Below are 72,089 nucleotides of genomic sequence, written 5' to 3'. Positions count from 1 at the left end.
GGGATTTTGTATGAAGCCCATTTAATCAGGATAACACTGTTATTAATATTCATCAAGTCAGCTGGAATACCAATGACAAGACTGTGGAATCTGGAAACCTTTGCTGCAGTAAATGTATTAAATGCAGCTTAAAAAATTAATGGAATTGTGTTTATATTAGGGGGTGGGTTGGGGGATACAAAACCCTGTATTGGTCGGCTGAGATTGGGTTTAGATATTTCCTTTTGAAGAATTCCATCTTTGACAGACTTCAAAGGCATTTTCAATGAATGCGACGCATGAATGGTCATTTAAAAGGATTTAAAGACATTACGCTGCAATAATTGCACATGAATAATAAGTAGCCCACAGAGGAAATTAGCTCAAAGTCTACAATGAAAGAATATGAAGATCACAGAAAGACAAAGGAAATCAGAAAAGTTTGACATGAGGGATAAAGCGAGTTTCATAATTCAAAGGCTATTGTCATTGATTTGAGTTGAGATCATTTTATTAGGCTACTGATAAAAAACTGCTCTTTCACAATTGTTTCCATTGTTGCATTCATTTGTTTCTCTTGAATAGTATATGAATTCTAGGATTCCTTTTAAATGCATCCAATTAGGTTCTGTTGACAATACCAGGATCTTGTAGCATGACTGATCAGCATGCATGCTATTTATGAAACCAAAAACAGGGCCCAACCTTCCTTGTGGGAAGTAATGACCTTGACAAAGAATGACCATAACATAACGACCAATCACCATGAAGGGATTTACTATGGTGACTATAGGGTGAATATTGGATTGATTGGTTCACATTTATTCATTGATAAGCAAGTCTGTATTTCCCTCCTCAAATTGCAACTTGTAGCTTTGAAAGAGCAACTCCCGACTCTCATGTTGTGGTGCCAAACTTCTATGAAAGGAGATAAATGAAGCATATTTTTTATGGGGGGGGGATGGATTAATGCATCATATGAATTTCATTAGGCCTAAGTGGTTGATGACTAACTGTGTGGAAACCCACGTCAATCAATCTGGAAAATGTTTATTTTGTCGGCATGCGCCCTTTCCTGTTCCAATCCCATCTCAGTTCCTTCCTGCCCCCTAAACCAAAATGATCAGAACATCAAAAGGTCAGGTTTATATGCTCTGTTTTTCTGCTTTTCCTTTATCAAAGCTACTTTCTCATGTTCACGTTACAGGATTACCAATCTCCTGAGCCATACCTACCACTGCTACCATACCTACCAGCCCTACCAGCTCAAAAGTCCCTCTCTTTCGATCAAATCCTCCCCCAAAACACTAGCTTTTGCCCAGAGTCTATCACTGGGATTAATGGAGCCCTGTGGTTTCTCCCACAAAAAGCCAGTTGTCCGTTCACGCCTCACTGTGTCAGAGCTGAATAGCCTGTGAGCAGTGTGTGAGCAGTGTGTGCTGGCTTACAACGCAGGGATAACGTTCCACTGGCATCTGCCCTAGAGGGCACCCACCCGCCAAGCACCCAACCTCCCAAGAGCTTTCTCCTTCTCCCTCACTCAATCTCTCTTTCTCCCTCCTCTCCTGGGCCTGTCTCTAGGTCTCCTTCACCCAAACTCTTGGTTGTATGTGGACCCACAAACTTCCACCTAACTCAAAGCTTTTTATAATTGTAACAGCTGAAATGAGCATCGTTTATATCTGTCCTACAAAAAAACATAGCCCTCTTCTAGAAACATTGTGTGTCATCCGTATACCCAAAATACAGTGAGGGAAAAAAGTATTTGATCCCCTGCTGATTTTGTACGTTTGCCCACTGACAAAGACATGATCAGTCTATAATTTTTATGGTAGGTTTATTTGAACAGTGAGAGACAGAATAACAACAACAAAATCCAGAAAAACGCATGTCAAAAATGTTATAAATTGATTTGCATTTTAATGAGGGAAATAAGTATTTGACCCCTCTGCAAAACATGACTTAGTACTTGGTGGCAAAACCCTTGTTGGCAATCACAGAGGTCAGACGTTTCTTGTAGTTGGCCACCAGGTTTCCACACATCTCAGGAGGGATTTTGTCCTACTCCTCGTTGCAGATCTTCTCCAAGTCATTAAGGTTTCGAGGCTGACGTTTGGCAACTCGAACCTTCAGCTCCCTCCACAGATTTTCTATGGGATTAAGGTCTGGAGACTGGCTATGCCACTCCAGGACCTTCATGTTATTCTTCTTGAGCCACTCCTTTGTTGCCTTGGCTGTGTGTTTTGGGTCATTGTCATGCTGGAATACCCATCCATGACCCATTTTCAATGCCCTGGCTGAGGAGGTTCTCACCCAAGATTTGACGGTACATGGCCCCGTCCATCGTCCCTTTGATGCAGTGAATTTGTCCTGTCCCCTTAGCAGAAAAACAACCCCAAAGCATAATATTTCCACCTCCATGTTTGACGGTGGGGATGGTGTTCTTGGGGTCATAGGCAGCATTGCTCCTCCTCCAAACACGCCGAGTTGAGTTGATGCCAAAGAGCTCCATTTTGGTCTCATCTGACTACAACACTTTCACCCAGTTCTCCTCTGAATCATTCAGATGTTCATTGGCAAACTTCAGACGGGCCTGTACAGTGGGGAGAACAACTATTTGATACACTGCCGATTTTGCAGGTTTTCCTACGGAATCTAAAACAAAAATCCAGAAAATCACATTGTATGATTTTTAAGTAATTCATTTGCATTTTATTGCATGACATAAGTATTTGATACATCAGAAAAGCAGAACTTAATATTTGGTACAGAAACCTTTGTTTGCAATTACAGAGATCATACGTTTCTTGTAGGTCTTGACCAGGTTTGCACACACTGCAGCAGGGATTTTGGCCCACTCCTCCATACAGACCTTCTCCAGATCCTTCAGGTTTCGGGGCTGTCGCTTGGCAATACGGACTTTCAGCTCCCTCCAAAGATGTTCTATTGGGTTCAGGTCTGGAGACTGGCTAGGCCACTCCAGGACCTTTAGATGCTTCTTACGGAGCCACTCCTTAGTTGCCCTGGCTGTGTGTTTCGGGTCGTTGTCATGCTGGAAGACCCAGCCACGACCCATCTTTAATCCTCTTACTGAGGGAAGGAGGTTGTTGGCCAAGATCTCGCGATACATGTCCCCATCCATCCTCCCCTCAATACGGTGCAGTCGTCCTGTCCCCTTTGCAGAAAAGCATCCCCAAAGAATGATGTTTCCACCTCCATGCTTCACGGTTGGGATGGTGTTCTTGGGGTTGTACTCATCCTTCTTCTTCCTCCAAACACGGCGAGTGGAGTTTAGACCAAAAAGCTCTATTTTTGTCTCATCAGACCACATGACCTTCTCCCATTCCTCCTCTGGATCATCCAGATGGTCATTGGCAAACTTCAGATGGGCCTGGACATGCGCTGGCTTGAGCAGGGGGACCTTGCGTGCGCTGCAGGATTTTAATTGACCGTCATCTTGAACTTCTTACATTTTCTAATAATTGCGCCAACAGTTGTTGCCTTCTCACCAAGCTGCTTGCCTATTGTCCTGTAGCCCATCCCAGCCTTGTGCAGGTCTACAATTTTATCCCTGATGTCCTTACACAGCTCTCTGGTCTTGGCCGTTGTGGAGAGGTTGGAGTCTGTTTGATTGAGTGTGTGGACAGGTGACTTTTATACAGGTAACGAGTTCAAACAGGTGCAGTTAATACAGGTAATGAGTGGAGAACAGGAGGGCTTCTTAAAGAAAAACTAACAGGTCTGTGAGAACTGGAATTCTTACTGGTTGGTAGGTGATCAAATACTTATGTCATGCAATAAAATGCAAATTTAATACTTAAAAATCATACAATGTGATTTTCTGGATTTTTGTTTTAGATTCCGTCTCTCACGGTTGAAGTGTACCTATGATAAAAATTACAGACCTCTACATGCTTTGTAAGTAGGAAAACCTGCAAAATCGGCAGTGTATCAAATACTTGTTCTCCCCACTGTATATGTGCTTTCTTGAGCAGGGGGACCTTGCGGGCGCTGCAGGATTTCAGTCCTTCACGGCGTAGTGCGTTACCAATTGTTTTCTTGGTGACTATGGTCCCAGCTGCCTTGAGGCCATTGACAAGATCCTCCCGTGTAGTTCTGGGCTGATTCCTCACCGTTCTCATGATCATTGCAACTCCACGAGGTGAGATCTTGCATGGAGCCCCAGGCCGAGGGAGATTGACAGTTCTTTTGTGTTTCTTCCATTTGCGAATAATCGCACCAACTGTTGTCACCTTCTCACCAAGCTGCTTGGCGATGGTCTTGTAGCCCATTCCAGCCTTGTGTAGGTCTACAATCTTGTCCCTGACATCCTTGGAGAGCTCTTTGGTCTTGGCCATGGTGGAGAGTTTGGAATCTGATTGATTGATTGCTTCTGTGGACAGGTGTCTTTTATACAGGTAACAAGCTGAGATTAGGAGCACTCCCTTTAAGAGTGTGCTCCTAATCTCAGCTCATTACCTGTATAAAAGACACCTAGGAGCCAGAAATCTTTCTGATTGAGAGGGGGTCAAATACTTATTTCCCTCATTAAAATGCAAATCAATTTATAACATTTTTGACATGCGTTTTTCTGGATTTTTTTGTTGTTATTCTGTCTCTCACTGTTCAAATAAACCTACCATTAAAATTATAGACGGATCATTTCTTTGTCAGTGGGCAAACGTACAAAATCAGCAGGGGATCAAATACTTTTTTCCCTCACTGTACAAGGATAGAGACTCTTCTGCTTTCAATACCTCTTTCTGGAGATTCTTAATTGATTGTATCTCAATTAGGCTAATTGTTAATAAAAACAGCCTTATCTATATGGCTCAAACAATAGAAACCACAGTGTGCCTCTGAAGTTACACCACCTTCAGAATGCTAACCCCAGCTCCCACACTGCATCTGGAAGTGTTCTGTTCAAGTCGCTTGCTGCAGTCAGTGTGTATTCTAATAGTATTTTGTCTTATCCCCTTCACCACTAGATGGTAGCCCTCTCCTACAGTACATACACATACACACTGCCTTAGAGCAACAGGCTCCCTTCCGCTCCCTCCGCCGGGCAGTGAGTGTCAATGTTTCCCTTAATTGCTTCCAGTCAGTGTATTTGTTGCTTGCTTATGAATTAACTTGCATTTATTGGAACCAATTTAGCAGCCATAATTTAATTACACATTAGTAGAGGCTGAACTTTAATTGGTTGGGCTTCCTAATGAGTAAGGCGGATCTGATATGGGGCTTGAGCAGTATTAAACGCCTGTTTACTTTCCTGATAGCTAAAAGCATTAAATTATATCTGCGTGACAGGATTATGATTTGTTAATTGCCAGCATTCATTAGGCCCTGATCAACTGTTAGGTAGAGTAATGGTACACAGGGGAGATGACATATAACTTAAATAAAGCACCTTTACTCTGCAAATTAAAGCTTCCAGTCTTGTTTTGCTATACTCAGGGAGGTTATTAAATAGCCTCTTTCTGTCTCTCTGAGGTTCCCCTGAGATCATATTGACAGGCTATAATTAATACTAACCTTTCCTCTAGGCTAACGTACTGTAAAGTGCCTTTTCTCGCTGCTCCCACTGAAATGCATTTTTCCTTTGAAATTGTTAAATTAATCATATATTTTTCTATATATTATTTTCAGCTAATCCTAAAGTCAATGAGGAGCTGAAACAGACTGCCCTTCCCAGTACGGCACCAAAGCTCAGAGACCACGCTGCTGCCACAACCTGCCGTCGTATTATTGCCATCCGCTCATACGTACTTACATACGTACTTCTCAACCCCATGTAACAGTTAAATATGAGTTCTAATGGGATGTTTATCACTGTAATAATGACTTATTCTATGTTGAGTTGTGTATTGTAAATCCTAAGCGAATGTTATCTACAATGGTTAAAAGTTGAATGCAAAAACTAAATTGGCTCCGAATACAATTACGTGGATTGTGTACACTGTAAACTATGTCAATGTGTTATGTAACCAGCGTTCACATATCCAGTTTTTTTTTTTATTGCACCCTTGTCTTCAAATCAAAGGGCATTTATCTTAACATATTTCTTTCAACCCTCATTCAGACTCAAAGCTGTTTTTAAAAGACTAGAAATAGACCTACCATGTCCTGTCAAATTACGCAATGAAAATGTTTCCAGTTAAAAGATGGTTGAAAAGTTAAGTTGCTTGGCTTAGCACTGGGGAGGTCATGCTGCTGTGACAGACGTTCTTTTCCCAGACCCACGACTTACCTGTCAAATCCCTGTCTGCGTCTCAAATTCACCCTATTCCCTATATAGTGTACAACTTTTGCCCAGAGCCCTATGGGCCCTGGTCAAAAGTAGTGCACTATGTAGGGAATAGGGTGCCATTTGGGACGTAGTCCCTGTTACCTACTGCAGTGGCCACCTCAGCATCTGAGCTCAGGCCATACTCAACTATAGACTCACTCTACCAAACCCATCCGTGCACTGTAATATCAATGGATATTATCAGTAGATTCTAAATCATGATGTATTCATTTTAGTTAATGTTGAATTTGTGAAATCTTCAGTTGCTTTCATGGAATTTTCAGTTGTCCAAATTGTCAATATGTTCCTTTTGTTTTTATGTTACTTATGTGACTCGGCAGCCATTTTGGGCACAACATCAAATCATTTTGTACCAGAGCTGCCTGACAGACTGGCCACAAGGTATCTGACGTCTTGTGTTTGATTATTCCTCTTCCAGTCTTCCTATCTGTCAAGACACACAATAATAAATACACATTTTGTGAATGGATCTCTTTCTTCAGTGCTCGAGTGCTGAGCTGGCTATATGTATGTGTGTTGTAATAGCATGTGATATGCCTTTTTTGTCCACTCGCACTTCAATATTTGGCAGCCTGTCTAAATGACTGCAGATATCCAAGAGGCCGTGTCTCTCTGCCTGTTTACATGCTTGCTTTAGTGTAAATGCTGTTCCATGCGATACATAAGCATTAATCTACATGTGTAAATCACCTCCAGCCACGGTGTCACTCTGCCATCTAATAACTGATACCTAGACCGTACGCAATCATATGGCATTGCCACTATTTAGATAAACTGGTTGGAATGACAATGACAGATAAGCAGAGTATTTACCCACCCTTCACCAAACACTCCTGATATATAAATGTATTCAGCTCCTCTGCTCAAATATACATTTGGGCTGTAGCTAAAACACTTCAAACCCTGCTAGCCAAACCGCTATAGATGACACAGCCTGTATGGCTATTAGCAGATGACATTTGACGGCGACCAGAGGGGTGTTTTGCTGTGATATCAGGAGCGAGCCGGGAAGGAACTCCAAAAGGATAGGTTTTTGCAAGCAAGAGCCCCGGCCCTCATCATCATGTCTTCTTCACTTTTCCACAATATATACCAGATGAAACACATCTACTCCTTGCCGCCCAGTCTTTGAGTTGATATTGCTCTGGCTTGAAAGGAGAATCTTCCTCAGTTTTTCCCATAGGAAATGGACCAGGGCCATCCACTGTCAGATTAAAAAACACCGGCCCTCACCATTTCTGAGTGAAATGCTACCTTAAACAGACGCTTATACTTGGTGGGGGCAGTTGTCTTTGTGGGACTGGTATTTTTTTTTAAAAAGAAGCAACCCAGATTTAGGTATCCCGAAAAGTCCCATATTTGCAGTGCGACAAAGGGGTTATATAACCTCGTTTGGTGTTATTATTCATGGTTGAATTTACTGTTTGCACTGGTGAGTCTTAAAGAGAATACTAATATCTGTCTGCAACAATCCAGAGAGAAGGACCCTGGCAACAAAGCTACGACGAGGAGGCAGACCTCCCTGATCTCGACTTCAAAACCTGACCTTTCACAAAATAATTGTCACTGCTAAGCTGTAGCTTCTTTTGGACATAGTGACGGACTGGCGGAGCAATGCTGCGGCGCGGGATCCTCCATCACAACGCATTTATTAACACAAATAACGGACTGCTGCTTTAAAAAAGAAAAACATTTGATGCAGCGTTTGATGCTCTTTCAACCAGTTTGTTTGAATTTGACGCCATTTGAATTGCATTGATGCTGAAGCGATTAATCTGTTTTATTCCTTAATGTATATTTAATAATAGTGAAGAGAGGTCATTTGTCATGCAACACTTGAACCAGGGGTCAAGTTGTAGCTTGTAAGGCAATCATACTTTAAAAAGGTTCCTTTGACATTATGCAAAGCTGACAGAATCACAAATTGACATTTTGAATATGACAAAAAAAAAAGCTTATTTTCTGTCAGGCTTGGGCATTAGAATTTGACTTGAAAGCATTGATCGTTACTTTACCATTCTGGTTACTGAACATTTACTTGTGATCACTAGCCTAAAGATCCTATCAGACTGGCCCTAGTATTTGTCTGATGCCTACACTGTATGTTACTCTCTTTCTCTCTTTGTTCTCTCTCTGCCCACTTCTCTCTTCTCTCTCCCCCCTCTCCCTCTCTCTCCCCATCCCTCTCTGTTTTCTTTCTCTGTTCTCTCTCTCTCTTCTCCCTCTTCCCTCTCTCTCTGTTCTCTCTCTCTTCTCCCTCTTCCCTCTCTCTCTGTTCTCTCTCTCTCTTCTCCCTCTTCCCTATCTCTCTGTTCTCCCTCTTCCCTCTCTCTCTCTTCTCCCTCTTCCCTCTCTCTCTGTTCTCTCTCTCTCTTCTCCCTCTTCCCTCTCTCTCTGTTCTCTCTCTCTCTTCTCCCTCTTCCCTCTCTCTCTGTTCTCTCTCTCTCTTCTCCCTCTTCCCTCTCTCTCTGTTCTCTCTCTCTCTGTTCTCCCTCTTCCCTCTCTCTCTGTTCTCTTCTCCCTCTTCCCTCTCTCTCTGTTCTCTCTCTCTCTTCTCCCTCTTCCCTCTCTCTCTGTTCTCTCTCTCGTCTCTCCTCCTCTCTCTCTGGCTCAGCTCTCAACAGAAACATTGACAGAGCACCATGTAGTTCTCTGCCAGCACCAGTCACTCAGCCTCTCTGCATTCCCTTGTGAAAGATAGCCAGCCCGTTTCCTCGAGAAGCCCCCTCACCCCTCCTCAAAAGAACAGAAAATAGCTATTCCACCAGCTCATAATTCACTGCGCTTTTAAGTGGAACAATATGGTCATGGATGGTGTTGAGGATGCGATTTGATATTTTATTTATATTCACACGCCGCTAACGTTAGTCCATTTTATTTTCTTACCACATGTTAATTTAACCATTTTATCGTAATTTGCACAGTGGACAATGTGTTGCCACATTCTCACAACTTGCGAAAGATATTGAACCACAAGTTCCCAAACGTTGTTTTTGCATTTGTACCGTATTAAGCTTCATGGTTCTAACTGTCATCTTGTTAACTTTAGTCCCCCAGTATTTAAGACCCATAGAGGAACGAAGTCAGACACCCACATCTCCATCACCTCAGACTCACCACAGGAGATCTGCTTCACTCCAAGCCCACCACAGGGCTCCAGACGCAGGCAGGATGATGGAGGAAGAGAGTGCCTCCAGCCGGAGTCCTTTCACCCAGGACGGCTACAGGTCAGAGGGTCACAGCCAGGGGTGGAAGAGCAGTCCTCATCCGTCTAGACCCCAGCCAAGCTCATCAATACAACTCTCTTAGAGCCCAATCCTAACTAACCTTTAACCTGGTTATTTAACTCCTCATTTTTACGTAAATAGTATCTTGACGTCAATAGTTGATTTGCACAAAAGAAAAGTTAGAACTTGACCCTTTAACCACAAACACAGACATGTGAAGGAGTGTCTGTATCCACTTTAACACTTGGCGATATTGGATGATATAATACATAGAGCATCACCCCATCTCCAATTATTCTAATGTAGCCTCTTTGTGGCCTTGTGTGTGGTCTGGTAACAAGCGGTTCCAGACTGATTGACCTATTTCTACAGCATAAAGATGTACCACTGTATCTTTGTCCTCTTGTCAAGATCTTCAGTTATGGTCACATGATTTGGCATCAGATCTGTTGGTCTTATGATAGATAGAAATGCTTTAATATATTATGAGGCATTGCTGCATTCTCAGCTCCACCTTTAATAAGAACTGAATCATACTCCTGGCTAGAAGAGGGAAGTCATTTACATGGCAATACACTGCCGTAATACCTTAATATTACCTTAAAGGTCAACTGCATGATTTGCCTAATATAACAGAGTAAATAAAGAAACTGTAATATGCCTGAAAGACTGGAAATTGCATCCCCTGTGTATTTGATCATTGAGTGTCTGTTTCGTAGGAGACAAGGCTAAAATTCATTTGTGTTGCTGTTCACTCTCAAGTTTTAATACTGTTGCTTTCTCTCTAATCACATTTTCTATCTCATAATGCAGTATGCAAGAGGACCACGGAAACACTAAAGTTAGCAGCAGTTCCTTTGACTCCAAAAAGCAAAGCCCCGTCGTGGACAGAGAGAAGAGCATGACCTTCCTGCTGAAGGAGCTGGATTCACTCAGAGATCTCAATAACAAGGTAGGCAGAAATGTAGGATTATTGCCCAGCTAGTTGCAGGTGCTAGCTAAATGCAAAACATTTTGCATTGTTTTTTCACAGTTTTTACTTTGAGAAACAAATATCCTTTCTCTGATGTTCTGTATATCCTCAGTATAAAGTGCAGAAATTGATTTCACACAAGGAAATATCTTGGAGTATGGAAACCATCAATGTCAAGACTATTAACCTCTTTAGAAAGCTAAATGAATTGGAAAAAATGCTGCTTCCATAGCTCAGTCAGTTCTGACATCACGTTAGCCTTGTATGTTCTCCTGGTTCCTGTACTAGGTAGGTACTGCCACTCTCCTCTTCCTCCTCTTTAAATAGATTATTGTGTTGTGTCTGTCTCAGCTTCCAACTACTGTGTCTACTCCTCTTGTCTGTCCACAAGCTTTTTCCCAACACCGCCACTGTTTCCATGTCCAAGGCCTATGACTAGCTGGTTATTGCTGTCCTGTCCTGTGTTTGGTCTGGAGCGTGCTGAGTGTCCCTCTGTGCACAGGCTGTCTCCTCTGCAGCTGAGCGGCTGTTAGAGAGGCTGTAGCCACGGAGAGGCCCTCTGGTTTGCAAGTAGCTGTGACTCCTGACAGAAAGTCAGGAACAGTTCCCAAGAGTCTGTTTTTGCTGGCAGAGCCGTGAGAGCCGACTCCGAGGATTCGACTGAGGCATGTTTGTGTGGGGGGAAAAAACACCAACTCTGAGCAAAATATTTAAATCTATCACTAGACCTTGTAAAATATCACTCCCACAAGATTAATAGGAGTTCAATAGCGGTGCTTCTTTTTTATTGGTGTCTGAAATAATGTCATGTAGAGCCTCCATTGTATATTTTTGTTACGAAATGCCTGAGAGATATACAGTGGGCTCCAAAATTACTGGCACCCCTGACTGGCAATGCACAAACAATACTTTAAAAAAATGTAAACAATATAATTATAGAGATAAACTCAAAATACCAGCACGTTTGAAATACTGTACTTTATTAATGTTTCAATGGAACCAACCAAAATCATACAATTATTTAATACAAAATAAATGTCACCAAAATCAAGGTTTCATAATTATTGGCACTCCTCATTTAGTACTTAGTGCAACCACCTCTGGCAAGGATAACAGCATGGAGTCTTTTCCTGTAAAGTTTGACAAGGTTAAGGAACACATTTGGAGGGATTTTGGACCATTCCTCTATGCAGATCCTTTCAAGATCCTTCACATTCTTGGGTTTGTGCTTATCAACTGCCCTCTTCAACTCAGCCCACAGATTTTCGATTTGAGGTCCGGCAACTGAGATGGCCATGGCAGAACATGGATTTTATTGTCACAGAACCATTTCTGTGTGGATCTTGAGGTATGTTTTGGGTCATTGTCTTGTTGGAAAGTCCACCTACGGCCAAGTCCCAGCCTTCTGGCAGAGAAAACCAGATTGTCAGCCGAAATTGCCTGATACTTGGTGGAATTCATTATGCCATCAATCTTAACCAGTGCCCCTGGACCTCTGGAATTAAAACAGCCCCAAAACATCACTGACCCACCACCATATTTCACCATGGGTATGAGGTGCCTCTCCTTGTATGCATCTCTGTTTCGACGCCAAACATGCCGATGCTGTATCTGACCAAAACGTTCAATATTGGTCTCATCTGACCAGAGCACCTTCTTCCAGTTATAATTTAAATGACGTTTGGCAAACTCCAATTGCTTGCGTCTGTGTCTTGGGGTCAGAAAGGGCTTTCTTCTGGCAACCCTTCCAAAGAGCCTGTGGTTGTGGAGGTGGCGTCTGATGGTGCTTTTTGAAACCTGGTGACCCCAAGATGACACCAAGGCCTGCAATTATTTCACAGTGATTCTTGGGGATTTTGTTGCTTCTCTCACCATCCTCCTCCCTTTCCTGGGGGGCAAAATGCATTTGCGTCCTCTACCCGTGAGGTTTTCAACTGTTCCATATCTTTTTAATTGTTTTATAAATTGCCCTGACAGTGCTCAGTGGTATATTCAATCGTTTGTGGATCTTCTTGTAGCCATTACCAGATTTATGAAGGTCCACGACCATCTGTCTCTTTTGAACTGCCAGTTCTTTTGTTTTCTTCATGGTGTTGGATGACAAAGGGATATTGTATGCGTGTTACCTCATTTTTATACCCTAGTGAAACAGGAAGTGATGTAATGGCTCAATATAGTTCCTTAAGACTTAGATACACTTAAATAAGGTGAATTTAATTCCTGGTTTAATTTTGGTAGATGTTATTTACAATAATCTTTAAGGGTGCCATTAATTGTGAAACCTTGATTTGGAGGACATTTATTTTTAATTCAATCAATAAATTATTTTGGTGGGTTCCATTGGAACATTACTATAGTACAGTATTTCTCACATGTTGGTATTTTCAGTTTCTCTCTATAATTATATTGTTTATATTTTTTTAAGTATTCTTTGTACATTGCCAGACAGGGGTGCCAGTAGATTTTGGAGCCCACTGTATTATATCATCTATATAATGTTCCTTTCATTAAATGGATGGTTGTCACCGCCTGGGAAACCACAACAGTTATTTAGTATGTCGTCAAAAATACAGGATGTAGTCGGGTGTCTATCGGGTGTTTTGCATGAGGTTTCTGCTACTGTCTGTGAGTGAGGATAGTTATCGAATATGTCTGGACACCAACTGACAGGCTGCGCGTCTCAGCATTGGTTGGGGTCAATTCCATTTTCAATTCATTAATCCAATTCATGAATGCAAAAATCGTCATTAATAGTGACAAGATATTTTTCAATTCATGAATGTGAATTTGAAATTATACTTAGCATAGAAATGACCCTGGCCAACTATGGTGTCTGTCTGTTTCCGTCCTCTCCGGCAGCTCCAGGACAAGTTGGCCATGAGGGAGAAGGAGCGGGAGAGCAGGTTGGTGGACGCTGAGCTGCTGGAGACTGAACTGGAGGCCCGGGCCTGTGAGAAGGCCGGAGGTATGGTATGGGAGGGAGAGGCTAGGAGAGGGACAAACCCCAGGCCTGAGAGAAGGCTGGAGGTACGTTATGGAGGGGGGACAAACCCCAGGCCTGAGAGAAGGCTGGAGGTACGTTATGGAGGGGGGACAAACCCCAGGCCTGAGAGAAGGCTGGAGGTACGTTATGGAGGGGGGACAAACCCCAGGCCTGAGAGAAGGCTGGAGGTACGTTATGGAGGGGGGACAAACCCCAGGCCTGAGAGAAGGCTGGAGGTACGTTATGGAGGGGGGACAAACCCCAGGCCTGAGAGAAGGCTGGAGGTACGTTATGGAGGGGGGACAAACCCCAGGCCTGAGAGAAGGCTGGAGGTACGTTATGGAGGGGGGACAAACCCCAGGCCTGAGAGAAGGCTGGAGGTACGTTATGGAGGGGGGACAAACCCCAGGCCTGAGAGAAGGCTGGAGGTACGTTATGGAGGGGGGACAAACCCCAGGCCTGAGAGAAGGCTGGAGGTACGTTATGGAGGGGGGACAAACCCCAGGCCTGAGAGAAGGCTGGAGGTAAATTATGGAGGGGGAACAAACCCCAGGCCTGAGAGAAGGCTGGAGGTACGTTATGGAGGGGGGACAAACCCCAGGCCTGAGAGAAGGCTGGAGGTACGTTATGGAGGGGGGACAAACCCCAGGCCTGAGAGAAGGCTGGAGGTAAATTATGGAGGGGGAACAAACCCCAGGCCTGAGAGAAGGCTGGAGGTAGGAGGGGTCAGGGTCAATAGGCTAGGGGAGAGGAAAGACAAATGACGGGTCATTCAGTACAGACAATTCAGTACAGACAGTGAGGATGAAGACATCTCATAGAAAGCCTATTATCTGACCATTGATTATGTCATTTTAATCCTGATGAACCTGTTATAAAATTAAAATTAAAATAAGATATTGACTGTGGCAAACAATTATCAATTTGTTTTACATGTAACTTGAGTATCAAAACGAATTAGCAAACATTGTAATGAACAAATCATATTTGTTAATGTGATTTAACCGCTCCCAACCTTCACTGAACAAATATTTGAATTTTGCTCAGCAAATAACTTTTTTGACAATTGTTTTTTTTTGGGGGTGAGAGTCCTCTTCTCAACCCACCTAATAATTAAAGAAAATACCAGACGTATATCGAGCGACAATTAGCAGCCCCAATTGTGCATTTAATAAAATGAACTTGTGTGTCGTGTAGCCTATTTGCCGTCCTCATTTTAATATGATTTGCATGGCTCAGGGAAGGGGCTGTTTAATGAGCAAATTCCAGCTAAAATGCAATATTGATTTTCGTACTGAACTTTGTAATGGCTTACAGCGAGGCTCACTGTTTATCATTAAGCCATCTCAGTGAGAGAGGAGAGGAATTAGCTGTTGATGGATCTCTGGGCTCCTTCATATTGGGATTAACAAAGGGATCTGAAGACAGTGGTAATCCCACAATCTGATGGTTTTAATGCAGACAGCATACAGTGCTGGAATTTAGGGTCCGGGGTCAGGTGTAAGATGAAAGGAAATCTCTCCCTCTCCTACAGAGTCTGTATCAATAAGAAAAGTTTTATCTTCAATAGTGGGACAGACAGAATTACCATAGTCATAATAAAATCACTCATGGATGGACTATTTTACTTCTTGTCTAACTCGCTATGATGTAGGGCTGACCCCATTTAGTCGACTGGTCGATTGTTTGGTTGATAGGCTGTTGGTCGACCGATACCTTTTTTGTCGAGCAGTTGCAAAAAAAACAAAAAAAAACATTTATGGCACATCTTGATTGACGCCTGTCTCAGTGGACTAATCCATTGCAGAGGCCGCAGGGATGGCTCACCAGTAGTACATTTACCTTAATTCCCATAATTTCTCATCTGCAACGTTTGTTTGGTTACCGTAATTTCTGTTAATGCATTCAATATATTATTATTATTACAGTCTTTTACAGTTCTCATTGTCGGAGTGGACACGTTGTTTGCTTGCAGAGCGCACAACCTAGGCTACACTTATGAGAAACAAGTTTGGGATTATTTCATTACATTTACGAGTTGTCAATTTAGTCATTGTCTTTTGTTTGGAGCGCTCCTGTCAATGTTGAGTAAGGACGCGCACCTGATTACTCATAGAAGTAGGCCTAGGATACCTGGCCTGCGCACAAATGTAGGCTTATAAATGTGCCCATTTGGGGAACTGATAGTATTTCTGATTGGCTTAACTCACCACCATGTGCTGTGGAGCTTCTCAAAATACTTTCTTCTTCACCTCAAACAGCAAGGAAACAAAGTCTGTTTTTACATCCATTGAGAATGACAATAGTTCCTCAATGTAGCCTATTTGAAAAATCTTTACAGCTCTCTCGCTTTCGGACAACCACTCTGTGTGAAAGGGAAAAACATGTCATGCTCTGATCTGGTGGAAACTTCAGAAAATAGGCCTACCTGGTTCCTTCTTATCCCTTGCACAAATAGCCTACAGCTGTGTCTGTCGGAAGCTCACTGGCATGGGAAATTCTGAGGGTGCAGAATATTTTATACAATGTTGCAAGTTTGTTAGTGCAAACTTCTGGCTGGACCATGTTGATAGTTGATACAATGTTTCAAGTTCCTTGCAGACCGGCCATGCCTAGCCAATGTGATTTATTTTTATCAGGATATTTTCTACCTGCAGGCTGCAATGTTATTATTTGTTGGCTTTATGTAGGCTATTTTTACATAGTTGGCAATGGCAAAATAAGTTACTTTTAGATTTCTATAATTTTCATTTAGATATAGATATAATTTGTATTAATCACATGACAATGATTTTGAGATACGAAGACTTTATTATAAAATAAATGAAACTGTTCCACGAAAATGTGCATATGAAAATCATAACTGGCACGCAGATCGGTAGAAATGGTCAAATACATTGGCACTCCAAATGGAAAAGGTTGCCGACCCCTGGTGTAGCCTATTACCGGCAACTTTGGGAGCTTAATGGCAGAATCTGCGAAGGCCAGCAGCAGCGGGAGGTGGTGGTTCGGGAACAGGTTATTTTCTCTGGCTCCCTCGAGTAATTTGTGTCTTAATTTGTGTGTCTTAATTATTTAAACACAGTGTGCATAAAGCATCAGACAAGCTCAATAGTCTACACATAGTTGATTTTATTAAAACACATAGGGTGTGTCTGTATATACACGTTTTTAAATTGCGACCAGTCAATTGGTCGAAAGAGCAGACGACTCTTGGTCGACCAAGATGTTTTTTAGTCGGGGACAGCCCTAGTATGATGTCATCAAAACTCATACTCATTTCATTTTGGCAACACATTAGACAAATCATTTCACAGCTCACTCACTAAAACCTGTCCAGTTTTCAAACATTACAAGAACACAATGTGTTTTGGCTTGAAAAGCTTTGTTCAACCTTGTATTGAGTTAGGGTTAAGGACCGGCCAATCTCTTAACCATTCTGAGATAAGTACTTGGTAATGTTGTGACAAAATATAGACTGTTTCTTTATTGCTTGGGGCACCTATATGTCCAGCCTGTGTGGAGACCACCACACCACTTCACTTCCCCACTAAATGAGTTTGACTGAAGTTAATACCAGTGCCAATGTGTATCAGTGGCAATAACCTCCTTCCACAGGGAGCTTAACATTGTTATTGAGCAGAAACTAATAACAATGCTTCCTCTCTATCTATCTCTCTTTCTATCCATCTCTCTTTCTCTTTCCCTCTCTTTTATTTTTTTATTTTTTCTGTCTTTCTGGTGCAGTTTAGAAGTAATTACATTTCTACTTAAGGGAATATATAACTTTCTGTCGGAAGCAAATCTATATTTCAATAAGCTTTGGCATGTTGGTTGATGTGAACTCCACACTCCACTTGAAAAACAAATCCTGTTGTTGTTTTTTGTATCCAATGCATTCTTTACTATAAAACATTTGTCAAACAAATGTTTTTCTCTTATTATATTTATTTGATATTACCTTTTATTATAATTGTTAAAGTTATTTAAATTGACTGGACTTATTGGTTGGCAAGAAGATAATTCAGTTAGCCTTGTTTTATGGCAAATAGCCTGGCAATCAAATTAGAAAAACATCCCTTTACATCTCTTCATGCTTTTCAAGGTGCCTCCCAGCTTTCCCCTTAGAAAAGAAAGGGTAATTGATAGCCAAGCACAATCCCATTATCTGAGTTGGAATATGGAAAGGCATGTTCTAAACCTTGATTTTCCCAGGCAGACAGGCAGGTCAGTGGCAGGCCCAGTATGATTGAGTATGTACCTTTATAATGGGAGGTGATCTGTGTAATGCCTTTGTCAATGAGCTGAGGAGTTGTTGTGTTTTCCCTGAGAGGAGAAGACCGACTGACTGGCTGGCTGCTGGGGAAATCACAACATGGGCATCCAAAATGCCACCCTAACCCTATATTAGTAAAAGTAGTACACTATATAGGGAATAGGATGACTTTTGGGACCCATCCCATCCACTTTAAGGAGAATGACAGGGGTTGAGAGAGAGACAGACAGACAGGCAGGGAGAGCACCAAAATGGGTTATTTTAGTACCCAACTGAAGATTCCACTTGAGTGAGTGAGTGAGTGAGTGAGTGTGTGTGTGTGTGAGAGAGAGAGAGAGAGATCCATGAATCTCCTTACACACTGCTGTAATTACAGTAGTCTTTTCTCTGTAAAGGTGCTCAATACTGCTGCAAACCTACAGATGATTCAACCCCTCACCTAAGCACATATGAACAATTGATCCCAGTAGTTATATATAGCAGTAAACATTAATAACTTAACAGTCCTCCTTCTTCCGTGGCAAATATACTGGGTATTATTGGGGGAATAATGGCTGGGGTCTGGTGGCACTTTTAATATGTCGAGGGTGTCTTCTGTTCTTGATCATCGACTCTGAAAACCCCCAGAACAGAACGCAATTATTGGATGTGAGGAAGATTTGGGAAATGATCTCATTTTGCCGTTCTAAGGAAAGGAAACTGATGGTGCTAACCGACATGTATTTTTTCTCTCTCAATTCTCTATTTCTCTCTCTCTCTCTTTCTTCCCCCTCTTCTTAGGCTGGAGAATATTAACCCTGAGGAAAGTGATGCGGTAAGACCCCCCTATAGGAGCTCATGTGGGCTCACGTTTCTCTCACCAGAATGTCCTCAATTAAACGGTATCAGGAAACAAAGGACAGCTAAGCACATTTCAACACTATGATTATTTTAAGGAGGTTGATATTAACTCCTTAAAAAATGATGACAAGACAGATATTGTTATTACTAATATTCAGATCTATCCTATACACACATGTATGCACCACCTAAATGAGAATGTGAGAACTGATATATTTGGTGCACATCACCTGTAGTATCTGCATATTGCTTTGTATTGTGTTTTGATTCGTTTTGTGTGTTTTTCATATTCATATATTGGTCAGTTGTTTTTTTATTAGGAATTGTGTGTGTGTGTGCTGGTGTGTGTGTATGTTAGGATCTTGAGGAGCTGCTGAACAGGGTGAACAGTGCAGACTCTGCGCTGGGTATTGAGCGGAGTGGGGCGGTGATAGTGGACCGGCTGCAGAAGGCCCGTGAGAGGAGGAGGAAGATTACAGCAGAGGAGATTAACGCTGTTATATAGGAGAGAGACACAGCACTGGCCAGAAATGACCTGTCCATCTTTCATTGTGTCAATGTTTCCAAAATCAACCACACTGTCTCTCCTCTGACTACTGAAAAAAAACAGATATCTCCAATATTGACATCTCTCCCATTTTCTCCATTTTAAGATGCCCTTTGATCGAACGTCTGTTTAGTCACACACAAACACACACCTTGAATTTGTCTGCGGCTATCTGTTTGATTTAGTAAACCAATCAACTACTTGATTCGCATTTGAGCTTATGGTAGCATAACCTCAAATATTTGATACATAAATCTTACATGAATATGTTCAACGATTTAAAAACAAACAAGCAGTTGGACAAATATTGACATCCAGATATTATACCTCAACATTAAAAAGTGGTATTTACTTGGAAATCTGGGTTTTGATATATAGAGTTGAAGCTCGCATGTAGCGATTGTCAGTGTCCCATTTTACAACTGGGTTTGTTTGAGGAGAGTTATGCAGACAGGCCGATGTGCAAAACAGATCCATATATTAGAATATGTCCATAGGGGGGGCTCAATTTGAAGAAAGAAGTTCAACAGCAGGTTGAAACTGAGTGTAAAACAAGGTCGTTGTGGATGTTATTTCAAAGCCTAACACAACGAAATGGACAGCGCTTTCTAAGGTGATGAATAATTAAACAAATATCTTGTCAGCTAAAGGAAAAAGCCTATAGCATGGAGCATAGCCAGTTAACATACAGTAGGCCAACTCAAATTCACTCCATCTGAAATAAATGTTCTTCATATCATAATGTTTCTTTTGACCTGAATTTATTTATTATACTTTTTTAAATGTAGATGTTTTAAAGGTCCGCATTAGCAGCTAGTATGCAGCTTGTAGTCCCCTGTAGCTCAGTTGGTAGAGCATGGCGCTTGCAATGCCAGGGTTGTGGGTTCGTTTCCCAAGGGGTGCCAGTATGAAAATGTATGCACTCACTAACTGTTAGTCGCTCTGGATAAGAGCGTCTGCTAAATGACTAAAATGTACAAGTGGAGGCCTGGGGATGCTAAACTTGTTTATGTTAATTACCGTGAGACAGGCAGTCTTTTGCATGACAATAGCCCGCTGACCAAATGTCATGACCGCCACAGCCATAGGGAGGACCACACACACCATGTCATCACGTGACTCCAAATTTACTTCGATATGATGGCTATTATATCAATCTTTGCGCGTAAAGGCGTTTCCACCAGCATTTCCCGACTAATTAATTTTACAGACACAAAAAGATCCCACCATGTTGAACTAACAAATGATCTATCAGCATTTATAAAATTACACCGAAACTTCCTGTTTCCATCACAGCTGTCGTGATTTAAAGAAAATCAGAGATGACTTTACTGTGGATGTAAACGTGGTTACTCACTCCAATCTAGGAAGGTGTGGTAAGAATGTCAATCATAGCCCAGTCTTCAACAGGAAGCTACTGTGCAGGGAGTCATAAATTCATCTGGATGGGTGGTCGTAGACAGAGCTACAAACTGTTTCTCACTGGAATTTTAGATGTTTTTTACCAGGCATATTTATGATTGGGATGCTTCCTTTCTGCTTCCTCCCTGTGGGTGAGCTGCATGGATCTCTGTCCGAGGCAGCCCGACGCCGGGGCATTAAAAGGCAGGCATCATGTGGGTGAGCTGCATGGATCTCTGTCCCGTTCAGCCCGACGCCGGGGCATTAAAAGGCAGGCATCATGTGGGTGAGCTGCATGGATCTCTGTCCCGTTCAGCCCGACGCCGGGGCATTAAAAGGCAGGCATCATGTGGGTGAGCTGCATGGATCTCTGTCCCGTTCAGCCCGACGCCGGGGCATTAAAAGGCAGGCATCATGTGGGGGAGCTGCATGGATCTCTGTCCCGTTCAGCCCGACGCCGGGGCATTAAAAGGCAGGCATCATGTGGGGGAGCTGCATGGATCTCTGTCCCGTTCAGCCCGACGCCGGGGCATTAAAAGGCAGGCATCATGTGGGGGAGCTGCATGGATCTCTGTCCCGTTCAGCCCGACGCCGGGGCATTAAAAGGCAGGCATCATGTGGGGGAGCTGCATGGATCTCTGTCCCGTTCAGCCCGACGCCGGGGCATTAAAAGGCAGGCATCATGTGGGTGAGCTGCATGGATCTCTGTCCCGTTCAGCCCGACGCCGGGGCATTAAAAGGCAGGCACAGACGTGTGGAGAAGAAAGGCCTCCACAACTCCACTATGCCTGCTTCTCAAATGGCACCCTATTTCCCTATATTGTGTACTACTTTTGTCTAGGGCCCATAGGGCTCTGGTCAAAAGCAGTCCACTATTAAGGGAATAGAGTAGCATTTAGGGCTTGCACTATATGTATAGTGAACAAATGCAGCTACATGGAGCTCATGCTGCTCTGGAGCAACACCTCCGACTGCTCTGGAGCCAGTCTAGTTTCACTTGCCTGTAGACTATCTCTGTGAAGAACATATTGGTTTATTGGGCTGTTTGCAATGCTGATTCCGTTAAAAACTTTAAATAGGATCTCTAATGGGTCAATGTAGTCCCTGGGATGTGGATAAATGTGTATTAAAAGGGTATTTCCAGTAACTTCACTAGTAGTGCCAGGTTAGCTATATTGGTCAAACTTAGCTACTGTCCTATGTTTCAGTCATAAACAGTCATGACTGAAATGATTGGCACCCTTGATAAAGATGAGCAAAAAAGACTGTATGAAATAAATAATACAAATACTGAGCTATATTTTATGCTTAAAGAAATAGAACATTTAAATATTTGATACTAATACAATTGCTCAAAAAGATAGGGGTCAAAATTATTGGCACCCCTGTTTTCAATACTCCGGCACTCTCCGCTAGCGAGGACAATGGCACAGCCTTTTTCTAAAAAGTTTAATGAGATTGGAGAACACATTGGGAGGGATCTTAGACCATTCCTCCATAAAGAGTCTTTCCAGATCCTTGATATCCTTGGTCTGCGCGTATGGACTGCCCTCGTTAATTCAAACCACAGGTTTTCAATGAGGTTCAAGTCCAGAGACTGGGATGGCCATTGCAAAATTTAGATTTTGTGGTCAATTAACCATTTCTTTGTGGAATTTGATGTGTGCTTGTGGTTATTGTCTTGCTGGAAGTTCCACTTGCGGCCAATTTTCGGCCTCCTGGCAGAGGCAACCAGGTTTTTGGCTAAAATGTCCTGGTACTGGAAAAAGTTAATGATGCTGTTGACCTTAACAAGGGCTTTACACATTCTTCTTTTGACGCCGAACCCACCACTGGTGTGCGTAGACAAAGAGCTGGCAACCTCATTCTATTTCTATGAGAAGAACACTGCGTCCTCCAGTGGAGGCTGCTGAGGGGAGGACGGCTCATAATAATGGCTGGAACGGAGTAAATGGAATGGCATCAAACTCATAGAAACATGTGTTTGATACCTTTCCACCTATTCAGCTTCATCCATTACCATGAACCCGTCCTCCCCAGTGAAGGTGCCACCAACCTCATGTGGTGTCCTCTCCTGCTCACTTCTCATCTTTGGTTCAGTCTCCTCTCCCCTCTCATCCACCTCTGGTAGTTACCATGTTGTCCCAGGTGTTACCAAGCCGTTTTGTTAAACTTTTTTACAATGCCTAAATCAAAGACTTCATGTGAAGTCATTACACAAGAAAACAAACTTTGGACTTTGGGGTCCCTTCCTTTTGTTCAACGTACAAGCTGGTGCAATAAACAACAGAGAAGTTCCTCAAAATATGAGCGCCTACTAAATCGGATTTTGAAAATGTGTTCATTCTCCTCAGATTTGTACACATATACAGCATATGTGTTCCAAGTGATCTCACACATTTTAAAATCTAGTAATCAATTGACCAATGCAATGACTTCAAGTTCATATAAGTAGGTCAATGCAGTTGAGGTTGCGTCAAGTGTTGGGGTTGTCAATGGGTTGCCAGTCTTCTTAGAGCCTCTGACATTAACCTCTACAGGATCGGTTGAGCTAACGTGCGCTAATGTGATTAGCCTGACTGTTGTAAGTAACAGCAAACTTTCCAGGACATAGACATGTCTTATATGGGCAGAAAGCTTACATTCTTGTTAATCTAACTGCACTGTCCAATTTACAGTAGCTATTACAGTGAAAAAAATATCATGCTATTGTTTGAGGAAAGTGCACAACAACAAAAAACTTATCATAGCAACTGGTTTGATACATTCATCTCTGAAGGTAAATAATGTACTTACATTCAGTAATCTTGCTCTGATTTGTCATCCTAAGGGTCCCAGAGATAAAATGTAGCATAGTTTTGTTTGATAAAATCCATTTTTATATTCAAATGTAGGAACTGGGTTCTACAGTTTGAACACCTGCTGTCTCTGGCTCCACACCCACTCCAGTCCGGCCATCTAGATGTGTGAAAGTTAGTGTATAAGCTTATGATCCATCATGAATGACATTCCTGGGAGTGTTTAAACTTACATTTTGTATTACCATATCATTTTTGTATGTTCTCTATAGTTATGTACTTGAAAATGTATCAATTGACCAATTTGGCACATTTGGGCAGACTTGATACAAAATAGTCCAGTATTTCAATGCTTCACTGGATCAATCTGAAACGTTGCACACACTGCTGCCATCTAGTGGTCAAAATCTAAATTGTGCCTAAACTGCAATATTATATTGTGGCCTTTCTCTTGCATTTCAAAGATGATGAAAAAAAATGTAAAAAAACACGTTTTTTTTGTTTGTATTATCTTTTACCAGATCTAATGTGTTATATTCTCCTACATTAATTTCACACTTCCACAAAGTGTTTCCTTTCAAATGGTATCAAGAATATGCATATCCTTGCTTCAGGTCCAGAGTTACAGGCAGTTAGATTTGGGTATGTCATTTTAGGCGAAAATTGAAGAAATGGGTCCGATCCTTAAGAAGTTAACACAAGGCTGAGTGGGAGCAACCAGCAGCGCTCAACCCTAGACTACAATCCATATCTCCACAAAACCCCGGGCTAACACCACATTCACATCTCCTGGAAAAATATTGCCCCGGCTTTTTGTGGGGAAATTTTAAAAGTCTGTTGCAAATGCCTGTTCCTAATCCCTGTGAGGCGAAGATGGGCCTCCACACTCTATCCTGAAGGATGGCTGCCTCCCCTGCCGCTTCTCCGATCCCCCTCTTCATCTCCAAGGGATTAGCCCACTGTGACAGCCAGAGGTACGCTACATCCACCAGCCTGCTGGAATATGAAATATGAAAAGCAGCATAAGTGTTGGGAGGAACAGGAACACATCTATTCTATCCTATTCTCTATACCACTACTTCTTCTTTTCTATCTATAGAATTAATACAGAGAGAGCATAGGTTCTTGGTTCGTACCCTGCTATAGATTATTACTCCTGGTATATGAAAAGATGGAAAAGTGTTGGGAGGAGGGAGGAACACAGAGAACTTCTTATTTTCTGTCTATAAAGTGAATGCAGAGAGACCACAGGTTCTTGATTTGTTGGGTCCCCCCGGTACGTTACAGTGAATATTGTTCCCTGATAGACCAGTGTATATGTCAAAACTGAGAGCTGAGGTGTTGCTGTTCTGTCTTGGTGAGTTGTCTTTCATTACCAGATCCACATATTTTCCAAATATTGATTATGTGCAATTGAATGACGAGCCTCTGATTTAACTGACAGTGTGATGTAAGTGTGTTTTCAGACATTAAGCACTGAACATATGTAACGTTGGGTAATCCGTGTCTGCTCCGTGCTCCATGTGTTCCAACGGGTGCTATTTTTGGGCGTCGTGCTGTAGCCAGGTGGCCTGCCTAGCCTGCCTGGGTCAAGTAGAGAGGTGCACTCCCACTCTCGGTGCTCTGATTTAAATGATTTTAGTCCAAAACATATGTTGCCTGAAAGCCATAACTCACCCTGACACTAAAGAGAAGCTTTGTGTTTTGTCTGGATGAGGGAACTATTATTCCAGACTGCAGAGGAAGGCGACGGGAGCCTGGAGTGCTGGACTCCTAGGCTGTGCCCGCCTGCTCTTGTTTGCGGGAGGTTTTTTAGGCAGCTGGATGTCGAAACATTGTGACTTGTCAGGGAGAGAGGGATGGTTTACATTCCTGGTAACTGGCCTTTAGTCTTAGAATGTGCACATAGAGAAGAGCACATATGGACTGGTATAAAACAACTGGCTTACAATAATACTGAGACCTTCTGACTGAGCCGCGGTCTGTGTTACTGCTGGGGTGTTTCTACTGTCTGTCTGTCGCTCTGTCTGTCACTCTGTCTGTCTGTCTGTCACTCTGTCTGTCTGTCTGTCACTCTGTCTGTCGCTCTGTCTGTCTGTCGCTCTGTCGCTCTGTCTGTCTGTCGCTCTCTGTTTGTATGTCTGTCGCTCTGTCTGTCGCTCTGTCTGTCGCTCTGTCTGTCTGTCACTCTGTCTGTCTGTCGCTCTGTCTGTCTGTCTGTCGCTCTGTCTGTCGGTCTGTCTGTCTGTCGCTCTGTCTGTCTGTCAGTGTAGTCTACAGTGCCTGTGGAAATAAATCAGGGTAATTGCTGACATCAGAGTAGAAAACAACCATATAGTATGTAGTAGTTAATGTTGTCTGTGTATGTTATTCAAAAAGAGAAATTGACTTGTATGAAAGCATCAGTATCATCAAAGTATTACATGTTATTAAGTCGTTATACAGTATAGTGTATTTGTAAATGAAGGAGAAAAGAAAGTATACCGATATACATTTGCGGTATGGAGTATTTTTCCAGAAGTAGACTGTTGTAACGGTTCGGTTTGGCCTATAAATTCTCAATTTCCCTTTGTCTGTCGTGACGCATAAGAAGCTGGCCTGCTCTCTCCCCACCACAGAGCGCTAGTGATGGGGAAGACTGGCAGAAGCATGCATAAATTTAACTCTGCCTGCCTGGCATGCCGAGCGAATACCCTGCTAATGTATTGTTAGGGATTCTTTCCCATTCTCTTCTCCTCCTCTGACTCTTCTTCCACAGTGCAAGCGGCTGGAGCAAGATCTCCTGCAGACGAGAGAGCAGAGCCAGACTTCAGCAAACAAGACACCTGACTGCCGAAAACAATCAAGAACGTGCTCCTCCTCTTCGCCCCTCTCGCCGAAGAATCCCTGCACATTAAGACTACGAGCAGCACAGGTTACCCTTCTCTATGGTTGAGTTCCAAATGGCACCCTTTTTCCTATATAGTGCACTACTTTTGACCAGAGCCCTGGTCAAAAGTAGTGCACTGTAAAGGGAATAGGGTGCCATTTGGGAGGCAGCCTAGCACGCCGTGTGTGTGTGTGTGTGTATATATGTGTCTGTGTACATTACCATGCCCAGCTCAGTGCTGCTGTTTGCCAACAACCTGTCTTTAAATATGGTCTCACCCCACTCCTACTAGAGTATGCTGGGGTATTATTTAGATACCAACCCCTTAACCGAAACCCGCCCTGCCCCGACACACACCACATTTCCATTTTCGTCACTGGTATAATTGTATTGTTTATTCAACCACTCACTGTTTGCTTGTCTCCGGGCCTTGTTATCTAGTCTGGTGATCTAAAGCAATAGAGCTGTTAGTAGTAGTAGTAGTAGTGGTAGTGGAAGTAGTAGTGGTGGTGGTGGTTTATTTAAAAGGACCATGTGCAATTAAAAACACATTTCAGACAGTGAAATATGATGTTTGCACCAGAGTTAGCTAAACACAGCTAATTTTCATCATCCGCAGTAAATACACATCAGTCATACAGTAATATAGTAGGATATAACAGATTAAAACAAATAGAGGAAACATAAAATACAATAAATACACGACACATAATACATTTCTTTTTTTAAACATTGAGATTTGAGTGCATTGTGTGACCCAGCCACGTATTTGATGGGATTTAGAATGACATCATCAACAATGTCACACACACCCGTGTCCCCTCCAGTGAGGTACAGGGTAAACACGAGCCTATTTGAGAGAGAGAGAGAGAGATTTTTAGGCAAGAACGGTGAAACAGACAATAGAGAATGTTTGTTGATGAAATCGGTTAACTTGTTGGTAGTTTATTTATTTCAGATGATTATGATGATTTGTTCTGTTTCAACTGAACTAAGAGAACCTCCGTCCAATCTTCTGCTCTTTCTAAAGGCTGCTGGCTGAAAGTATTTGTACTCTTCTACTTTATTTCTTAGAAGGTTTCTCCAATCTCCACTGGTGGCTTATTAAGAAATATATTAAATTTTGTTATTAATGTAGCACTTGGTTTTTCTATAAATCCCCTTAATTATAGATTGGCTCCTGGGATTACAGAGCAGGGTTTTTAATTTAAAATGAAATGGGAACAGCTGTCGTAAAATTAGTCAACAGTGCCGGGAACAGATCCACAAAACAATTGAAAACCTCACAGGTCTTTGATTCATCAGTTGACATTTTACTTTAAAGAAACCAGCTAAGAGAAGATGACTAGGATTATTTAAACATAGAAAGGTCGGTGTCAGACAGTCCTCTCCTGCTGAAGTTCATCTTGACGTGAAGAGAATGAACTGATTTTAAATCTTTACATTTTTCTATGACTGCATAAAATTACTCTCTGAATAGTCATAACTTTACTAGTTTATTTAGTAAAGAATGATAAAGTCAGGGAACATGGACAACCCAACATTCCCAATTTGTTTACATTTTAAGATCCCTAGATTTTCATTTGATCATGTGCCTTTTAACTGATCAAATACTTTGTGTCCTTCCAAATTAGACATAAAAGTGTGTTATGATGCAAAATCCTTTACCGTCATGTCTAAGTCAAGTAGAAGTGTTGTGGAAGAGTAGGCTGAATCTGATCTGCTAGGGCCAGGAGGAAGCAGTCGTAATGATTAACTGCATTAGCGAGCCGGGAAGAGGAGAGGAGCATTGCAGTGCCATCACTCTGTGCTGTCAGTGCTTGAAGGAAAAGCTGGTGTGCAAACACAGGTGGTTCAGGGCTAGGGCAGCCACTACAACAGATCACTTGAGATGACCTGAGCAATGAGAACCCCTCAACCCCCGGCCCTCTCCTCTCCACCCCTGCCATTTCAGAGAGCCCTAAAGTCACAGACAGCTACTCCGCTCAAGACACACGCACCCACACACACAGAGCTTTAGGACCCACTTATAGAGTGTCCTCGAGAAGACTGCATAACTGGTTCTTTCAGAGACATTCACAGATAAAAGGCCATTAAGAAAAAGTGTGTTAAAAGCTTAAAATGGGATCTAATACCTACAGCTTGATACTACTATTTGGTGAAAACATTATCATGAAGGCACAGTCATCATAGACTAGCTCATTAACTATCCCTCAGTTTAATGTGAATGCAGGTGTGTTACTTGTTTCTGCGGTCTAGTGTGTCAAGGGCTTAGTTGCCAGGTGTGGTCTTTGGCTGTTACTCTCTTTGATTGATGTCCATTATCATTAACAGGTGATCTCTTTGATGAATGTTTATTAACATTAACACATTATCTCTTTGATGACTATTAACACGTGATCTCTTTGATTGATGACTATTAACATGAACAGTTGATGTCTTTGATTGATGACCATTAACATTAACAGGTGATATCTTTGATTCCCAATCTGGCCCCTATACCTTCATGGCCACCTAATCATCCCCAGCTTCCAATTGGCTCATTCATCCCCTTCCTCTCCACTGTAACTATTCCCCAGGTCGTTGCTGTAAATTAGAACGTGTTCTCAGTCGACTTACATGGTAAAAACATTTATGCACTGTATGCAAAACTGTAAGTCGCTCTGGATAAGAGCGTCTGCTAAATGACTAAAATGTAAATGTAAAATGTAAAATTAGGGTTTAAAAAAATCGATGTCCTTTAACATTAACTGGTGATTCAGACTTGAGACACAAGGAGGAAAGGCAGTGCAATTTGACCCTAGTTTAAATGAAATTATTCTAATGAAATGGTCACTACAGATAAATAGGATTATGGAGAATGTAGAGAACATAATCCAGAATAAAACGTCACTAGATATATATATTAGATATTCTATTTATTTATATAGATCTACAAAGTCCACATCGGTCAATAGTTGGTTGTATGTCATAACAGATGCAACTTTTCATAGATTGATCTTCCCAGTTCTCACCGAGTGAGAAATGCCAGCCAGTCTCTGCTGCCAATCTGTTGCACTTTGGCCCCACCAGCCCACCACTGGCTGTCTGTCCTGCAACCTCCTGTACTGTCCCTCTAAAAGGTCACCCTAGTTATTCTCCTTCACAGGACTGCCTTCATCATCACGACAGGTTAACCCGCTACTCTGTCAACCTCATTTGGATATTATTCTAATGAATGCTGATATAATGCATATGATTAAAATAAACAGTTTTGAAGTCGAGCTCTCCTCTCTGTTGGAGATAAGTACATATTGACTTTAGAGGTTGGCCCCTTTTTGATGTTCTCTTTGGCTTGGGAGACTTGGTGCCAGTAATTAGAATGATAGTCCTGGAGAACCGAGGGGACGCTGCATGTACTTATTTAGGCCAAAGGTGTTTAGCAGCAGACCAGACCCCAGCCCAGTGCTCAGATGGTTTCATCTCAGATGGTGACCAAATTTAAAATACCCAAATGTGGGACAACAGGATGATTTTGCAGGACATATGCGGGGATGCACTGAGTGAGCTAATTGAAGCACACCAAGCCTACTCTTTTGCCTCACACAACATTTTGTGATGCAGAAATGAGAGACCACATGCGTGGCTGTTTTATGAAAATCAGTGAACATTTGACTGTGGAAACATTTCTGGTTGGTCTCAGGGAATGTGAAACCGTTAGGAAGTGAGACTTTTAAAACGGGATTGAGTGAAGTAGCAGAAAATATGTTGAATGACCATTGAGAGCCTCACAAGTGACAAAATGACCTTATCCTTCATTCTAATACGTCAATTTACTTACTTTTGTAGCTCTTCGTTAGAAGCACGTTTTTTATAAGTAGTTAATTGTCTTCTCCAAATTTAGCCGAAATTTAGTCCGAAAGGCTTTGACAAATGTGATTGGTTGACGATATGACATTGGCCCACGTCTCATCTTGCACTGCGCAGAATATCAGATCTCACAACGATTGGAGAAGTGTTTAACCTCATCAGTAGCTAGGGTTGCAAAATTCTACCAGTAGCCTACCATAGCCTTATGATGTACATCTTGTCATAAACGTAACGTGACTGCAAAAGAAACAGGTTGGAATGTCAAATCAATGAGAAGTCTGACTGAAACACGGAACAAATCAACCTTTTTTTGTAAACTGGTGTTTTAATTTGATGATAAAATGCGGAACATGATTGTTTGGTTATGGGACAGGGGACAAGGAGCCAAAATGTGGGACTGTCCCGTAAAACCTGGCGGCAGTTGGTCACACTATTTCAGCCACTATCCAACCAAGTCATAGAAGGCCCCAAAAAAGGTGGTGCTTACCATTCTGCAGTTAAACAATAAAACACTAGTTTCTAAATAGAGCTTGGGTCGTGTTCAGCCGTGAGAAAACGTTTTGAAAAGGAGTGAAGGGGAGGTACTACATGAATTTGTCCAATAAGAACACAGATTTTCCTTTTTCCCGTGCCCTACTGAACACGACTCTGCTATCCAATCCTCTCTCCTGTCACTGTTAAGACAAAGGGTTCTCTCTCTCCTAGGCTCTCTTTCTCTCTCCCCCTCCTTCCCTCCTCATCACAGAGGCTATAGATTGTGGCCATTTACAATACGGCCCTGCTCCCCTTGTTTATTTAAACCTCCCAATTGTTCCCTCCTCTCTCAGCTGTTGAGGCCATCAATACATCTGTTTCAACGGCTGCTAATTAGTAGGGCATTTATTGTGGGCCAGGTTTAACCACAGGGTTGCCCAGCACTCACACACACAACCACAAACTCACACACACTGTTTACCCAGCATCCCCTGCTCCCACCCACCGCCGCGATCAGGCCAGCCGGCCTCCCGTTCCCTCGTCCCTTTGAACGGTAGTCCCTCTGTGTAGGTGCTGAGTGGGGAGACAATAGCGTGAATGGGATCCCCTCAGAGCAGCCTCATTGTGTTAGAGTCTCCCTGTGTGCTTCTGGGACTGCTGGTGCTCTACATGCGCTGAATTAAAACGCTGTTAAAAGACATAAGCTGCAGACATTGATAGTTCTCTGGTGTGAAAGGAATCAATGACGTTATGCCTCCTCCGTCTCAGTAGGAAAACGACTGAGAAGCGGTAAAGATGTGATACTTCAGCTGCGTTTTAACTTGTTTGTAAACTGATTTATTACAAGTACCGTTACTTGATTTTGAGTAAAAAATTAATAATCCAGTGTTCAAAACGGAATGCACAATATGTCACATCAAAAGTGTAAAACTATTGTGGAATCTGAAGTATCACTGCAATTTAAATGGTCACAATACAATTTATTCTCACATGGAGACAGACGCTGATAAATAATATGTATTAAGTCACCCAAGGACGATGTCATTCAGCTCCATGTCCTGTAACAGTAGCTGCTAGCTGTGCTTCTCAAACTGTGATGTGATCTGACTGTCTATCTGTTGTGTCAACAGGAGGACCTGCTGGAGATAGAAATCTATTCTGTAGAACAGATATGAATTGGGAATCGTGTTCGATCTATTCATTGCATTTTTATCTGCATCGTTCTGAACGGTCCGTCTGTTGTGTTGTGTTGTTACCAGGAGGACGTGGAGGCGGTCCAGAGAGAGAGAGACAGGGCCCTGGAGCACAGCCAACGGCTGGAGGAGGAAAAAACTAACACTATGCACGTACCACAGGTGACACACACACACACTTCCTCTTTAAGATGGCTGTATCTGCATGGTGAACGTTCTCAGATGACAGGAATGCATGGTTTAGTGCTGCTTGGTACATTGATATGATTACTGCTGTGGTTATGCAGCTCCAAATATTGGAGATTTATAGGTACAATAGTGAAATATGATAAGACATATTAGTCTGCTTTGATGTGATTTAGGATCTTAGTGGAAAGTAATTTATGTAATCAAATAAACCTGCTCACTCACCCCTGTGCATTTTTCCAATAGTACATTGTTATACATTTGGTTTAGGGGACACAATTTAGGTATCCCATCATCATTATTGTAGTAGTTAAATACTGAACCTAGTAATAAAGTATGTTATTCCTGGGTAATTTCTGATCTCATTCTGCACAAATACTACTAGCAACAGAGAGAGAGTTACACATTCATGGGACCACAGATCATTTCCATTTCATTTGGCTGAAAGGGTCGGGTAGCTATGATCGCACCCCATTTTAACTTCTTAATAAAAAATGGCTGCACAGCAAGACAGCTCATTGCTCTCCCACTTATTAAAAATGGCTGAAAAACATGTTTTAGCCAGCTCTCCCTCCAACCTACTCTAAAAACCCATATTAAGAGCTAAAACTAGTCCTCATATGCATCATTTGCTCTAATTTGAGATATCTAAAATAAGTAATTACACCCTAATTATAATATTAATCTATGGGAATTCATTATTAGAGGTTTTGGAAAAAAACAGAAAAAGAAAGGGTGCTTTTTATTTGTCTTTAGCTTGAATCGTCCGCCAATGACATTTTATGTCATTTGTCATTCAATGGAAGGAATTGTGTGAGCGAGAGATACAGGGAGAAAGAAAGAGAGAGAGCGATAGATACAGGGAGAAAGAGAGAGAGAGAGCGATAGATACAGGGAGAAAGAGAGAGAGAGCGATAGATACAGGGAGAAAGAAAGAGAGATAGAGAGAGATACAGGGAGAAAGAAAGAGAAAGAGCAAGAGATACAGGGAGAAAGAAAAAGAGCGAGAGATACAGGGAGAAAGAAAGAGAAAGAGCGATAGATACAGGGAGAAAGAAAGAGAGAGAGAGAGATACAGGGAGAAAGAAAGAGCGATAGATACAGGGAGAAAGAAAAAGAGAGAGAGATGCAGGGAGAATGAAAGAGAAAGAGCGAGAGATACAGGGAGAAAGAAAGAGAAATAGCGATAGATACAGGGAGAAAGAAAGAGAAAGAGCGATAGATACAGGGAGAAAGAAAGAGAGAGAGAGAGAGAGATACAGGGAGAAAGAGAGATAGAGAGATACAGGGAGAAAGAAAGAGAGAGAGATATATAGGGAGAAAGAAAGGGAGAGAGAGAGATACAGGGAGAAAGAAAGGTAGAGAGAGAGATACAGGGAGAAAGAAAGGGAGAGAGAGAGAGAGAGATACAGGGAGAAAGAAAGGGAAAGAGAGAGAGAGAGAGATACAGGGAGAAAGAAAGGGAGAGAGAGAGAGAGATACAGGGAAAGTATTTACCCCCCTTGGCATTTTTCCTATTTTGTTGCCTTACAACCTGGAATTAAAATGGATTTTGGGGGGGTTTGTATCATTTGATTTACACAACATGCAAAATAAAACAAAAAAACTGAACTTGAGCATGCATAACTATTCACCCCCCCAAAGTCAATACTTTACCTTTTGCTTGGCACATCTAGCCACTGGGATTTTTGCCCATTGTTCAAGGCAGAACTGCTCCAGCTCCATCAAGCTGGATGGGTTCCGCTGGTGTACAGCAATCTTTAAGTCATACCACAGATTCTCAATTGGATTGAGGTCTGGGCTTTGACTAGGCCATTCCAAGACATTTAAATGTTTCCCCTTAAACCACTTGAGTGTTGCTTTAGCAGTATGCTTAGGGTCATTGTCCTGCTGGAAGGTGAACCTCCGTCCCAGTCTCAAATCTCTGGAAGACTGAAACAGGTTTCCCTCAAGAATTTCCCTGTATTTAGCTCCATCCATCATTCCTTCAATTCTAACCAGTTTCCCAGTCCCTGCCGATGAAAAACATCCCCACAGCATGATGCTGCCACCACCATGCTTCACTGTGGGGATGGTGATGAGAGGTGTTGGGTTTGCGCCAGACATAGCGTTTTCCTTGATGGCCAAAAAGCTCATCTGACCAGAGTACCTTCTTCCATATGTTTGGGGAGTCTCCCACATGCCTTTTGGCAAACACCAAACGTGTTTGCTTATTTTTTTCTTTAAGCGATGGCTTTTTTCTGGCCACTCTTCCGTAAAGCCCAGCTCTATGGCGTGTACGGCTTAAAGTGGTCCTATGGACAGATACTCCAATCTCCGCTGTGGAGCTTTGCAGCTCCTTCAGGGTTATCTTTGGTCTCTTCATTGCCTCTCTGACTAATGCCCTCCTTGCCTGGTCCGTGAGTTTTGGTGGGCGGCCCTCTCTTGGCAGGTTTGTTGTGGTGCCATATTCTTTCAATTTTTTAATAATGGATTTAATGGTGCTCTGTGGGATGTTTAAAGTTTCTGATATTTTTTTATAACCCAACCCTGATCTGTACTTCTCCACAACTTTGTTACTTGGTCTTCATGGTGCCGCTTGCTTGGTGGTGCCCCTTGCTTAGTGGTGTTGCAGACTCTAGGGCCTTTCAGAACAGGTGTATATATACTGAGATCATGTGACAGATCATGTGACACTTAGATTGCACACAGGTGGACTTTATTTAACTCATTATGTGACTTCTGAAGGTAATTGGTTGCACCAGATCTTATTTAGGGGCTTCATAGCAAAGGGGTTGAATACAAATGCATGCACCACTTTTCCGTTATTTATTTCTTTAGCATTTTCTGAAATAAGTGATTTTTTCATTTCACTTCACCAATTTGGACTATTTTGTTTATGCCCATTACATGAAATCCAAATAGAAATCCATTTAAATTACAGGTTGTAGTGCAACAAAATAGGGAAATAGCCAAGGGGGTTGAATACTTTTGCAAGGCACTGTAGTCTAGTACTAGGTCTTATCACTGGTCCATTAGACCTTTATGTGGAGCTAGACCTTTATGTGGAGCTAGACCTTTATGTGGGGAACCATCCTTCCAGCCCCAACAAAGTGGAGAAGAGAAGATGGCTCTGCTCTGTGTGTCTGTTTGCTCTAAGGATTCACTGGATTCTCCATTGTGATCCCAGGACAACACACACAACCAATCACAGACGTAAAAGAAAAAGAAAGAAAAAGGCCCCCAAATGGGAAGAAGAAGAAGAAGAAGAAGAAGGAGGAGGAGGAGGAGGACGAGGAGGAGGAGGGACCAAAACGCTAGCGGCCGGACAGCCTACCACGTCAAAACACAAACTCATATTGTGGGGTTCCATGTTCAGAGAAACCCCTGTTTTATTGAAAGCAAAAATAGAATGTACTAGACGACGGGGGCCAGTTGTTTTAAAGGGTTGACGTTGGACGGGCCGTGGCGGGTGGGCCGAGGGAGAGGGGAGACGGCCGGTGCTTTGTTTGAGACCTAGCCAGCCGGACCAAGGTTGTGTCCCAAATGGCACCCTCTTCCCTACATAGTGCACTGCTTTTGACCAGAACCCTATGAGCCCTATGGGCCCTGGTCAAAAGTAGTGCACTATATTGGGAATAGGGTGCCATTTGGGACTCAACCCAAGGCTGCTGGAGGGAGTCAGTTAGGCCAAGTAGGACACGTATTAACACTCCGGACGGACATGCAGTTCCCTGGGGAAGGCTGATCATCACAGAGGTTGAGTGGGTCGAACTTTAACGTCTACAAACTCTATAGTGATTAGCTAGGCTAGCAGATGGAAACAAAACAGGCTGGCTGCCTGGGGTTTCTCTTATTTTTAGTACCTTGGCCTTATGTTCCTATCTACATAGTGATCTACACAAAAACCTGATTCCATGTTGGCTTGAACAATAAAGAAGCATTTATCTGCTGTCCCCCAAGAGTTGCTGAATTTCCTCTTGACTTTCATGGGACTTGTTTGAAAATAATTGCCTGTGGATTTTGAATATCTAGGAGGACATTTTAGGTTGTTAATTTTAAAGTGATACATAACATACAGTATGTATGCACACATGACTGTAAGTCACTTTGGATAAAAGCGTCTGCAAAATGGCATATTATTATTATTATTATACAGTGCCTTCAGAAAGTATTCATACCCTTTGACTTATTCCACATGTTGTTGTGTTACAGCCTGAATTCAAAATGGATTACATTGATTTTTTTCATCACCCATCTACACACAATACCCCATAAGACAAAGTAAAAACATGTTTTTAGATTTTTTTTGCAATTTTCAGCTCTTGCCATAGATTTCCAAGTAGATTTAAGTCAAAATTCTAACTTGGCCACTCAGGAACATTCACTGTCTTCTTCGTAAGCAGCTCTAGTGTAGATTTGGCCTTGTGTTTTAGGTTATTGTTCTGCTGAAAGGTGAATTCATCTCCCAGTGTCTGGGACTGAACCAGGTTTTCCTCAAGGACTTTGCATGTGCTTAGCTCCATTCCGTTTTTGTTTTTTTCTGAAAAACTCCCTTAACAATTACAAGCATACCCATAACATGATGCAGCCACCCCTATCCTTTAAAATATGGAGAGTAGTACTCAGTAATTTTTTGTATTGGATTTGCACCAAACATAACACTTTTTATTCAGGACCAAAAGTTATTTGCTTTGCCACATTTTGTGCAGTATTACTTTAGTGCCTTGTTGCAAACAGGATGCATGTTTTGAAATAATTTTTATTCTGTACAGGCTTCCTTCTTTTCATTCTGTAAATTAGGTTAGTAATGTGGAGTAAATACACTGTTGTTGATCCATCCTCAGTTTTCTCCTATCACAGCCATTAAACTCTTTAACTGTTTTAAAGTCACCATTAGCCTCATGGTGAAATCCCTGAGCGGTTTCCTTCCTCTCCGGCAAAACTGAATTAGGAAGTGTGTCTTTGTAGTGACTGGGTGTGTTGTAATTAATAACTTCACCATACCTCAAAAGGATATTAAATGTCTACTTTTTAATGTTTTACCCATATATTAATAGGTGCTCTTCTTTTCGAGGCATTGGAAAACCTCCCTGGTCTTTGTGTTTGAATCTGTGTTTGAAATGTACTGCTCGACTGAGGGACCTTACCGATAATTCTATGTGTGGGGTACAGAGATGAGGTAGTCATAAAATCATGTTAAACACTATTATTGCACACAGAGTGAGTTCATGCAACTTATTATGTGACTTGTTAAGCACATTTCTACTCCTGAACTTATTGAGGCTTGCCATAACAAAGGGGTTGAATCCTTATTGACTCAAGACATTTCAGCTTTTCATTTTTTATAATTTAATCAATTTTAAATTCAGGCTGTAACACAACAAAATGTAGAGAAAGTCAAGTGGTGTGAATACTTTCTGAAGGCACTGTACATCACCATCAATCCTGACTGAGTAAGAACAAGGAAAAGTGAACCAGTGCCTCAGACTCAAGGTTGGCCCTTACTTTTCAATCTGTGCTCCCCAATACATTTGGTGGATTGTCTGGGAGCCCTCTCAGCAAGCTAGACTCCACCGAGATAGAAATGGAGGAAGTTATTCAAAACACACAGCAGCACTCCTGCAAACCACCGAACCCCGAGCCCAAATTGGTTTGTGTTCGTACGTCACAGAGGCAGGTGATAAAAACGAGTGATTTAGCGACAAGCGTCTCACTGTTTATTTTATTTTTTATTAGGTAGTAGGAGCTAAGGTAGCCTGGACCCAGATCAATTTGTGCTGTCTTGCCAAATCCTATCGTCTTTAATTTATTGTCATGCCAAACTCCTATGCCAACATAGGAGTTGGCAATTCAGCACAAACAGATCTGGGACCATGCTAGATCCAAAATACTGTAGGTGGATATTCTCCCAAGTAATTGTGGCTTGGCTTGGGATACCTATGTGATAAAAGGTGAGGTGACCTGGCTGCTTCTCAGAGGTGCCATGGTAGGAAAGTGACCAATGGTCATCCTGTCCTGTATGTAGCTTGGTGTACCAGTCTGTCTGGTAACAGGTGAGCTCTGTGACCTGGCTGTAATTTGGTGTACCTGTCTGTCTGGTAACAGGTGAGCTCTGTGACCTGGCTGTAATTTGGTGTACCTGTCTGTCTGGTAACAGGTGAGCTCTGTGACCTGGCTGTAATTTGGTGTACCTGTCTGTCTGGTAACAGGTGAGCTCTGTGACCTGGCTGTAATTTGGTGTACCTGTCTGTCTGGTAACAGGTGAGCTTTGTGACCTAGCTGTCTCAGTGCTGGCCTCCTGGTTTATTTGTTTAAAGCCCAGAGAGATAAGTCTCTATTAAAGGGTATTTTACATACCCTGCCCCTGATAACAATCCTCCTTCACACTAACCATTAATCATACATGCGTCCCAAATGGCACCCTATTCCCTTTATAGTGCACTACTTTTGACCAGGGCCCAAGGGGCTACCATTTGGGACACACCCCATCTCTAGAATTAGAGAGCAGGTTCCGTTGGGCTGTAGCATCTGTGCTGCTGGGTTATCTGATTAGGGGTGTTAATGATTAACTGTTCTGCATTGCCGACTGAGGCCGTTCTCTTCTCTGTTCTTGAGGTCACTGGCAGAAACTACAGCAGTAAGCCACCATGTTCATAAACTCAGAATTCACAGTCATAAACATTCTATAGATAGGCACACAGATGCACAAGAGCAGATGGGAAGATAAGAATGAGGGAGCGGAGCGTCTTGTTGTAAATACTGTACTTTATGATTATCAAGTCATGGGAGCTTACTTGGCCTGTTTCTCACTCCAGTTAGGTGTTTGGATGAAACGTGATCAGATCAGTACAACACAAGCAGACACTGGTCCTCATGAATGGAATGTGGTCAGCTCCAACAATACATGCATGACCTTGTGCCTTTGTTGTTGTTGTTGTTGTTCCAGGGAGTACTTCCCATGGAAGTTGTCAGCACTATCAAAATACAGCTTAAAAATCACCTCTCATCTGGTTTCTGTTGAACCACACCCTCTCGATAGGTAGCTCTCTCTCCCTCCCTGCTTCCTTCCTTCGCTCTCGCTCTCCCAGGAAATGAATTCGAACAGTTTGCGGACAGTGTTATTCTCTCCTCTTGATTGGTTTCCATGAATGTGTGTTGTAAAGGGAGGGTGTAGTGTAGCTCTGGGGGTTGAGGTGTGTGTGGGGGGGTCGAGGTGAGGTAGGCAGGGTCAGATAAGATAATCTATAGTGAAGCAACGCTCCCCTCCTCTGCCCTCCCCTCTGTTCTCTCTCCTCTGCCCTCCCCTCCTCTGCCTTCCCCTCTGTTCTCTCTCCTCTGCCCTCCCCTCCTCTCCTGTGCTCTGCCCTTGTTTGTCACAGTCATCGGACCTTTGGACCCAGTATGTTTGCATTTAATTAAACAAAGCACACAAACTTCACATCACTCCCGTACCTGTCAATAGCACATCTGAATTGATTACCCTCAGCTCTGAAACAGAAGAGGAAGCATAAAACAGGAACTTCACCTTCCCCCCTCTGAAACTCATTAGGGGGACGACAGGCCAGAATGACTCATATGATTTTAAAGCTACAATATGTACACTCCTAGCTGGGATGGAGGCAGAGGCCTCAGGTCATTAATCTATACTGAACAAAAATATAAACGCAACATGCCATATTTTCAACGATTTTACTGAGTTACAGTTCATATTAGGAAATCAGTCAATTGAAATAAATAAATTAGGCCCTAATCTATGGATTTCACATGACTGGGCAGGGGCGCAGCAATGGGTGGGCCTGGGAGGGCATAGGCCCACCCACTGGGGAGCCAGGCTCAGCAAATCAGAATTAATTTTTCCCTACAAAAGGGCTTTATTACAGACAGAAATACTCCTCAGTTTTATCAGCTGTCCGGGTGGCTGGTCTCAGACGATCCAGCAGCTGAAGAAGCCGGATGTGGAGGTCCTGGGCTGTCGTGGTTACACGTGGTCTACGGTTGTGAGGCCGGTTGGACGTACTGCCAAATTCTCAAAAACGACATTGGAGGCAGTTTATGGTAGAGAAATGAACATTCAATTCTCTGGCAACGGCTCTGGTGGACATTCATGCAGTCAGCATGCCAATTGCAGGCTCCCTGAAAACTTGGACATGTCCCCAGCACAAGGTGCACCTGTGTAATGAACATGTTGTTTAATCAGCTTCTTGATATGCCACAACTGTCAGGTGGATGGATTATCTTGGCAAGATTTGAGAGAAATAAGCTTTTTGTGCATATGGAAAATGCCTGGGATCTTTTATTTCATCTGAAACATGGGACCAACACTTTACATGTTGCGTTTATATTTTTGTTCAGTATAGATTAGGTTGTCAGTAGTCAGTGGACAACTGACTATAATGTTGCTCATAGAGCTGATGGAGGACAGAAGGTTAATGTTATCTAATCATACCTTATTACCTAGTTAGTTACCAGCCCCCTGTTGTTTAGCTTTGAATTTATGTTTAGCACTGCTGAGGTAGTGTTTTTTTAAATCAAACAAAATATAGAAGATTTACAATATCAATATTTCCGTTATACTCACCGGACAGTTTATTAGGTACACATCTAGTACCGGGTCGGACCCCCCTTTTCCTCCAGAACAGCCTGAATTCTTCGGGGCATTCTACATGGAAACGTTCCACAGGGATGTTGGTCCATGCTGACGCGATGGCATCATGCAGTTGCTGCAGATTGGACGCCGGTACATTCATGCTGCGACCCGCCCATTCCATCTAATCCCAAGATGCTCTATTGGGTTGAGGTCTGGGGACTGCGCAGGCTCCCTGTCATGTTCCAGCCAATGTTTTTCCACTCCTCAATTGTCCAGTGTTGGTTATCGTGTGCCCAATGGAGCCGCTTCTTCTTGTTTTTAGCTGATAGGAGTGGAACCCGGTGTGGTCGTCTGCTGCAATAGCCCATCTGTGACAAGGATCGACGAGATGCTGTTCTACACACAACTGTTGCACTCCGCCGTTATTTGCGGCTCGCCTGTTAGCTTGCACGATTCTTGCCATTCTCCTTCGACCTCTCTCATCCACGAGCTGTTTTCGCCCACAGGACTGCCGCTGACTGGATGTTTTTTGTTTGTCGCACCATTCTCGGTAAACCCTAGACACTGTCATACGTGAAAAGCAAGGACGGCAGCCGTTTCTGAGATACTGGATCGACGGTCAAACCACGCTCAAAGTCGCTTAGGTCACTCGTTTTGCCCATTCTAACGTTCAATCGAACAATAACTGAATGCCTCGATGCCTGTCTGCCTGCTTTATATAACAAGCCACAGCCAGGTGACTCACTGTCTGTAGGAGCAAAACATTTTTGTGAATGGGGTTGGTGTATCTAATATACTGGCCGGTGAGTGTAGAATGCCCTGGGGTTATTGCATGCATACTTATATTGCAAGCCAAAGGTTGTGTCATCCAATGGCCTCCACCCGATTGTTCAGTGATCTTGGTTATTGTTACTGCTATTTGATCTCTGTGGGTCAATAACAGTGACATGAAACCAGGGTTGCAAAATTCCATGAACTTTCAATAAATCCCTGGTTTTCCAGAAATCCTGGTTGGAGGATTCCGGATTTCCTGCTTATACCCTCCTGATTCCTGGGATTCCTCCAACTGGGATTTTAGGAAATATATGGAAAGTTGCCGGAATTTTGCAACCATACATGCAACTTTTGCTGGGGCTAAATGAAGGTGTGTGGAGAGAGGGAAAGAAAAAACCTCATTACCCAATCTCATTTTTAATCATAGTGTTAGATGTCTTTTTCAAATATATTTTTTTCAATTGGGTTGAATATCTTCTTTTGTCCAACAATATGCATTGGAATTGGTTTGGGTTAGTAACTGAAAACTGGGGAAAGGCAAGGGTATTGTTCCATAGTTCCTATGCTGTAATAGAGTCACGAATAGAACAGTAAAGCTGTAATAGGTTGTGTCCCAGTGCACTATATAGGGAATAGGGTGACATTTGGGACGCATACAAACAGATGTAGGATCTTAATTTGATCAACTTGTTGTTGCAGGAAATGCAAACTTGTAGTGTATTCGTTTAAAAAATCCTACAAAAATGTCCATTATTTATAATCCACACAATAATTCACATTTCCTGTTGCTGCAGGATTATTTTTCTGCTGTGAGAAACTAGTCAAATTAAGATCCTACATCTGTAGTCAGAGTTGGCGTCAATGTTTTGGTTTCCTCTCCTTCCCTATAGATAATGGGTTTAGTTAGCCCTATACTCAAGCGAAGAATACCCTACCCTACCAAGCTCTATTGATAATATAACCACACCACTGTTTACCGCAATCTCTCTCTTTTTGAGAGCAGCTCTCTCTTTCTCTCTCTCTCTCTCGCATCTCATTGGAAAACACCTGTCTGCTTTCACCTTGAGCTCCTCTCTGTCAGTTTGATGTTGTCAGTAATTCAGTCAGTCCCGACAGTAATGTATGGTAATATATTCCACTGACATTCTGCCGCATTATTGCCTCCAGATATTGTCTGTTGTAGTGACATAGCATTTGAAAATTAAACTTGTCTCTTTGCCACGGGGTGTTGATACAGAATAATGTTCCCTACTGTCAGGTAAACTGCAGGCATGCTTTCATTGGTTAAGGTCAAGTTTCTGTCGGTTTGTGTTAGAAATGTGGCCAGCGGCACTCTGACTGCAAAGTCAAAACTAGAGAGTAGAGGAGACTTGTTGGTTAGAAGCTTGTTCAGTGCATCATCCGTGTACTGCACCTTCCATCTACAAGATCCACTATAGTATCCTTGCAGTGCTTCCCATCCTTCTTTTTCCTACAACTTGTTGTATCTGAGGTTGTTTTCTGTAATTGAGCGATGCCTCTTTGCCGTTCTGTCAACCACCGTTGACAGTACTGATGGCCAGTATGTTCAAATATTTTCCTCCTGCGGAATTCAAAACCAAAGGACCATATCAATGTGTCAATCAAATATAATGAAAACAGCTGTTTTAAAGTGACTTGTTAACAGTCAAAATCAAATAAAATTGTATTTGTCACATACACGTGTTTAGCAGATGTTATTGCGGGTGTTTGCGAAATGCTTGTGCTTCTAGCTCCGACAGTGCAGTAATATCTAACAAGTAATATCTAACAATTTCACAACATATACCCAATACACACAAATCTAAGTAAGGAATGGAATTAAGAATATATACAGATATGGACGAGCAATGACAGAGTGGCATGTACTAAGATACAGTAGAATAGTATAGAATACAGTATATACATATGAGATGAGTAATGCAAGATATGTAAACATTATTAAAGTGACTAGTGTTCCATTTCTTAAAGTGGCCAGTGATTTCAAGAGGCAGCAGCAGCCTCTAATGTGCTAGTGATGGCTGTTGATCACTGTTGTTGTTAGCTGACACATCCTGTAACTCCCCCAGGTACCGGTATGTTGCTGTGGATGTGTTGACATACATGTACCTTTTTCGCACCCTGTAAATGTTTTGTATCTCTGTGATGATGGTGTATTGTGATCAAATGCTAAATTCAATTAAGTATAATCTAATTTAATCTCATCTCATCGTATCTCTCCCTACAGCCTGCACCAAGCCCAGTGTGAGGCAGGGACCACCAGTCAGAGAGGGCAGGGGGGCTCATCTCTCAGCTCTCCCTCCCAGACCTTCCAGACCATGCCCCTCCAGGCCAGGGAAGGCCCTTCTGGTCTGGCCAGTCCCCCCCAGCAGCAGCCCCTCCTGGCTCAGCTCCAGAGACTGGCTGCGGAGCACCAGAGTACCCAGGCTCAGCTACAACACTCTTGGGAGGCAGAGAGGGAGGGCAACAAGAAAGTATAGAAGTGAGTAGCTAACTACAGTACAAGTCTGGTCGCAGTGCTAGCTGTGCCACTAGAGATCCTGGTTCGAATCCAGACTCTGTCATGGCCGGCCGCAACCGGGAGACCCATGGGGCAGCGCACAATTAGCCAGCGTCGTCCAGGGTAGGGGAGGGCATGGCCGGCAGGGATGTAGCTCAGTTGGTAGAGCATGGCGTATGCACTCACTTAACTGTAAGTCGCTCTGGATAAGAGCGTCTGCTAAATGACTAAAATGTAAAAATGCAATGACTAGCCCCCCCCACCCCCCATGACTCCTGCTGCACCCCAGCCCCACCCTCTTGGCCTGTGCTGGTGGTCTCCATGCTGATAGACGGTTGGTTACTGGTTGTCTGTGAGGCCTTCTCTCCCCAGTCCCAGCCTGGTCTCCATGCTGATAGACGGTTGGTTACTGGTTGTCTGTGAGGCCTTCTCTCCCCAGTCCCAGCCTGGTCTCCATGCTGATAGACGGTTGGTTACTGGTTGTCTGTGAGGCCTTCTCTCCCCAGTCCCAGCCTGGTCTCTGCTGCTCCTGCACCCGCCCATCCTCCCACAGTCACACTGGGCCTACCCGCTCCCCGCTAAACAAACAACAGTCGCCCGCTCATCTATTTGCCTGGCGAATTAACAGGGCCCCCCGCCCCAGATTGGGGGGGGAGAAAAGAGGAGATTCTAGTTCGTAGTGTGTTTAAACCATCCTCACTGGAGGGCCTCCATTTTACTTGGGAGATCACACAGCTTGTTCTCCAAATCAAATCAAATGTTATTTGTCACATGCTTCGTAGACAACAGGTGTAGACTAACAGTGAAATGCTTACTTACGGGCCCTTCCCAACAATGCAGAGTTAAAGATATAAAAATATAAAATGGAGATCGTTTTTACTGTTGGAACAAAGGGTGTGTCACTAACGCACAGCCCCCTTCCCCCATGAGGGTGACATTTTCAGTCCGCTCAACAGCTCTTGGAATCGTTTGGAATAGTGCAGCTTGCAAGTGCTTCCCGTGCATTGCATATATGCACTGAAGTCCGTAGTACTGTTGCTGCTGTTTTGCACTTTTATCAAGTGGCTCCTGGCTCATAGTGGAGGCCAACAAGGCAGAGTTGACAGTTTCAGAGCCAGGTCAGTCATCATGGTCTGGGACATCCTTCAGTCTGATCCTTTCCCAGAAAGAGGCCTGTCGGGTTAGATGTGTCAGGGTGGAGGGGCGGGGTTAGATGTGTCAAGGTGAAGGGGCGGGGTTAGATGTGTCAAGGTGTGGGGGGGGGGGGGGGGGGTTAGATGTGTCAAGGTGTGGGGCGGGGTTAGATGTGTCAGGGTGAAGGGGCGGGGTTAGATGTGTCAAGGTGTGGGGGGGTGGGGGGGGGGGGTTAGATGTGTCAAGGTGTGGGGCGGGGGCGGGGTTAGATGTGTCAGGGTGAAGGGGCGGGGTTAGATGTGTCAAGGTGTGGGGGGGGGGGGGGGCGGGGTTAGATGTGTCAAGGTGTGGGGGGCGGGGTTAGATGTATCAAGGTGTGAGGGGGAGGGGTTAGATGTGTCAAGGTGTGGAGGGGCGGGGTTAGATGTGTCAAGGTGTGGAGGGGCGGGGTTAGCTGTGTCAAGGTGTAGAGGGGCGGGGTTAGCTGTGTCAAGGTGTAGAGGGGCGGGGTTAGCTGTGTCAAGGTGTAGAGGGACTGCAGCCCAGGGCCAGGAGCAGAAATAGCAGCAGTAGTAGGATCTGAAGACAGTCACACCCCACCGTTAGCTGACCTCCAGATGGATGGATGGCCCTGGTCCTGATGGGGCGCGTCCCAAATTACACCCTATTCCCTATTGTGAACTAAGGCTCTAGTCAAAAATAGTGCACTGTATAGGGAATAGGATGGCATTTGGGACCAGCCCTGGTTGTGGTGGTATGGGAGGTAGTGGGAAGCAGCTCTGATGCGGGCCCCGTCGCACGGCAGTGAGAAGAATGCAGGGGGAGCCAAGTTACCCCCCTCATCACCCCCCAGAGCACACGGCTTGCCAGAGGAAACAGAGAGGTGGCCCAGAATCTGGCACCTGAGTGCTGGGGGCTACCGGGGCAGATGGGGCCTGACGGGGCTGATGGGCCTGACGGGGATGATGGGGCTGATGGGACTTGACGGTGCTGATGGGCCCTGACGGGGATGATGGGCCTGACGGGCTGATGGGACCTGACGGTGCTGATGGGACCTGACGGGGCTGATGGGCCTGACGGGGCTGATGGGACCTGATGTAGCCTGACGGGGCCTGATGGGCTGATGGGGCCTGATGGGACCTGGCAGTGCTGATAGATCCCACATAGAAAATACTACATAACAAAGAATATACACACCCTGACTCAACATATACGAGTCCCCTGAGTCAGGGCGTGACAGTGTGTTGGTCTGTGTCATGGCCTGTATATTCAGTGTGTTTGTGTGTTGACCTTTCCTAAACTAAAGCGATCCTCTTGGTCTTATTTTCTCACCCCAGTGCTCTGCTAACACGTTGATATCTCTTCCACAACAAGCTGATGTTACACACAGTCCAAGCTGCGGTGCCAGACCAGCTTCTCTCTCTGTGTGTGTGTGTGTGTGTGTGTGTGTGTGTGTGTGTGTGTGTGTGTGTGTGTGTGTGTGTGTGTGTGTGTGTGTGTGTGTGTGTGTGTGTGTGTGTGTGTGTGTGTGTGTGTGTGTGTGTGTGTGTGTGTGTGTGTGTGTGTGTGTGTGTGTGTGTGTGTGCGTGCGTGCGTGCGTCCGTCCGTCCGTCCGTCCGTCCGTCCGTCCAGTCACAGGCTGATAAATACAGCTAGGTTCGTGGTGATGATGAATCACCATGTTGAGGGGAACAGGTGGAGAATAACTTCCAGACATACAGTACCTGGCTCAGACCACTCCCAGATGCTGCCTGATTACCAGTCAGTCAGTAGAAACCCTGGGCAGGCAGAGCAGACAGATAGACACAGCTTAGACAGCTTCGCTCCCAGGCAGGCAGTGTGATTCTCTGGCTGTATCCCAAATTGCACACTAGTCCCACTCCCTTTATAGTGCACTACTTTTTACCAGGGCCCGCAGGGCTCTGGTTTAGGTAGTGCACTAGGGAATAGGGTGCAATTTGAGACGCAGCCTCTGTCTGGTTGTCTTCAGATCATTACAACTGGACTGCTTAAGGAAAATAATCAATGCAGCATGTTTCAAACGGGAGAAGACTGCACTCCTTCGAAAATATCCAAGATTTGTCTTCTGTGTAAAAGTGTTTGTTATTTGTGGGCTGTGTGTGTGTAGTGTAACACAGTATCAGGAATTCAAGAATACTTTATCAGCATCCACTACCCACGTATGAGTCAAAGTTACATTTAAAAGATAACTTTGATATAATGGCCAGCATATGATTAGCTATTTGTTCAATAACAACAAGACTAAAGATGTATCTTGTGATTATGTGATACAGTTTATCTGAAATGTTTTCTGGGAGAACTGTTGCACAACTACAGGAACGTGTTGCCTGCCTACATGAAGCCTTTCCACTTGTCACATTGTATTATTTCCATATCAGCAATATCACAGTGAGGACAGGGGATAAGATGTTTGTGGAAAGAGCTTAAATCCTCCCTCTATAACAAAAAGCCTGCTATATTTCAGGGTTCACTCGCGGCTTTCTATTCTAATTTCATTCACAGTGGGATAATTTCCCTGTCTCCCAAAGTTTTGAATTTTATGGAAGAAGAATGTTTGCACTTGGAAGAAAACTTCCATTGCTTCATCAATTATTATTACATTTGTACTTACATTTCTGTTCACTAGTCAGCTTGTGCTTGTGTCCTTCATGATCAAGGGGCAATTTTTGCTACACGTTATCTAGTTAATTTCTTCCTATTTAGCGCCATGCTCTTAACCTATCAATGGTGCTCCTGAATCCCCAATTTCATTAGGCTTTATCTGATTCCCTTTAGTGATATTATTACCATGGAATTATATTATAATTGAACAAGATAAAAATCTCTCCTGTGAAATGTTTTCCTATTTGAAAAGACACAGAAAGCCAATTTCCCGACATCTTAACGTTTGACCTTAACATAATTTCCAGTTGGATGCTTTTGAACTAAATAGCTAGGAATATTATTATTGACTCTATTTCAGTAACAGACCCATATTAGTCTGTTTAGGTTAAAATTAGATATGTGACGACTGTGCATGTTTTGGCCAGCCTCTCATGTCTCCTTTCTATGGAGCCAAAAAAGCAATGTGATGTTTCCTCCCACACCCAGCTTCTCGCTCCAAAAGCATTCCTTTCCTCTCTCTCTCATGCATCAATTCACTGTGATTTTCAACCTGTCAGGGAATCATTTGCTTTTATTTTCACCCATAAGGACACCATGATTGTCCTGCCCCTCGGCCAGGGAAAAATACTAGATCCTGTCGACTTAAAGACTTAAAGAGAGAGACGGGGAGAGGAGAAGAGAGAGGGAGGGAGAGAGACGGGGAGAGGAGAAGAGAGGGGGAGGGAGAGGGGGAGAAAATAATCAGTGTATTTTAAGGATTTGTACATTGGGTTTGGTTTGGGTGGTGTCTGACTAGCTACCCACTTAAAGAAGCGTCTACATCCTGCCCCAGTCTGCCTTGTAACAAGGAAGCGTCTACATCCTGCCCCAGTCTGCCCTGTAACAAGTGTGTCCTTGTGTTAGTTAGTGTGCTGTGCACCACCGCACCAGGAGAGATGCATTCATTCCTTACATCCCGTCTCCCTCTCTTCCTCAACCTCTCCCCCTCTTCCTCCGTCTGTCTCCCCCTCATCCTCACCCTCTCTCTCGACCCCTCTTCCTCTCCCTTCCCCTTTCCTTACCCTACCCTGTTTCCCCCTCTACTCCTTCCCACCTCCCTGTCTTTGGGGTTTCTCTTTGGGTCATTATAAAGCGCTCTATAAAACATGTGTTATTATTCCCTTTGTCACTGTGCAGGTTGGACCAGCTGGTGGAGGTGCTGAGGAACAAGGTGGGGAAAGGCAGCGTCCGGACAATCATCTGACGGAGACAGACGCCGGGGGTCAGCAGCAGTCTGTCCACTCTGTTCCTTGTTGCATCCCAAATGGCACCCTGTTCCCTATATAGTGCACTACTTTTGACCAGAGCCCTATATCCCTATAGGTCCTGGTCAAAAGTAGTACACTGTAAAGGGAATAGGATGCCAGTTGCGATGCAGCCCGTCTCTGCTCTGTCCGAACTGGAGCAACCTGACCAACCGGCTAGTGGAACGGCCACATCTGGTCACCAGGCTTCCTCCCTGCCTGCCCAGGCCCAGGCTGCTGCTGTTTAACGCTGTGTAAACACAACCAAGCCTTAACTGGGCAAACAGTTGTTAGAAGTGCTGCACTCCAAAGCCTCATTCCAGTCTAGGCTCAAACTGAATAGTAAATGTTGACCCACTTGGCTTGTTGGTTTGTTGCTGCCCACTTCTCTCTTTCCCTCTTTCTTTTTTAAATTGTACATTTTACTTTACTGACCATCTTGTTTAGATTTTTTTGTCATCAACCCATTTCGGTATTGATGTTTGTGTTGTTGCCTATCGACAGTGAGCTCCAAAATTATTGGGACAAATGTGTTGTTTTGGCGCTGTACTCCAGCACTTTGGATTGAAATGATACAATGACTACACACCTCTACATTAATTAATGTGGATGCTACCATGATTACGGATTGGCCTGAATGAATTGTGAATAATGATGAGTGCGAAAGTTAGACGCACAAATATCATAACCCCCCCCAAAAAAATAAAATATGCTTGGGGGTATGATATTTGTGCGTCTAACTTTCTCACTCATCATTCAGGACTATCCGTAATCATGATAGCATCCACATTAATGTCGAAGTGTTTATTATATTCTTATTTACAATAAAAGTGACTCCAAAATGACACAATACATTATTTACCATTCATTTCTTTTTTTCCTTTGTATTTTACCCCCTTTTTCTCCCCAATTTCGATCTTGTCTCATCGCTGCAACTCCCCAACGGGCTCGGGAGGCAAAGGTTGAGTCATGCGTCCTCTGAAACATGACCCGCCAAACCGCGCTTCTTAACACCCACCCGCTTAACCCGGAAGCCAGTCGCACTAGCCAGCCGCACCAATGTGTAAGAGGAAACACTGTCAACCGACGACCGAGGTCAGCCTGCAGGTGCCCGGCCCGTCACAAGGAGTCGCTAGAGCGCGATGAGCCAAGTAAAGCCATCCCCTGTAAGATCCAAATTACAAATTACTTTTTGATTTGTTTTCTCTTACTGACTAAATGTTTTTTTTTAGAAGTATTCAAAGTAGGTAAAAGTATAGAGAGGGGTATTATTTGGTAACTCCAATAGTCCATGTATATCCATTTCATGGAACTTGAACTTCTAGCTTTATAGAATTTAATTTTAAGCAAAGCTTTAAATGTCCTAATTTTAATACATTGGTATTTAGTCCCTTGGCACTATTATTTTGGCTATTGTCATAATATCCTAATTGGCCAGATTTTTGCAAAGACATTATTGACTTAGAAATAAATAGATGTTGTGGTCAAGAGAGCGGTGCAAAAAGAGAGCAGAGACACTTTCCATGGATGCTCATTTATCAACCCATCTTATTTTCCTGCACCAAAAACCTATATTTCTCTCTCTCTTTCGCTCTGCTCTCCCTCCACTGTGGTCCCTCTTTGCATACTGATAGTTTATCAACAGAGGGCAAAAGAGATCAGGTGACCTTTACTTCAGACTACACACCAAACAATTAGATCTGCATCGTTTAGGTTTCCCTTTTTCTCTTATTGATGAGTTGACCCTCATGAGCCTTACTTTCCTCCCGGTGTCCACCGATAAAACAGCTAGGGCAGTGGTGAGACTTGTGTACCATACATAATCGATTATGTACTCGATGGTTACAGGAGGGGGGGGGGGGGGGGGGGGGCTGTCTATTTGGATACGGCGCTGCTGTGTTCTAACCCTCCCCTCAGATAATGCTCGAGCGACACTATGACAAGCTTGTCGATTTCTCCTCTGGTAACCGTGGAGATCGCACAACTTGGGTGTCCCAACTCTTAATCCCACAAGATCCTCCCAATGTATGTTTCTCCGTCAGATAATCAGCCTTGTTCTAAATACGGAGGCCTCACTTTGTTGAGATCTGAAAACATTTGATATCCCTGATTATCCCCAAATCGGCTATGCCTCCATTTGTGCTTTAAGCATCATTATGATCACACACTCGCACAAATTAAATGCCTCGTGTAGCCTCTACCGCCTACATTTGTGTTATGGTTCAGTTCCCAGTCTATCTTGACTAGACCTATAGAAGCACAGTTTTTTATTATTTTGCAATGTTATTTTGGAGTGTGTGATGCTTGATCTCTTCTGGCTATTTTTCTCTCTTGGTCTCGGTGTAAAGGATTGCGCACGGGCGCATCAAAAAGAAAGGGGATCCCCATTCCCGATTACCCCATTTTGAGAACCAATCACATGATGACATGACTACAAAACAACTTTTTATAGCTTTAATTAAAAACGTGTTCTGACAGCCCAGTTGTGAATGGCCTTCAGAGAAAAGCGTGACTGATCCTGTTGCTATAACGACACCAAATATTTCCAGTCTTTCCTTTCACTTTAACTCACTCCATCCATCTACCCATTTATTAGTTGTGGACACTCTTTTCTACTAACACTGTATGGAACTTGAGGCTCATTGACAATAAAATGTTCATTAAGCACATTTTATCAAGCCTAGGCCTATGTCAAAAGCATGCCATTTGGGGGAAAATGTGTTAATTGCACAATGATTAAAAGTGGGCTACAATTCAATATCCTGTCTATCGTTGTTTACAGTGTTGCGAAATATGCCTAGTTGTTCTTTCGATATGGGTAGACTTTGCATGTTTTACATGTTTGACTATAGATGATTTGGAAGTTCCCTATTACATTTCCAAATGGTCTAACATTTAGTCTGTGTTTTCAGTTATATACCAAATACTGTTTATTTATAGGGCCACATTTTTATTTTTTTAACAGACTGGTATCCTAATATTTAATATGTTGATATCTGGTATAGGCCTACATTTTGAATAACTTCCATTTGTCTTCGTCCTCTGCAAAACCTGGTAGGCTAATGCATATTTGTTTGTTATAATTTTTTTCGTTACCCTGTAAAAACAGCAACCAACAAAACAACCCAATTGGGTTGTCCCTAATTGTGGCCTCCAATGGATGAATGAAGACACAAAACATAATGGTGGCAGGCAGGCAGGCCGAGGGACCACCAACCTAACATAGTCGGTGCATAGTAGGAGGACACAAAGCCCTAATAAACTTCTTCCGTATAATTTTTTTAATGGAAAACCAGATGCTTCTAAAGCTGATTTCGGATAGAGATCTCTCACTCTTCCCCCTCGGCCTTTTGAAAGGTTCTTTTCTTTCGTCTGTGAATCTGAAGGGGTATTGCTTTGCTCTTTTCGTTGGCCAAGCACAATTGTGTTATTGGAGATAATTAATTCAATCCCCATCAAAAGGTATTAGAAGCGCTTTGGCCCTGTAGTGGCTTTCTAAACTCAGAATGAAAAGACTGAGAACAAAGGTCTATGGGTAGGCTCGCTGATGGTCGCTTTTGAAGTAAAGGGGTCTGCGCATTGTTGTCGACATTTTTGTCCATAAGGCTGAAAAAAGATCCAGGGTCTTTGATGCGGTAACGAGAAATGCCACATAAATTGGAAAACAAGGCGCTGGTTTAAATCTTTATGCTGGACACTGCCTGCTGATAACATATGTCACACTTTACTTAAGGTTGGATGACTTCAATAAAGTAGTCCAATGTGCTGCATGGGAGAAATATACCCTACGCCCAAGGCAATTTAAAACTATTAATACATTATTATTATTATTATTATTATTATTATTATTAGGCCCCTAATAATGATGATGATGATGATGATGATGATGATGATGATGATGATGATAATAATAATAATAATAAATCAATAAACGTGTTGCCATATTGTAATGATCTATTTGCATGCTATAATTCGGATAATAAACATTATCTGAGTTTATAATTAGGTCTACCAAATTGACCCTCAAAAGTGATTACTTCACCTTGCTATCTTGTGGGAATAAAGCTGTTGCTATGCCAACAACATATGTCTTGGGTTAGCTTTATCAAATAGCCTACTAAAGCTAACGTTGAGACCCATACCCACTAATGTATAGGTCTCAACGTGATGTGCTTGCACAGTAAATTATACATGTTGTATCATATCGTTCAAAAAAGCACTTCATTGCCTCTTTCACAGGCAAATATATATATATATATATATATATATATATATAATCTCTATTTGCCCGTTGAGTTATGACCCAATAATCAATATCAAGCAAATTATATATAAGATTCAAATCTAATAAGCAAATATCAAGCAAAAGTTTGCTCTGTATATTTACTTTCACTTTTCCATACTGAATCACACACTGCAAAGCTCTTTTTCCAACAGCTGGGCAAACTAATGAACAAGATGTCTTATGGAAACGTGTAGTCATTTTTGCCACAAACTGGGGTTTATGTTATTGTAATCGGCTAAGAACACTTTGTAATAGAGGTTTAACAGATGAGGAGAAATAAATTAATTACTTGGTGCATTTTGGGTTATCTGCTGGGGTTGATTTTTGTATTTTGCCCCTATATACTGGCCAATACCATATGATTTTTGAATAAGATAGGCCTATTGCCTCAAATGATACACCTTCAAATGCAGTAGGCCTGAACAAGGTTGCAACTGTCCCATCAAATAATGCCGGTGGGGACCTTGATCCAAACGGCTTCCAATTAAATATGAATCTGATTATGAACACAAATAATTGAGATCATATCTGGAGCTAGGCGTGTTTCTCCGGTAAATTCATTGAATTTGTGGTCCATGCCTTCTTGGATATGCTCGTAATTGATTAATGAACACTGTCATTATGGAAAAATGACTAATAGCATATATCACAATCATTTTAATGACGAAATCAAGTATCATCTTGAGGTAAAAATTATAAAAATGCAATATTAACGTAAGCCTAAATTCTTCAGGGAAAATATCCATTCGTTGTAGAACTATAGGACTATCCATATTTAAAGCGACCAACAAGAAAACATTTATTAGTCACCATTTAGGATATTATCGTCCAAAATTGATTTGAATATAATACAGTTAAAATATGAAAAGTGCAAAAATATTACAAAAAATAATAAATTTCAAATTATAAAAATGTAGGGTTTTAGACTTAATATTGTTAATATGAATGTGAGTTCATCTGGAGTAAATCGAACGACTCGAGCATGTGCAACTCATGCTCAGATAAGCTTCTCGGTAGTTCCAAACACACTTGTTTTATATGTATTATCTAAATAAACACAGATTTTATATTTATATTTATTTTAAATAAGTAGGCCTAAACTTGAATATGTCTGAGTGGAAATATAATCTGGAAAAAAAAAGCAGAGCACAAGCCTAGCCCATATAACTCCTCGATATTTTCACGACGCTCAATTCAATTATCTATGTTATTTGCGCATCGGGGGGCAATTACATGATAATTAAACACATTTCACGGTTACTCAGCCAAAATGTGTGTCTACAAAATACCATGATCAAAGTCAAATCTGTTCAGGTTCACGAGCCGCATCATGTAGGGTTACGGTTCACAAAAAGATGCTTTGGCCTTTCCATGATATTGTTAAAAATCCATCTACAACACGGCCGAACCCTTTATGAGGTAAAGCTCTGTGGCTGTATTTCTGTTAGAGTTGGCTTTAGCCTTGCTCATTGATCAACAACCTGCGGTGCGTCAACCGACGCGCGACTATCAATAGGCTACAGTTAGCATTTATAAACTTTACAAGGATATTATGCACTTTAGATGTTTTGATCAATGGTTATAACCCTCATTTCATTTTACGCATTAGTTTACAAGATTGAACAACAAAGCTGGCTATATGCCACTGAAGATCAAGGCCCTATATTTAATACATTCCCTTTACAATTGTATTAATGTTTTTCAAGGCATAATTTAAACTCAAAAACGTAATAATAATGTAACCGAATTATTTCGATATGCATAAAAGTTTAAACAGTTGCGTAATTGAATGGTAGGCTACATTTTACGCGTCACACACAGAATAGCTTCTTCAAATTAACATACAAATTACAACAATCAGTGAATAAATCGTATTTGTTTTATTTGGAAATTAACAAGAAATAAGTTAAGCACATGCAGAGACTTCAAAACAAACAAAGAAAGACAAAACGCTGACATTAAGCTGCACATAAAATCACACATTTTCTGGTTTGAAAAAAATACCACAAAAGACTGGAATGTTGCTGTAGCCTATAAAGAAATACATATTTTATTTATAATGCATTTCCACTTGGAATTTAAGATTGTAATACAAGATTGCGTTGGAAATATGTTTGTCAGATATTTAGCAAATGAAACTAAAGCAATGCGTAAAATGACAACATCCATTTAAAAAAGTAGGCTGTATCTGTAGCGGGTGTTTTCCGCTTCACCTGCGTCACGCGTTCCATGAGACCTTATTGACTGACCTTCATTCATGCACATTGTAACACATGGACATATTAATTGTGGGGACTACAAGTTTGGGAAATACAACATTATTTTACAAGCTCAAATTGTTTTAAATACACTAGCAATGATTTACAGATGGATATATAATTATTCAATTTGAAACACTTTACAGGCCTATTGTATTTTACTCATACATATTCTTATACATTGAAGTAACAGTCCTTATGCACCAGGTGCATGCAAAAATAAGATAAATGTTTTCTGTTGTCCTTTTGTCGAGCACTATAAAAATGAGAAGATACTAAGAAGTGTTGAGGACCGGTCTGGAATACACACCTTGATAGTATGACGCCTCTATTGCGGATGGGTCCATAGCTCTGCCAGCCATGGACGCGCTGCCGAGGGGTAGACTGGAGGACATACCTGAGCCGTAGGATGAGTATTGCAAAGCTTGCTCGTAGGCTTTCAAGTCCAGTTTGTGCTGTTGCTCCGAGGATGACATTAAATTATTTATTGAAAAGGGGTGGTTGAATGAATAATGGGGATCGCCTTTTAGGTGCAGCTGGGACTCGTGCGCCATCGAATGCGGAGGTAAAGGGAGAGAGGACAGGGACGTGGCCGAGCTGGCCACGGGGTGGAGAGGTGGCCCGCTGCTCTTTAGTTCAGAGGCGCTGCTACTGCTCCTGTGCTCCATGCTGTGAGGGCTGGAGGACTGGTTGGAGGTGGAGAGGGAGTTTGATTCCACATGTCCAGTCTTGCTGTTGGTGTTCTCGCTCGAAGTTGACCCAGAACCGGACTGGTCTTTCCTTCCGTCTCCTTTACTTGAAGATAGCTTTCTATTTTCGCATTTAAAGCGCTTTTGTCTGCGCAGGTAACAACCGTTTTCGAACATATTTCCAGAATCTGGGTGCAGGGCCCAGTATGAGCCTTTGCCTGGCTTATCCGGTGACCTAGACACTTTGATGAAGCAATCATTAAAAGACAAGGAATGGCGAATAGAGTTCTGCCACCTCTGTTGGTTCTGTCTGTAGTATGGAAATAGGTCCATTATCCACTGGTAGATTTCGCTAAGCGTGAGCATCTTGCTTGGTGCTTGCTGAATGGCCATTGTTATCAGGGATATGTACGAATACGGAGGCTTTGCGTGCGGGTAGCTTCTCCTGAACGACTTGTTGTCCCTTGCTCGGTTCAGGTTGGGCTGATTATAGGACATTTGGCTCATTGTAGGGCTCATGCTGGCGTATGGATTCAGAGCGTTCATGGAAGCCTGCTGAGCCGACATTGCGCCCATGTTCGAGGGGCTAAGGGCAGTGCCCATTGACGATACCCCGCCGCACATTCCATTCATGGACGTGCTCGGGGGCATCCCTGCCATTGTCCCGGGGCTTACTCCGGCTCCCAGGCCGGGGTTGGCGTAGGACATGTTGAAAGAACCGGAGGTCATATTTCCACTGGTAGACATACTCATGTAACTGTTCATACTGTTCATGGAACTCAGTCCTGCATTCATGCCGCTGTTTGCCATGGGTGAATATACCTGGAATAACATGAGAGAAATGTGATCACAACAATGCTTTGGTCTTCCACACACTCAAAGTGCTTGAGTTTTTAAATATTTTTTTTATTCTGTTGAAATTGACTGTTTAATAATGTATAGGCAATAATAATTAATTATTCATATTAGGTTAACACAAAATATTTCAAAACGAAACAAATTTAATTGATTCGATTTGACAAGAAACATGAGATTCATTTTGAGAACCTCTAAACAGCAGCATGAAAACAGTCCATCATATTATGAATCTCAAACTCAATATTGTTTTACTGTATTAGGCCATATCATGATTATAACAAATAATAATTGCATTTACATTAACATATTATGTAGGCTTATTACGCACTAACAGAATGAGGTCAAGCAAAGTGTATTACGAGGTCTTATTATTGGCGTCAAACAAACGAACCATTTCTAAACATTCCATTCACTGACTGCAACTTTATTTTCGAATAGCATGCATTTAAAACATATGCCATTATTTCGTTGCATGATGTCTGGTAAATATTCAGTGCCAAATCCTAACTTTTTATCTGCGTGCATAACCAATTGATATAATGGGTTTTTACTTATTGTAAATTGCCCATATCTCAAGACAGCATTTGTCCCTCTGTGACTAACATGCACTCGTTCTTTATATACATCAGGTTGCATTTAGTGACATCTATACCCAAAACAGCCCAATATTCCATAAACAACAACACAGTAACTGTAATCGAACCATTTTTAAGGAAACTAACTCAACGGAAGACTTAGGAATCAGTTAACACTTTATTATTCTATAACCCAAATGGAAAACTTAAAGACACATACCTCTTGTGCGTCATTGTAATAGCTGCTCCAATCTGGTGTTTCGTGACCTTCCATTTTCACTGTACCCAACATTATGGTGGAAATCCACAAATCGTAAACATGCAGTTCCTTAGACTGAAGTTTTGGAGAAATGTATCCTAGGAAACTGTGCGCTGTAACTGGCGGGATGTTGCAGGAGGGCTAGAGTAAAGAAGTGAAGAGATGTTGACTGCAGTGTGACCTGTGAGTGTAGATCTTCCCCTATTACGGAGGCGGTACAACCCACCCACTTTTTTCTGTGTTCATTTGCCTGGCTCCTTTTCCCTCACTGTAGTCACACATCCCCTGCCCACAGTTTTTCTGCGTCTTTACAGAGAAAAATATCCCAGTCAAAAAAGTTTTTTTTCACCCTCATAAGGTGTGTTCGATCCGCTAGAAAGCAGGGTTTGAAAGACAGCGGAGCATGGAGTTCATTGTTGGACAATTACGCACTTGAAATGTTCCACAAATAGCCAAAAGGCATTTCATACGCCATGGAGAACGCCAGGCATAAACCAAATAGACTGGAAACTAGCATTACACACCTAGTATTTTAGACCTTTATTATGATAAATCATAAAGGGAATTTTAATTCAATAAAAATACAACAGAAACGTCACTGTTTATGACTATAATTTCAAAATGTCCATTACGCACACAATATTTGCTCTGGCTCACAGACAGTAGGCTATAGGGATCAAATTGTTAAATTATGCGAGAAATGAGAAGACGTGAGCACTGATGATATTGGATATTCCAATACAAATAATTCACTGATATGCATTCTTCTGTCAGGTTTTAAAAAAATGTTTTGCCATATGATGCGATGCTTATTTCTTTATGTTAATTTCATTTATGTGCAGACTATGCCCATATAGCCTAGTATTTAATTGTAGCGTATGTAGGCCTATGTTTCAATTGTAATGTGATGGTCGCTGGGCAATGGAGAGAAAAGGGAACTTGTCAACCTCCATATGCGTGAAAAGACCTTCATAGCCCTCTGCTCTGCTGTACGGTACAAGGGGTTACAGCCAGGTCCTTCGATTCTAAACCCGTTAATGACCGAATAACAGCGATAATTATCCCCTTACATGGGATTATCTCAGGGTGATCTCTAATGCCGTTAGGGAGATAAAATCGATTAGTTCAGGCCGGATTAAAACCTCCCACAATGCTTACTGCTGGATTTGAATTCTGTCACGGGAGATATAGCCAGGCCATCAAAGGCCTACAGGTGAACATGGTTGTTTTACAGATAGGGCCTAATTAGATTTATAGATTGCTTTATTCTATGACACTAGTTCTTATGACGATCCTGCTGTTTATTATCGCACAGCAAAAAAAACAGACTATAGTTGCCCCAAAGAAACGCCCATTGCCACCATCATCACCATATGAGAAGGAATTATATTCCACATTTGAATAGGCTAGTAATTAAAACAGGTTTTTATAACAATATAGGCTAATATTTCATGAAGGCCTACACATCCAGAATAAAAACTACAGAGCCAATAAAACAATATGGCAAATTGAAATTCTACTTCTGTCGATGAGGAGAGCATCCTGTGCCTTGCTTGGAGCATTATTGTAGTCATGTAGGCGAACTCATTTTCTATTTTGTTTAGTTTCCAAAGCTCGTCCCGGTTCTGCACCCACGTGGTGTCTGTTTTGTCCTGCCTAGTTGTCTGGTGGTTGCTAGGAGATCCTCTCAGTCACCAGGAAGAAATCTTCCTAAAAGTTTGTCAATGTTTAACTGGCTCTCTATTTTGCCAACGTGTTTTTGAGATGACAACACACTGGTGTGTGTTCAGATATAACGTCAATAAAAGAAAGGTAATGTCTAAAGTAATGTCAAAGTACCATCAATTTCAGCAAAGAGCTGTGACTGGTCACTTCAATATTTTAGAAAAAGGTAAGTGTTGGAATTTCTAATGTTTATGCTAGATAGCTAACTAACTAGCTAGCTAATATATTCTAGCAGCGTTAAAGGGTAGGTAGCATAAACGTAACCACATGTAACATATGGATTTGCATTAGAATATGCATAAACATTCCCAATGCAAAGTTACACCTCACTTTTCTATTTTTGAAATTATTACTAAAACTGATCAGAATTCTGAAGAATGCTGAACTGAAGTCCTGCTGGAAAAAACATTTGCAAGGTGTGACATAATATGGACCAGGCAAGCCAGCCTATTCCCTATAATGTAAACTCCAACAGAAATAACTTCAAATGTATAACTTTAAATCAAACCAAATCGTTTGCACTCATGACTACTGGTTTCAATTAAATTTTCAGCCAACTTACAAGCAAATAGCCTACTTTATGAATGTATTGTTACAAATCAGCTTGCAAGGTTGCTAGCCAACTAGCCTGCTAACGTTAGCCCTACTAGCCTGCTAATGTTACCCCTACCAGCCTGCTAACGTTACGTTAGCACTGCGTGAGTCAACACCTAGCTTACAGCTACATTAAAGTAAACCAACGTTTTGGTATACATAACGTCATCTAATCAGTTATCAAATAAAGGTACAGGTTTATGCAGCTATCTTTGCCAGCAAGCAAGCCAGCCAGCTAAAGTTAGTTATTTTAGCCTAGCTAGCCAACCACCATTGTTGACATAGCTAAGTAGTAAGCCAGAGAATAATTAATCTAGCACAGGCAGGAACCCACAGAACACAACAAAAAAAGCCAGCAGATATAAAGTAGAGGGAGCAGAAACTTACCGATTGAAGGCTGAGTTAGCTACCAAAGTCAAAGAAGAGCCAAGGAGAGGCCTTCAGAGGGAGAGGTAGCTAGCTAGCTAATCCAATAGTGATATAGTGAGGTAAATCCACATTGAATTTACCAGGTTTATCTCCATCACTGCTGACACTCGCGATGTACCGGTAGGTCGGTAGGAAATAGAGATTGCAGGCTTCACATTCACGCTTGGCACAGCACCTGGTTTCAGTCAGTCTCATTCCGAATCCTGCCTTCCACTGGTTATACTAAGTCATCTAAGTACAGTAGACATGCGCACGGTTCCTATACTCCAATCAGCTCGCTTCAACGGGACAGACCGTTCCCACTTCAGAGCTTGCTTCTAATTTTTGGGCCACAAATGAGTTGGAACCCTGTCCTTGTGGGTATTACTGCACTAGCTACAAATGATGGAAAACTACTACAACGCTCGCTCGACTACCACTACCAAACGCACAGGAGAAGAGGAGTTACAGTTTTTCGCATTCATTTATATGGTTTCTTCTTCGTGGATGTACATAGTAGTTCATCAGCACCAACACTTAGTTTGGAATGTAATTACATGCTAGCATGGCTAGTAGTTAACATTAGCCAGCTGGAACTAGCTAGGTAGCGCCGGTTCTCCATATGACGTTGAGAAATAGTGCATTGTGGGTAGTTCCGAAGATATCTTGAAATAAGTTAATAAATATGTAAAAACGCTAAAACATAACTTTGTTTGTAATTATAGGTAACCAGATCGGGACTACAACTAAGTTACTAACCACACTGTGTTGTTACTTTGGTGAGTAAAAACTCATGCTTCCTACCTTTTAAAGTGGTTCACTGGCAACATTGTAGCTAACTGGGCATTTGACATCTTTCAAACTTCATTACCAACAAAATATACACCATGAAGCTGTTGTTGTTTAGGTTGACAGTGCTCCTACTTTGTAACACAGTAACAACAATCTTAACATCAACAGCTTGATCATCAGTTATTGAGTAGTCCCATTTTGTATACATCTGGCCCTTCATTGGACACTGTGTTAACAAACCTCCAAATGAGCTTCAACGCCATACAACACTCCTTCCGTAGCCTCCAACTGCTCTTAAACACTAGTAAAACTAAATGCATGCTCTTCAACCGAACGCTGCTTGCACCCGCCCACCCGACTAGAATCACTACTCTCGGCGGGTCTGACCTGGAGTATGTGGACAACTACAAATACCTAGGTGTCTGGTTAGACTGTAAACTCTCCTTCCAGACTCACATTAAGCATCTCCAATCAAAAGTTAGATCTAGAATCGGCTTCCTATTTCGCAACAAAGCCTCCTTCACTCATGCTGCCAAACATGCCCTCGTAAAACTGACTATCCGACCGATCCTTGACTTCGGCGATGTCATTTACAAAATAGCCTCCAACACTCTACTCAGCAAATTGGATGTAGTCTATCACAGTGCCATCCGTTTTGTCACCAAAGCCCCATATACTACCCACCATTGTGACCTGTACGCTCATGTTGGCTGGCCCTCACTACATATTCGTCGCCAAACCCACTGGCTCCAGGTCATCTATAAATCACTGCTAGGCAAATCCCCGTCTTATCTTGCTCACTGGTCACCATAGCAACACCCACCCGTAGTCTGCGCTCCAGCAGGTATATCTCACTGGTCATCCCCAAAGCCAACACCTCCTTTGGCCGCCATTCCTCCCAGTTCTCTGCTGCCAATGACTGGAACGAACTGCAAAAATCTCTGAAACTGGAGACTCTGATCTCCCTCACTATCTTTAAGCGTCAGTTGTCAGAGCAGCTTACCGATCACTGCACCTGTACACAGCCTTTCTGAAATTAGCCCACCCAACTACCTCATCCCCATATTGTTATTTATTTTGCTCATTTGCACTCCAGTATCTCTATTTGCACATCATCTTTTGCACATCTATCATTCCAGTGTTAATATGACATTTTAACTATTTTGCACTATGGCCTATTTATTGCCTTACCTCCATAACTTACTACATTCGCACACACTGTATATATATTTTCTGTTGTATTTTTGACTTTATGTTTTGTTTACCCCATATGTAACTCTGTGTTGTTGTTTTTATCGCACTGCTTTGCTTTATCTTGGCCAGGTCGCAGTTGTAAATGAGAACTTGTTCTCAACTGGCTTACCTGGTTAAATAAAGGTGAAGAAAAAAAATGTATATATATATATATATATAGAAGAAGCATCATTCTTGACAGAGATTTACCAATCATTTTAGATTTAGATTGTTTTATTATTGCTGTTTTTTACTCCTTTTAATTGATGTTTCATTATCACCCATTGAAAAATAATTAATCCTCAGTTCTGTACTTTTTTGCATGTTTCACTTTCCAACACTTGGTCATGTTGATAGACACGGGGCAACATGCTGAGAAATAAGAAGTTCTGAGCCACAGAGGAGCTAAAGCTGAAGAAGGAGGTAGAGTCCCAGCATGACTTCCTACAAATGAATCAGCTGTTTTTCAACTCCCACGCAACCACCAGCACAATGGACCAGCCAGCAGACTCTCTCCACACACTGGAGTCATGAGGACTGATGGAAGAGGCAACAGAGGGACATCGGACGCACCTCAAAATAGGACCTCACCAATGTCTGCAGGGTCAGACAGCCCGTTGGAGTTCCATGCAGATCTGCTACAATCCCCACCTGCCTCCTTACCACAGAGCACACTCCTACCAGACATCCCTAAAAGGAAGTCAGAGGTGAGCAAGAGTCAAGGGATCACCCATATGAAAGGAGTCAGTGGAGAGAGAGATGTCAGCAATGCTATTGATTCAGTTCATTTGGTCCTGTGTCCTCCAGGGCACAAACCTGCCTCGAAGCCGGCCATAGTTCAGCTAGCAGGGACTACCAAAGTGGTGTCCATGTCCATGAGGCCACAGCCTCCTTCTAAGCCCAGGTCAGAGAGGCCAGCAACAGGGACCAGGATGTGGATATACACTGCTAAAAAAAATTAAGGGAACACTAAAATAACACATCCTAGATATGAATGAATGAAAATCTTATTAAATACTTTTTTCTTTACATAGTTGTATGTGCTGACAACAAAATCACACAAAAATTATCAATGGAAATCAAATGTATCAACCCATGGAGGTCTGGATTTGGAGTCACCCTCAAAATTAAAGTGGAAAACCACACTACAGGCTGATCCAACTTTCATGTAATGTCCTTAAAACAAGTCAAAATGAGGCTCAGTAGTGTATGTGGGTGGCCTCCACGTGCCTGTATGACCTCCCTACAACGCCTGGGCATGCTCCTGATGAGGTGGCGGATGGTCTCCTGAGGGATCTCCTCCCAGACCTGGACTAAAGCATCCGCCAACTCCTGGACAGTCTGTGGTGCAACGTGGCGTTGGTGGATGGAGCGAGACATGATGTCCCAGATGTGATCAATTGGATTCAGGTCTGGGGAACGGGCGGGCCAGTCCATAGCAATCAATGCCTTCCTCTTGCAGGAACTGCTGACACACTCCAGCCACATGAGGTCTAGCATTGTCTTGCATTAGGAGGAACCCAGGGCCAACCGCACCAGCATATGGTCTCACAAGGGGTCTGAGGATCTCATCTCGGTACCTAATGGCAGTCAGGCTACCTCTGGCGAGCACATGGAGGGCTGTGCGGCCCCCCAAAGAAATGCCACTCCACACCATGACTGACCCACCGCCAAACCGGTCATGCTGGAGGATGTTGCAGGCAGCAGAACGTTCTCCACGGCGTCTCCAGACTCTGTCACGTCTGTCACGTGCTCAGTGTGAACCTGCTTTCATCTGTGAAGAGCACAGGGCGCCAGTGGCGAATTTGCCAATCTTGGTGTTCTCTGGCAAATGCCAAACGTCCTGCACGGTGTTGGGCTGTAAGCACAACCCCCACCTGTGGACGTCGGGCCCTCATACCAATCAATCAATTTTATTTTATATAGCCCTTCTTACATCAGCTAATATCTCGAAGTGCTGTACAGAAACCCAGCCTAAAACCCCAAACAGCTAGTAATGCAGGTGTAGAAGCACGGTGGCTAGGAAAAACTCCCTAGAAAGGCGAAAACCTAGGAAGAAACCTAGAGAGGAACCAGGCTATGAGGGGTGGCCAGTCCTCTTCTGGCTGTGCCGGGTGGAGATTATAACAGAACCATGCCAAGATGTTCAAAAATGCCAACCCAGACAGGATGGGACATCAATGCGAGCTGTGGCAAGAAGGTTTGCTATGTCTGTCAGCGTAGTGTCCAGAGCATGGAGTCTGTTTCTGACCGTTTGAGCAGACACATGCACATTTGTGGCCTGCTGGAGGTCATTTTGCAGGGCTCTGGCATTGCTCCTCCTGCTCCTCCTTGCACAAAGGCGGAGGTAGCAGTCCTGCTGCTGGGTTGTTGCCCTCCTACGGCCTCCTCCACGTCTCCTGATGTACTGGCCTGTCTCCTGGTAGCGCCTCCATGCTCTGGACACTACGCTGACAGACATAGCAAACCTTCTTGCCACAGCTCGCATTGATGTCCCATCCTGGATGATCTGCACTACCTGAGCCACTTGTGTGGGTTGTAGACTCCATCTCATGCTACCACTAGAGTGAAAGCACCGCCAGCATTCAAAAGTGACCAAAACATCAGCCAGGAAGCATAGGAACTGAGAAGTGGTCTGTGGTCACCACCTGCAAAACCAGTCCTTTATTGGGGGTGTCTTGCTAATTGCCTATAATTTTCACCTGTTGTCTATTCCATTTGCACAACAGCATGTGAAATGTATTGTCAATCAGTGTTGCTTCCTAAGTGGACAGTTTGATTTCACAGAAGTGTGATTGACTTGGAGTTACATTGTGTTGTTTAAGTGTTCCCTTATTTTTTTTTAGCAGTGTACAAGAGCAAGAAGGAGTCAGAGCAGGTGTCTATCTTGGAGAAGAAAGTGCCTTAGAGGTGCATCCGGAGATCAAACTTCCTCAGCAGATGTCAGGCTCTGAGCTTGGACAGCACCGATGAGAGCAGGAACAGTGAGGACTCGGGCTCCGACCAATCCCACAGGAACGCTCCTGCGGAAGGTCAAAAAATAAAATAAAATGAGGAAACCTAAAGATACACCAAGGACTTCCACTGACGACAGGAGCTCAAAGAGCCAGAGTACCACCATGGCCCCCAGCAGCATCCGTAGTGTCAAGTTCACCACAGAGCTGCTTCATGAGGCCCGGGGCATCGTAGGGTCTGAGGCAGAGGGACAGGGACAGGAGTACACAGACTCCCAGCAGAGAGACCCTGAGGAGTCAGTGGCCACGGCTATGGGGCTTGTCAGAGGCAGAGATAGGATGGTGGATGAAATTATTGCCTCCCTACAGATAGGAGGCAGTGATATGTCGTCTGACTCAGACCAGATGATCAAGGAGCTGATGGGGAGAGTGCTTGGGGACCATAGAATGATTTCATTCTATTTCTATGTGGGGGACAGCTACAATGCAGAGAACGAGGTGACAATAGGATAACAACTGATAATATGCTGAATGGTCACAAAAACTCATGTTGACCTTCATACTTTTGGTAGAGATTTTAAATAAGCCCAGTGATAGTTACATAATAATAATTGTATTAGTTATTTAAACAGGTCTAAAATGCTCATAACAATGGCATTTCTTTTATTGAATGATAAAAAATGTTTCAATCCTTTTTTAAAGGAAGAGAAAACAGTGCAATCAAAATGTGAGGAATCAGAGCAGGAGAGAGAAGAGAATATTAGCCCTGTGCAAACAGGTCATGCAGAGACTACATTCAGTGTATTTAGATTTATCGCATTTGACTTGCCTTGGCTTGTAACATTGAAAAATTGTCTCCCAGAGCATTTGAGAGCATTTTAAGTGTAGAGGTTTCTGTTATTAAGGATGTATAAAGTTTAAACTAAATTCAACCTTGATATGGAACTATGAATTATGTTTGTATGATAGTTAACAGACGTCTGATCCTGATTTCCAGGGTACTCCTCCGGTTCCACAGAGGATGTTGTTGGTTAAGAGGGAGACACCAACCCCTCCAAGACCTGTTGAGTCCCCTAAAGTCACATCAGAGGTCTACAAGATGGCTGACTCACTATCTGAGAGAATCAGGGGAGTCTACAAGATGGCTGACTCACTGTCTGAGAGAATCAGGGGTATATAAGATGGCTGACTCACTGTCTGAGAGAGACTCACAACAATGACTGCTCTATGGCCTCTGCTCTCCCACAGAAGGTACTACTTGGATTTATTTGGTTGACATTGTTTTTAGTTCATTAGGTGTTTTACCCTGATCAACTACTTCAACTGTACTATCAGTTTAGTATTTTTTTCTGTCAGAGGTGACTTATACAGATGTAATGACAGCTCGAGGAGATGCCATAGCTCCTTCTCAGAGACCAACGAGGGTGTATTTACAAAACAAAACCATTCAAGGTCTTTCCCTTGTAGCAACATCGGCCCCTAAGCACAGTAAGAATATTGTATTCCCTGTCTGTCTGGTTGATCAGGAGAGTTGTGAGTTGTTGTTACAAATGGATTTGGAGTTGTGATCACTACTACTATTACAAGTGTGTGTAATAAACGGATACAACATGAAATGATGCAACACAGAACTAGCCTGATCCACCATCCTGACCTTGTGTTTCACTTCATCAATCCGTGCAGCGAGACACAATGTAAGCTTGCGAGACCCAGGATGGTCGAACGAGGCTAACACAGAACTGTAGTAAAAAAAGAAAGGGGTGTGGTTTCCAAAAAATGTGAAAACAGTTGCTTGTAACCCTGTCATAGGCTAGTCATAGGTAGCCGTGACTGCTGCTTGCTCTGGAGGAAGTCGTTTCCCACTATCATGGTAACCATCTCCAACCTTGACTTTAATGGCCTTGGACGGAGGTGAGCTCAGTTCCATGGAGTCTGTCTGTAAATGAAGTGACTAGGCTATCATCAAAACTCCTCCACCCCATTCTCAGAGACCCATTGACAAAGAGAATAATTATTATGCTCCCGGCCTAACACTCTTTTACGGAGCCTAGTGCACACCCACACACTTCCTTATCACTGACTCCTTACTCACCTAAAGATACCAGATTTACTGCCTCCTATTGCAAGCGCTGAGTTGGAATTGTACCACTCCCTCCTTTCCCCTCCTACCCCATTCATGAAAAAATGGAACCAAAACAAGTGCCATTTAATTAGGTGGGGGTTTCAGAGCTTTGGTTCACTGAAAGGTTTCTGCTGGATATGGATGGGAGGTTTTATAAGGGGGCCAGGCTGCCAGCCTGCCTGCCAATGGTAGATGGATTAGAATTAGAATTAGATCGGCAGCAAGACTAAAGACAGGCAGCACTCAGGTTGGCTCCACTCCACAGTTATAGAATTCTCATTTCATTGAAAACAAGGCGAATTACTCTGTAGTGACCTTACAGGTTTTTTGCTCCGCTCTCTGAGCTGAGGCATACCTACCTACCCCAGAGTTCCAGAGAGATTATTAATCTCAAGAGTGACAGGCCGTAGTGAACATGTTATCCTCCAATAAATTGTCCAGTGTCTGGCAGGTTAGAAGCCCTAGTCAAGTGGTGGATGGAGGCCTTTTCAAAGAGTGATGAGAAGTTATGGCAGGGATGATCTGAGCAAATAAACCTCCAGCTCATCTGCTTACGCCACAGAGAATGTTTCATCTGTTAGGACAAGTCACAAGACCACTGTATTGATTTGTAGAGGTTTCAAATATGTGGATTGTTGTTGAATCATTTACATTCTTCAATGTAACATACCAGTGGGGTTTTGGTTGCAAGCTACATTTACAGTTGAGCGGACTTCTCCCTTTAACTTACATGATAATATGGTATGTTTTTATATGACCTGTGTCATTACAGACTAGGTACAGAAGTCAGAAATTATGTTCAATTTAGATATACGGGCAAGTAAGCATTAGCTTGGTCCTAGATCTATTTATGCTATTGCCAACTCAATTGCTGTCATTGTCAAGCCAGTGACAAGGAGTTGTCCTGATGGCACAAACAGACTAGCTAAGTAAGCATATCACAACATTTTAGTCATTACTGTTGTATTGCTCTCCCACAGTGCAGAGGAGTACAACACCATTCACCACCTCTGTACAACCCCAGTCAGCCAGGCCCTGCCTCTGGAGCTGGCTTCCCGGATCTGTCACACCTCCAGCCAACTCACTGCGCCACCACCGTTTCACCAAAAGAGGACAGCACTACAACACATTTGTACCCAGCCTGACAGACACAGGTCAAAAAGTCCAAAACGTGGATTTTATAGCAAAATGTGGAATTTAAGTGCTATATATATATATATATATATATATATATATATATATATATATATATATATATATATATATATATATACAGTCGTGGTCAAAAGTTTTGAGAATTACACAAATATAAATTTTCAAAGTCTGCTGCCTCAGTTTTTATGGTGGCAATTTGTGTATACTCCAGAATGTTATGAAGAGTGATCAGATGAATTGCAATTAATTGCAAAGTCCCTCTTTGCCATGAAAATGAACTTAATCCCTACAAAAACTTTTCCTCTGCATTTCAGCCCTGCCACAAAAGGACCAGCTGACATCATGTCAGTGATTCTCTCGTTAACACGTGAGTGAGAGTGTTGACGAGGCTGGAGATCACTCTGTCATGCTGATTGAGTTAGAATAACAGACTGGAAGCTTTAAAAGGAGGGTGGTGCTTGAAATCATTGTTCTTCCTCTGTTAACCATTGTTACCTGCAAGGAAACACATGCCGTCATCATTGCTTTGCACAAAAAGGGCTTCACAGGCAAGGATATTGCTGCTAGTAAGATAGCACCTAAATCAACCATTTATCGGATCATCAAGAACTTCAAGGAGAGAGGTTCAATTGTTGTGAAAAAGGCTCCCAAGAAAGTCCAGCAAGCGCCAGGACCGTCTCCTAAAGTTGATTCAGCTGCGGGATCGGGGCACCACCAGTGCAGAGCTTGCTCAGGAATGGCAGCAGGCAGTTTTGAGTGCATCTGCACGCACAGTGAGGCGAATACTTTTGGAGGATGGCCTGGTGTCAAGAAGGGCGGCGAGGAAGCCACTTCTCTCCAGGAAAAACATCAGGGACAGACTGATATTCTGCAAAAGGTACAGGGATTGGACTGCTGAGGACTGGGGTAAAGTCATTTTCTCTGATGAATCCCCTTTCCGATTGTTTGGGGCATCCGTAAAAAAGCTTGTCCGGAGAAGACAAGGTGAGCGCTACCATCAGTCCTGTGTCATGCCAACAGTAAAGCATCCTGAGACCATTCATGTGTGGGGTTGCTTCTCAGCCAAGGGAGTGGGCTCACTCACAATTTTGCCTAAGAACACAGCCATGAATAAAGAATGGCACCAACACATCCTCCGAGAGCAACTTCTCCCAACCATCCAAGAACAGTTTGGTGACAAACAATGCCTTTTTCCAGCATGATGGAGCACCTTGCCATAAGGCAAAAGTAATAACTAAGTGGCTCGGGGAACAAAACATCGACATTTTGGGTCCATGGCCAGGAAACTCCCCAGACCTTAATCCCATTGAGAACTTGTGGTCGATCCTCAAGAGGTGGGTGGACAAACAAAAACCCACAAATTCTGACAAACTCCAAGCATTGATTATGCAAGAATGGGCTGCCATCAGTCAGGATGTGGCCCAGAAGTTAATTGACAGCATGCCAAGGCAGATTGCAGAGGTCTTGAAAAAGAAGGGTCAACACTGCAAATATTGACTCTTTGCGTAAACTTAATGTAATTGTCAATAAAAGCCTTTGACACTTATGGAATGCTTGTAATTATACTTCAGTATACCATAGTAACATCTGACAAAAATATCTAAAACAGTGAAGCAGCAAACTTTGTGAAGACAAATACAGAGAGATGAGAGAGGCCTGTAACTTTCATCATAGGTACACGTCAACTATGACAGACAAATTGAGGAAAAAAAATCCAGAAAATCACATTGTAGGATGTTTAATGAATTTATTTGCAAATTATGGTGGAAAATAAGTATTTGGTCACCTACAAACAAGCAAGATTTCTGGCTCTCACAGACCTGTAACTTCTTCTTTTAGAGGCTCCTCTGTCCTCCACTCGTTACCTGTATTAATGGCACCTGTTTGAACTTGTTATCAGTATAAAAGACACCTGTCCACAACCTCAAACAGTCACACTCCAAACTCCACTATGGCCAAGACCAGAGAGCTGTCAAAGGACACCAGAAACAAAATTGTAGACCTGCACCAGGCTGAGAAGCCTGAATCTGCAATAGGTAAGCACTGATCCGTGTAAAGGAAAGAATGAATGGGGCCATGTATCGTGAGATTTTGAGTGAAAACCTCCTTCCATCAGCAAGGGCATTGAAGATGAAACGTGGCTGGGTCTTTCAGCATGACAATGATCCCAAACACACCGCCTGGGCAACGAAGGAGTGGCTTCGTAAGAAGCATTTCAAGGTCCTGGAGTGGCCTAGCCAGTCTCCAGATCTCAACCCCATAGAAAATCTTTGGAGGGAGTTGAAAGTCCGTGTTGCCCAGAGACAGCCCCTGTATCGCAACAGGTCTGTGAGAGCCGGAATTCTTACTGGTTGGTAGGTGATCAAATACTTATGTCATGCAATAAAATGCAAATTAATTACTTAAAAATCATACAATGTGATTTTCTGGATTTTAGTTTTAGATTCCGTCTCTCACAGTTGAAGTGTACCTATGATAAAAATGACAGACCTCTACATGCTTTGTAAGTAGGAAAACCTGCAAAATCGGCAGTGTATCAAATACTTGTTCTCCCCACTGTATCTTGCATTACTCGTCTCATATGTATATACTGTATTCTATACTATCTATTGCATCTTAGCCTATGCTGCTCTGACAATGATATTGCTCATCCATATATTTATATATTCTTATTCCATTCCTTTACTTAGATTTGTGTGTATTAGATATTTGTTGTGGAACTGTTAGATATTACTTGCTAGATATTACTGAACTGTCGGAACTAGAAGCACAAGCATTTCGCTACACTCGCAATAACATCTGCTAACCATTTGTATGTGATAGATATATATATAGATAGATAGATAGATATTAGTACCAGTCCAAAGTTTGGACACACCTACTCATTCAAGGCCTTTTCTTTATTTTTTACTATTTTCTACATTGTAGAATAATAGTGAAGACATCAACATTATGAAATAACACAAATGGAATCATGTAGTAACCAAAAAAAGTGTTAAACAAATCAAAATATATTTTATATTTGAGATTCTTCAAATAGCCACTCTTTGCCTTGATGACAGCTTTGCACACTCATGGCATTCTCTCAACCAGCTTCACCTGGAATGCTTTTCCAACTGTCTTGAAGGAGTTCCCACATATGCTTAGCACTTGTTGGCTCCTTTTCCTTCACTCTGCCATCCGACTCATCCCAAACCATCTCAATTGGGTTAAGGTCGGGGGATTGTGGAGGCCAGGTCATCTGATGCAGCACTCCATCACTCTCCTTCTTGGTAAAATAGCCCTTACACAGCCTGGAGGTGTGTTGGGTCATTATCCTGTTGAAAAGAGATCATCCGTTCACCCACATCGCGTCTCACAAAGACACAGCAGTT

The 72,089-nt window shown here is 42.7% G+C and overlaps 2 protein-coding genes and 1 pseudogene across 14 annotated transcripts in view; 2 read left to right on the top strand and 1 right to left on the bottom strand.

Moving 5' to 3' along the window:
• The first annotated feature begins 16,437 nt into the window (after window positions 1–16,437).
• LOC311102976 (mirror-image polydactyly gene 1 protein-like) lies at window positions 16,438–48,768 on the top strand (annotated as a pseudogene). The gene is made up of 7 exons: window positions 16,438–16,490; window positions 18,529–18,562; window positions 18,947–19,117; window positions 26,093–26,184; window positions 31,766–31,881; window positions 43,494–43,748; window positions 48,702–48,768. The product of its transcript is annotated as a mirror-image polydactyly gene 1 protein-like (transcript).
• A 6,182-nt stretch (window positions 48,769–54,950) lies between these two features.
• Window positions 54,951–57,886, bottom strand: foxa1 (forkhead box A1). Its single transcript, XM_084144646.1, has 2 exons — window positions 57,694–57,886; window positions 54,951–56,862 (listed from the first exon to the last, which is right to left on the bottom strand). Exons 1-2 carry the CDS (start codon window positions 57,763–57,765, stop codon window positions 55,627–55,629), a joined length of 1,308 nt encoding a protein of 435 aa, XP_084000772.1. The 5' UTR covers window positions 57,766–57,886; the 3' UTR covers window positions 54,951–55,626.
• Window positions 57,887–59,468: 1,582 nt separating this feature from the next.
• Window positions 59,469–72,089, top strand: part of LOC311102833 (uncharacterized protein) — a 15,972-nt gene continuing 3,351 nt past the window's right edge. For 3 of the 12 annotated variants that reach the window (XM_084144270.1, XM_084144268.1, XM_084144265.1), the window contains exons 1-7: window positions 59,482–59,623; window positions 61,185–61,238; window positions 62,575–63,191; window positions 65,331–65,936; window positions 66,436–66,689; window positions 68,541–68,714; window positions 69,030–70,049. In XM_084144270.1, the coding sequence (XP_084000396.1) occupies window positions 65,535–65,936; window positions 66,436–66,618 (585 nt within the window). In that variant the 5' untranslated portion in view covers window positions 59,482–59,623; window positions 61,185–61,238; window positions 62,575–63,191; window positions 65,331–65,534 and the 3' untranslated portion in view covers window positions 66,619–66,689; window positions 68,541–68,714; window positions 69,030–70,049. Of the gene's footprint in view, window positions 59,624–61,184; window positions 61,239–62,574; window positions 63,192–65,330; window positions 65,937–66,435; window positions 66,690–68,540; window positions 68,715–69,029; window positions 70,262–72,089 lie in introns of those variants that run through there. The other 9 variants (XM_084144267.1, XM_084144266.1, XM_084144272.1 and 6 more) reach the window with 7 other exon arrangements.

This window comes from Coregonus lavaretus (assembly GCF_964263955.1).
Source record: "Coregonus lavaretus genome assembly, chromosome: 27".
Lineage (NCBI taxonomy): Eukaryota > Metazoa > Chordata > Actinopteri > Salmoniformes > Salmonidae > Coregonus > Coregonus lavaretus.
This window is presented reverse-complemented; position numbering and strand designations above follow the sequence as displayed.

What these genes read in the sequence shown, in the direction of transcription:
- foxa1 (XM_084144646.1), bottom strand. Translation starts at nt 57,765, where the DNA reads ATGTTGGGTACAGTGAAAATGGAAGGTCACGAAACACCAGATTGGAGC. An exon ending in ATTACAATGACGCACAAGAG is followed by an intron (nt 56,863 to 57,693) that starts GTATGTGTCTTT and finishes ATGTTATTCCAG; the next exon opens with GTATATTCACCCATGGCAAA.